The 70036-nt window shown below is 47.2% G+C and overlaps 3 protein-coding genes across 4 annotated transcripts; 2 read left to right on the top strand and 1 right to left on the bottom strand.

Annotated features, from left to right (window-relative positions):
* The first annotated feature begins 11874 nt into the window (after window positions 1-11874).
* On the top strand, window positions 11875-37966 carry MPP3 (membrane palmitoylated protein 3). Its single transcript, XM_036268655.1, has 19 exons — window positions 11875-11908; window positions 13036-13098; window positions 13352-13470; window positions 13735-13812; window positions 14932-15012; window positions 15236-15373; window positions 18573-18654; window positions 19769-19854; window positions 21474-21548; window positions 23631-23827; window positions 25598-25662; window positions 26881-26901; window positions 27458-27499; window positions 28533-28697; window positions 28800-28880; window positions 31473-31566; window positions 31780-31888; window positions 33452-33574; window positions 36899-37966. The coding sequence occupies exons 2-19, from the start codon at window positions 13074-13076 to the stop codon at window positions 37073-37075; spliced, it is 1758 nt and encodes a 585-aa protein (XP_036124548.1). The 5' UTR covers window positions 11875-11908; window positions 13036-13073; the 3' UTR covers window positions 37076-37966.
* Window positions 37967-50328: 12362 nt separating this feature from the next.
* Window positions 50329-54233, bottom strand: CFAP97D1 (CFAP97 domain containing 1). 2 transcript variants are annotated; one of them, XM_036269923.1, is made up of 6 exons: window positions 54083-54233; window positions 53232-53302; window positions 52848-52966; window positions 51495-51618; window positions 50946-51002; window positions 50329-50450 (listed from the first exon to the last, which is right to left on the bottom strand). In XM_036269923.1, exons 1-5 carry the CDS (start codon window positions 54204-54206, stop codon window positions 50955-50957), a joined length of 486 nt encoding a protein of 161 aa, XP_036125816.1. In that variant the 5' UTR covers window positions 54207-54233; the 3' UTR covers window positions 50329-50450; window positions 50946-50954. The 2 variants fall into 2 exon arrangements, with proteins under 2 accessions (XP_036125816.1, XP_036125817.1); XM_036269924.1 differs by lacking the exon at window positions 51495-51618 and having other exon boundaries at window positions 50354-50450; window positions 54083-54206.
* Window positions 54234-55754: 1521 nt separating this feature from the next.
* DUSP3 (dual specificity phosphatase 3) lies at window positions 55755-66348 on the top strand. Its single transcript, XM_036269866.1, has 3 exons — window positions 55755-55923; window positions 58957-59183; window positions 62726-66348. The coding sequence occupies exons 1-3, from the start codon at window positions 55799-55801 to the stop codon at window positions 62929-62931; spliced, it is 558 nt and encodes a 185-aa protein (XP_036125759.1). The 5' UTR covers window positions 55755-55798; the 3' UTR covers window positions 62932-66348.
* Window positions 66349-70036: the final 3688 nt, after the last annotated feature.

Raw genomic sequence — 70036 nt, 5'->3', positions numbered from 1 at the left:
TCCTCTGTCCGTCCCCAGGTGGTCCGCCCACATACAACATGAGGAACTGTATTAAAGGGTCGCGGCATTAGGAAGGTGAGAACCACTGCTCTACGGGATGAGTTAGGAGTCTAAGGAGATATATATATAATCACCTTAGACTAGAACTCCAAAGGGCTTCACTTTGGGAGAAGGGTGAACTGCAAATAAACCAGGGCACCATGGGCTTTCATTCAGCTCTGTCCCTAGGTGTCCCAGGAAACTTCAAGCTCTGAACTTGAATTTAAAAAATGGTCCTGGAACTTCCGGTCAAGATGGCGACGTAGGGAAACGCAGTATCACGTTCTCCCACAACCACATCCAAGTTACAACAAAACTACAGAACAACCATCATCCAAAACCGCCTGAAATCAAGCTGAATGGAAGTCCTACAACTACGGAATTTAAAAAAAAGGCAGCTACATCCAGACTGGTAGGAGGGGCGGCGGCGCGAGGGGTGGCGGCAGCGGCACGGCGGCGGCGCGACGGGCTGGTCCCACACCCAAGTGTGGCGGATAAAAATCAGGAGGCTCCCGAGGCTGGGAAGGTCCTTCCTGAGGACTGAGGGGTCCCTGTCCCACACCAGGTGCCCCGCTCAGGTTTCCAGTGCCAGGAAGAGAAGTCCCCATAACTTCTGGCTGGAAAAACCAGCAGAAACTGAGGCTCAGGGAAGCTGACCTGGCTGGAGCCACAGGCAGCTCCCTAAAGGGCCCGCGCACAGACTGGTCGGACTCTCTCCCTCTAAGCTCAGAGGGGAGGCAGCTCCAGGGGCACCAGAGAAATACAGGGAGGAACTGAGCTGTTTGGCACTGGAGCGAGGGCTGGAGAGGGGGCTTTCTCGGGGACAAACTTGCTGTCAGAGGCCTTTGTTCCTTTGGTGAGCCCTTCCCTGGGGCGGCAGACAGTCGCCATATCTGGGACTCCAGCAACCTGGCTCACACTGGTAGCCCCGCCCTGCTGACTCCCTGAGGCCCTGCCCCACCCAACTTTCAGGCCCACCCAAGCTGTTGCTACTTGCTTAACCATAGGATTGGCCTGTCTTGGATCCTGCTTCAGGTTTTTCCTAAATTCTTTCAAACGAGCAGCATCGGGTCTCAGCGAGCCCCATACCTCTCATTAAGTAATACACAGAAACAAACACAGGGAGGCAGCAAAATGAGGAGACAAAGAAACAGGTCCCAAATGAAAGAACAGAACAAAACCCCAAGAAAAGAACTAAGCGAAATGGAGATAAGCAACCTAACAGATGCTGAGTTCAAAATACTGCTTATAAGGATGCTCAATGAACTCAGTGAGGGCCTCAAGAGCATAAAAAAGTACCAGTCAGAAACGATCGCTGCACAGTTAGAAACGAAGGAGGCTTTAACTGAAATAAAGAATAATTTACATAGCTTCAATAATAGAGTACGTAAATCCAAGGAGCAAACCATCGATTTGGAATATAAGGAAGCAAAAAACGCCCAACCAGAACAGCAAAAAGAAAAAAGAATCCAAAAAAATGAGGATAGTGTAAGGAGCCTCTGGGACAACTTCAAGCGTGCCAACATTCGCATCTTGGGGGTGCCGGAAGGAGAAGAGAGAGAACAAGAAATCGAAAACCTGTTTGAAACAATAATGGCAGAAAACTTTCCTAACTTGGTGAAGGAAACAGACATACAAGTCCAGGAAGCACAGAGAGTCCCAAACAAGATGAACCCCAAGAGGCCCACACCAAGACACATCATCATCAAAATGCAAAAGGTTCAAGACAAAGAGAGAATCCTAAAAGCAGCAAGAGAAAGGCAGCTAGTTACCTACAAGGGAGTTCCCATTAGGCTGTCAGCTGATTTCTCAAAAGAAACTTTGCAGGCCAGAAGGGAGTGGCAAGAAATATTCAGAGTGATGAAAACCAAGAACCTACAACCAAAATTACTCTATCCTGCAAAGCTGTCATTTAGAATCGATGGACATATAAAAACTTTCCCAGACAAGAAAAAGTTAAAGGAGTTCATCACTACCAAACCGTTATTATATGAAATGATGAAGGGTCTTTTTAAAGAAAAAGATAAAATGTAGGAACAAACAAAATGGCAAGAATACATATCTATCAACAATGGAATCTACAAACAAAATGAACAGGAAGAACAGGAACATTCTCATAGATACAGAGAATATTTTGTTGGTTGCCAGTTGGGAAAGGGGTTGGGGGAATGGATGAAAAAGGTGAAGGGATTAAGAAGCACAAATTCATTGCTAGACTGACAAACCTCAAAGAGAAAGGGGTTAGGGGGGTGGGAAGAAATAAACCAAAGAACTTATATGCATAACCAATGGACACGGACAATAGTATGGGAAAAGGTGGGAGGGGGGCGGGAGTGGGGAGGAGGGGGTCAATGGGGGAAAACTGTGGAACATCTGTAATACATTTTACATCCAACAATAAAGATGTGGAAAAAATAAAAAAAAAAAAAAAAAAAAAAAAAAAATAAAAAATGGTCCTGGCCCTGGCCGGTTTGGTTCAGCGGTTAGAGTGTCGGCCTGCGGACCAGAGAGACCTGGGTTCGGTTCCCGCTAAGGGCATGAACTTTGGTTGCAGTTTATCCCCAGCTCTGGTTGGGTCGTGTGGGTTGCAGCCACTCGATGTGTCCCTTTCACGTCGATATTTCTCTCGGGACCGCAAGCTGACGCTCTAACCGCTGAGCCAAACCGGCCAGGGCGATATTTCTCTCTCTCTCTCTCCTGCTCTGTCTGAATAAAAAAATGGAAAAATGTCCTCAGGTGAGGATAAATAAATAAATAAATAAATAAAAATAAAAAATGGTCCTGGTCCGATAATACCCTCCCTGCCCCTACCCCCAGGTACCTTAAAGATACCAGTGAAAATCCTTTCTGGAAAAAGATAGCATCGGCCTTAGCCTCAAATTATTTAACCCCCCCATTCTTTTAAAATACAACCCAATATACAATGGAAGATAACCAGATAGAGTGTGAGGAGAAAAGACTCATAAGTGAGAATGTGTAAGAGAAACAGACCCGCGGAGACTCCCGAGACTGAAAACAGCAGGAGCAGCATTAACACAACGGTTCTTACTATGTTCAAGGAAGTAAAAGTCAAGCTTGAAATTTTTGGCAGGGAACTGGAGAGTATGAAAAATGACCAGCAGTTTCGAAAAAAGAACAACATCAAATTCTAGGACTGAAAAAAACAAAACAAAAAAAACAACGATAATTAGACTTAATAATTCAATAAATGAATTTCAGGTGAGACACAGTTGAAATGATAATAGTGAACCAAAGAAACCATCCAGAATGAAGCAGAGAGAAATGAAAGGAGGGAAAATACAGAAGAAAGGGTGAGAGAAATGGGGAATAAAATAAGAATGCCCAACATACATTTCACTGGAGTCGCAAAGTGAAAGAAGACAGAGGATGTGACACAAGCAATAATGAAATAAATAATCATGAGAAAGTTCCAAATGTGAAATGTGAAGAGACACACCAAGGGCCCTGGATGGGAAGCTAAGTTGATTAGAGTGTCATCCCAATACTCCAAGGTTGCGGGTTCGATCTCTGGTCAGGGCACATACAAGAAGCACCCAAAGAATGTATCAGTAAGTGGAACAACAAATCAATGTTTCTCTCTCTCTCAAATCAATAATAATAAAGAAAGAAACACACCATGTGTTCTTTAATACATGTGTGATTATTCCCTAGCCAGTTTGGCTCAGCAGTTAGAGCATCGGCCTGTGGTCCAGAGAGACCTGGGTTCGATTCCTGCTAAGGGCATGTACCTCAGTTGCAGTTTGTCCCCGACCCTGGTTTGGTCATGCGGCTGGCAACCACTTGATGTGTCCCTTTCACGTCGATGTTTCTCTCTCTCTCCGTCCCACTCTATCTGAACAAAAAATGGAAAAATGTCCTCAGATGAGGTTAAAAAAAGAAGATTATAATACATGTGTGATTATAACATGTGGGGTGCTAAAGTCTGTGGCCCAAGGCATGGGCCTCTCTTGCATGGGTACAATGTGGACACTATCTGTGACAAAGGTGACACAGTAGAGTAGTGGGGGGTATAGTCTTTTTAGTAAGTATGTTGGAACACATGGAAAAAATATGAAATGTGATTCCTGGCTCCCATCACCCAATTCTAGGTGAATTACAGAACTAAATGAAAAAGGCAAAATGATAAACCTTTTTGAAGAGAATGTAGCATATGTTCATGACGTTGGGGGTGGAGAAAGAGTTTTTAAACAAGACACAAAAAACACAGGCCACAGAAGAAAAGACTGATAAATTAGACTGTGCTAAAATTAAAAACTGTTCATCAAAAGACGCTATGAAGAGTGAAAAGACATGCCCACAGAGTGGGAGAAAATATCAGTCACACAAACCACAGACGACATGAATAAATTTTTTTTTTTTTTTTAAAAAGGTAATATTGAGTGAAAGAAGCCAGGCGTACAAAAGACATCTTGTATGATTTCATTTAGACAATGTCTGAAAGCAGACCAAATGAAATGGTATTGGACTGTGACATGTATACTTAGATGGGAAAATCAGAAAGCAGAACCCATTAGTAGAAAAGTCAGGTGATCTTTGTGGGGTGATGTGATCTGTGGGGGGCTTCTTCATTTGCGTGATGGCTACACAGGTGTTCATTAATTTGTGAAGCTGTCTTTTTTTTTTTATCCTCACCGGAGGACATTTTTGCATTTATCTTCAGATAGAGCGGGAGGGAGAGAGGAAGGAAGAGAGAGAAACATCGACATGAGAGAGACATATCAGACATATCGAGTGGTTGCCTCCAGCATGACCCCAACCGGGGCCGGGGACAAACTGCAACCGAGGTACGTGCCCTTAGGAGGAACCGAACCCGGGTCTCTCTGGTCTGCGGGTGGACACTCTAACCGCTGAGCCAAACCGGCCAGGCTAAAGCTGTCTTTTTTATGCACTTTCCTGTGTATTCAGTATTCTACTTCACAAATCTAAACTTTTTTGGGGGGATGGAGTAACAAAAACAACAGCTAGGAAAAGTTACCAGAAATCTCCCCCCAGAAAGTAGTTACGGTCTCCCTGGTTCTAAGATGTACATGGACTGAGCTGCCCTTTCTTCCGACCCTTCTGACGCACCCTCCTGAGGGCGTCTGGGAGTGAGCCCATTTCTCCTCTTGGAATCATTCCCTGTTCCTGTCGGTGTCTGGGCTGAACGCCAAACCAAACGATGCAGACCTGTAGCCCGAAGCAGATTCTTACTGTCACCTCTTAGAGGATCCTTGACATCCCATCTTTTCCGAAATGTGCCTCCTATACCCACCTCTTCCTGTAAGGATGGACCCCAAGGCGTTCATTCCTCTGGCCTTGAGTTCATCGTCCTGTTCCATCAGTGGCTGCCCTGGCCTGGCTGGGTGAGGCGACCCCTGCCTGGGCTCTTAGCCATCTTGGCCAACTTTGCCTCGAGTCACCTTCTCTGCCCTGGGGTGCAGCTTTCTCCCCAGCATTTCAGCTCGGAACCCTCATTCACCCAAACATCTCTCTTTCTCTCTGTGCTTACTTTTCATTCTACCTCCCTGCCCAAATATCTCCTGGGCTAAAGGACATATAAACATTTTAGTAAATGCTAAGTCATCTTCCAGCAAGTTTACACCAATTAACATGCCCTCCAACTGTGTAAGCATGTCTGTTGCCTTACATCCATGACAGTAATCATCATTTCTTCTTTTAAAACATGTTTTTATTGATTTTTTAGAGAGAGAGATAGAAACATTGATATGAGAAACATCAATTGGTTGCCTCCCGCACGCCAACCTACTGGGGATCGAGCTGGAAACCCCAGGGATGTGCCCTGATCAGGAATTAAACTAGGGACCTCTCAGTCTATGGGCGTCACTCAATCCACTGAGCCACACCTGCAGCTCTATTTCTATTTTTAGTCAATAGTTTTGAGTTTCTAGGTATACTGTGTATTACCTGGGCTGCCTCCTTCTAGTGTGTATTTCTTTTTTCTCATTTGCTCATATTGGCTAACACACCCAAAGAAATGTTAAATGACTCTTGAAGTTTAATTATTGTACTCATGCACGTTTAGGCTTGAAATGTCTTCTTGATCAACCGATAGTTTATCATTATAAAATATCCTCCCTTATCCCGGGTAACATTTCTTTCTTTCTTCTCTCTTTCTTTCCTTTCTCTCTTTCTTTCTTTTCTCTTTCTCTCTCTCTTTCTTTCTCTCTTTCTTTCTTTCTTTCTTTCTTTCTTTCTTTCTTTCTTTCTTTCTTTCTTTCTTTCTTTCTTTCTCAATTTCTCTAATAGATACATGACTATTCAGGTTATCTATTTCTTCTTGAATAAACTTTGAGAATTCTTGTTTTGAAGTCTATCCTGCCCTATAGTAATGTAGTTGCTTCCACTTTCTTAATTAGTATTTCCATGGTAAATACTTTTTTATTCATTTTCTTTTAACATATCTATATCTTCATGCTTAAAGTGAGTTTCTTCTGGTGAGCACATAGTTTAGTTTTGCTTTTTTATTATTTTATTTTATTTTTTTGTTAATCTTCACCCATGAATATTTTTCCATTGATTTTTAGATAGAGTGGAAGGAGGGAAGGAGAGAAAGAGAGAGAGGGAGAGAGCGAGAAAGAGAGAGAGACAGAGAGAGTCATCCATGTGAGAGAGACACATCGATTGGTTGCCTTCTGCACAGCCCTGCCCGGGGCTGGGGATCAAACCGACAACCCATGTATGTGCCCTTGACCAGGAATCAAACCCAAGACTCTTTGGTCCTCAGGCCAATGCTCTAACTGCTGAACCAAATTGGTCAGGGCAAGTTTTGCTTCTTAAAAATATTCCAGTCTGGCCCTGGCTGGTTTGGCTCAGCCTGCGGTCCAGAGAGACCCAGGTTCGATTCCTGCTAAGGGCATGTACCTTAGTTTCAGTTTGTCCCCGGCCCTGGTTGGGTCATGCGTGCAGGAGACAGCCACTGGATGTGTTCCTTTCACATTGATGTTTCTCTCCCTCTTTCTTTCTCTCCCTCCCACTCTATTTGAACAAAAAATGGAAAAATTTCTCTGGTGAGGATAAAAAAAAAATGTTCCAGTCTGACAATTTTCTTTTTTTCTTTTTTAATTGGTACATGCCCCTAGCGGGAACCAAACCTGCAAGCCAACACTCCAACCACTGAACCAAACCGGCCAGAGCAATCTTTGTCTTTTATTTGGAGGATTTAGACCATTTACTTTTTATGAAAACAACTTGAAATATAATTTACACACCATAAAATTAATCCATTTAAAGTGTGCAATTCAATGGTTTTTAGTATATTCACAGAGTTGTAAAACTGTCGCCGTAATCTAATTCTATAACATTTCATCATCTTCAAAAGAAACCTGGTACCCATTAGCAGTCACTCCTCACCTCCATTCCCCAAGCCTAGGCAACCACTAATCTTTGTGTCTCTAAAGAGTTCCTTATGCTGGATTTTCATATTAATGGAATCATACAATGTGTGGTCTTTGTGACCGATTTTTTTTTTTTCACATAGCATAGTATTTTGAGGTTTTTCCATGTTGAGACATGTATTAGTACTTCATTTCTTTTTATTACTAAATAGTATGTCATTGTACAGTTATACCCTATTTTATTTATCCATTTGTCAGTTGGTGGGAATTTTTCCCCCACTTTTTAGTTATTATAAATAATATTGCTTGAATATTCTTATACAAGTTGTGTTTTTATTTTCATTTCTCTTGTGTATATATTTAGGAGTGGAGTTGCTAGATCTTATGGTACTTTATGTTTAATCTTTTTGTTGTTGTGAATTCTCATCCAAGGATGTTTTTTCCATTGGTTTTTAGAGAGTGGAACGGAGGGAGGTGGGGGGAGAGTGAGAAAGAGAGAGAGAGAAACATTGATGTTAGAGATACACATTGATTGGTTGCCTCTTGCACTTGCCCTGACAGGGGCGAGGGATTGAACCTACAACCCGGGTACATGCCCTTGACCGGGAATCAAACCCGAGGCCCTTTGGTGCATGGGCTGACGCTCTAACCACTGAGTCACACTGACCAGGGCTATGCTTAATCTTTTGTTCACCTTCATTTAAAAAAATCATGTATGGATACCTTTTCAAGCATCTATGGAGATAATGTTAATTTTTCACTTTTTATCCGATTAATTGATTACCTTATGTGGAGTTACAGATTTCCAAATATTAATCCACTTAATTTCCAAATATTAAGCCATTTTTAGAATACACTCTACTTGATCATGGTGTATTATTCTTTTGGTGTTCTGGTGAAATTGTCAGTTAAAATAGTTTTTAGAATATTTTTCATAAGTGAGATTGATTTGTAGGGTCGGTGTTTTGTTTTTATTAAAAAAATTTTTTTCTTTATTGATTTTTTTAGAGAGAGATTAAGGGAGAGGGAGAGAGAGGATAGAAACATCAATGAGAGAGAACATCAGTTGGCTGACTGGGGCATGCTCCCTACTGGAAGTTGGGCCCACAACCCGGGCATGTGCCCTGACTGGGAATCGAATAGGTGACCTGTTGGTACATGGGCCAACGCTCAACGCTCAACCACTGAGCCACACCGGCCAGGCCGGGCTGGGTTTTTGTTTTGCTTTCTTTGATAGCTTTCAGTATCAATACTATGCTTACTTTATAAAAATAATTTTGAAAAATTTTTTCTATTTGTATGTTCTAGAATAGTGATTTTCAACCTTTTTTTTTTTTTTATCTCATGGCATACATAAACTAATTACTAAAATTCTATAGCACACCAAAAAATATTGTATTTTTTGCTGACCTGACCCCCCCCCCAAAAAAAAATAGGTATAATTTTGATTCATTCACACTGGGTGGCTATTGTCATTTTTTAACTTGACAATCTAAGGGAAAAGAGGTCAGTATCCCTGACTAAAGAGTTAGGTGTTGCATGTTTTAAAAATTGTCAACCAGCACACTGATTGAAAATCTCTGTTCTAGATATGTAAAGATATCTGTTCTTTATTATATTTTATTTATTTATTATCTTTTTTAGAGGGAGGTAGAGAGGGAGGAAGAGAGATAGAAACATCGACATGAGAGTGACACATCAAGTGGTTGCCACCCACAAGACTCCAACTGGGGCCAGTGACAAACTGAAACCCAGGTACATGCCCTTAGTGGGAACTGAACCCAGGACTCTCTGGTCTAATCGCTGAGCCAAACTGGCCAGGGCAAGATATCTGTTCTTTAAATGTTTAGTAGCATTCTCCTGCAGAACTATCTGATGTTTTTGAGGAAGCAATGCTTTGACAATTCTACTCTCTTGAAATTGGCCTGTTAATATTTCTCTCCTGGAGCTCTTTAGATAATATGTACTTATAAGAATAAAAACTGGGCCTGTGGACCAGTGACAGCATCAAGATCAGAACACCTCAGGAATCATACAGTATGTATTTTTCATGTCTGCCTTCTTTTATTCAGTGTAATACATTTGACATTCATCCATGTTGTTGCACGGTGGGGATAATCTTGAAATAGAAGTTTGGTTTTTATTCACTGATGAGTGAATATACCAGTGCACAGATACACCACTATTTATTTATCCATTCACTTGTTGATGTACATTTGGATTGTTTTCTGTTTTTGGTTATTATGAATAAAAATGCATTGAATATTCTTGAACAGGTGTTGTGGACAGATGGTTTTATTTCTCTTGGATAAATAACTAGGAGTGGAATTGCTGGGTCGTAGGGTAGATGTATGGTGATACCTTCTTGTAGCTTAAATATGCATTTCCCTGATGACAAATGACATTGGGTAAGCATTTTCCCATATGCTCATTGGCTATTTATACATCTTCTTTTGTGAAGTGTGTATTCACATCTTTTGCCTATTATTTTGGTCATTATTAGTGAGTTACAGGAGTTTTTTTTTTTTTAATGTTTTTATTGATTTTTTAGAGAGAGAAATAGAAACATCGACATGAGACACATACATCAATTGGTTGCCTCCTCCACACTCCCTACTGGGGACCAAGCCTGGGTATGTGTCCCAATGGGAAATGGAACCAGGACCACTCAGTCAGTGAACCCTGCTCAGTCCACTGAGCCACATGGGCCTGACCGGAGTTCTTCATTCCAGATACTACTGTTATGTCAGATATTACTGTTATGAATATTTCATCTCAGTCTTTGGCTTGCTTATTTATTTTCTTGATAGTGTTTTTTAATAAACAAAAGTTTTAAATTTTGATGAAGTTCATTTATTAACTATTTTAGGGTTGATGTTCTTTATGTCCTTTCTAAGAAATCTTTGCCCACTGAAAAATTGAGAAAATAATCTCCTATGTTTTTCTGGAAGCTTTATCAATCTAGTTTATGTTTAGGCCTATGGTCCTTCTTAAATTGAACTTTGTATGTGGTATGAAGTAGGGGTTCAGTCCCCCCAAATAAGCATGAATGTCTAGTTGTCCCAGCATCATTTGTTGATGCTCTTGTCAAAAGTCACATTGGCCTGGAGGGTTTGGCTCAGCGGTTGGAGCATCGGCCTGCGGACCAGAGTTCCAGGTACGGTTCCCGCTAGGGGCACAAACCAAAAAAAAAAAAAAAGTCACTGACCCTATATCGGATGGCTCTTGATATCTAACACTAAGCACCACAGGCAGCACTGTCTCCGGCAGCCTTTCTTGACTCAAAGTGAGGTCCTAAAGCAAGGAACATCGCATTCCCTGGGAGCTTGTTAGAAATGCAGAATCTGGCAGAGCTCCGGCTCTACACAACCCCTAGATGATTCACAGGCACCTTACACTTGGAGAAGCACTGGTGTAGATGTTTGTGGAAGGAGGAAAAATGTCATCATGACCTACTCTGCCGCTGACAACCTTCCCATGCACTGCAGCCTACTGGGGGAGGGGCGTGCGGGGCGGGACTGTGGACCCATTTCCTCTCCTGAGCTTTCTCTGCAGGTGGGGAACAGGGGAGGGTGCTCACCCACTCCTCACCCTCTAAGACGCATAACCACCTGCTCATTCACCCGGCATCTCCTGCCTCCCCTCCATACACACACAGCCTTCCACCCCTGAGCCTCAGTTGCCTCAGTTACAGAGCAGAGATAATAATGGTCTCTGCCTCAGGGGTTAATGTGATGTCAACGGATCTGAGGAGTACCTGGGGCATAGGGGCTGCACAATAAAAGTCAGTGATCGTCAGGACATTTCCAAACCTGTCCCCCAAGAGAAGCCGCTGCGTGCAAGCCGGCCCTTTCCCCTCTGCACCGGAGCAGAACTGAGCTTGCGGTCTCCCCAGCCCAACTTCTCCCTGCGCCCCCAGGGCAGCGTGAGCCGATAAATATTTTCCAGCACGTTGCATTGTTACAGCGAGTTGCCCTCGTATCTGACCGGTCCCCCGCCCAGCCTGGGAGTCCCTTAAACCCAAGATCTCTGCCTCTCTTGCCTTTAGAACCCCCAGCCCCTGGCACAGTGCCTGGCACTTGGAGGGAGCTCCATAAATGTTTGCAAAATCTAATTATATGTTAAGCCAGCGTCCACCCCGCAACACTGTGGGGGTGGGTATGTGTGGGTGGTAGGGGCAGAAGGGAAGACTGGCTGTGTGCCCGGGTTGTGCGGGGACACAGGCGGAGGGCTCCTTGGGGCTCGAGTGGGAGGAAGTGGGGAGGGGTACGACGCAGGAGAGCGAAGCCTGGGCCAGCGGAGAGCTGGCGGTGCCGGACTGCAAGGACTGCCTCCGCTCCTCCCCCTCCCCGGCGCCCTCCTCCCTCCTCCTCCTCGCGCCCGGCCTGCTCCGGCTCCGCCACCCCCGCCCGGCGCGGCCGCGGCAGGGAGGGGCGGGGAGGCGGAGCCAGCGGCGGCCGAGGCACCGGGCCCCCGCGGATCTCCGGCTGGAGCGAAGATTTCGGCGCGCCCAGGTAGGAACCCGCGCAGGGAACAGACAAGGGACCGAGGGCCCCGGCGGGAGGGGCCGGGCGGGGACGCGGTTGATGGGCGGAGACCCGCTCCCTAGCCCACGTCAGCCTCGCGGCCCACTGAGTCCCCAGCTGGGGGTATGGGGGAGCTCAGTCCCCGCCCCATGGCCCCCGGCCTGCCCTCCGGCACTCCATCCCCTCGCGTTCCGCTCCTTTCCAGCCTCTCCGCGTCCTCTGAGACCGCCCCCCAGCGTCCCCCAGGTTTCGCCTCCCCTTCGCCCAGCCTTGCTCCTTGTTCGTCCCACAGGTTCCTTCCGAAAGCGAGCAGGAATCTGTTTGGCCGCTTGGAGGGAGGTGGGGGGTCAGATACAAGGAGCCAGAGGGTGAGTCCAGCGTAGTGGGGGCGGTGGCTGGAGGGCCGGGTACCATTCTCATGCATCTTAGTGTCACCCGTGCTCCAGCGCAGAGGGGCTGGCCCCATGTTTTCGGAATGAATGAATGATTACTCTCTTAGTCCCCTCTTAAGAAGGACTTTTTGAGGTCCACGTGCTGCAGATGACGTTGGGGGGGCCTTCTGAAACAGGGCTCCCCAACCTGTAATCTCATTTCTCCACTTCCTAGATATGCTCTATTGGGGGGGACTCCTTTCGGATTGGGGCTTGGGGGTGGAGGGAAAAGAGGAGCTTGTAGGCCCAGCCAGGTACTTGTTGAAGGTGTGACAGGCAAGGGACTTGATCCATGCCTCTTAGAAGGTCACAGGAGAAGGGGGATGCTGTGGAGGAGAGCACCCACTGTCAAACAGGGGCCACTCGGATTCCAACCCACAAGTTACTGAATTCCTGCAAGCCTCTGTTTCTTCATCAGTAAAATAATAATATTAGTATTCATTCCTCAGAGTTTTGTGCAGATTAAGAAAAATGCCATATGATACCACCCAACACAATACTTGGCACATTGAGGGCACTCAGCAAATCTCAGTTTTCTCTCCTTTCTGAAAAAAATGAGCAGAGAGTTATTTGTTTCTGTTCCTTCTCTCCCCATATTGGCCACGTACAGGAGAGGTGTAATCACTGTTTGTTGAATGAGTATGCTTGATGAAGCTTCACCCCCCTTCCCGCTCTTTCTCCCAGAATCCACAGGCAGAACCGGGGATCTGACCAGCACAGACATGCCGGTGCTGTCCGAGGACTCTGGTGAGTGCCTCCCCAGGCTGGTCCTCCACAGCCTGGAGACAAGAACCTGCCCAGCAGTCAGGCTGGAAAGAAAGCAGCGTTAGCGCTCAGGAACGGCTGTGCCTCCAAGCCCTGGGAATGAGAGCCTGGGGAGACAGCGTTCACAGGATAGGGCTGAAGTGTTGTTTGAGGGTCCACTGGGGGTTCCCACATGGCGTCTCAAAGGAAGTACCATTGCACTTGCTATACTGTGTTTTCCTCACACTCTCCTCAGGCTTGCATGAAACCCTGGCGCTGCTGACCTCTCAACTCAGACCTGACTCCAACTACAAGGAAGAGATGGGCTTCCTGAGGGATGTTTTCAGTGAAAAAAGCCTCAGTTACTTAATGAAGGTAAAACCTCATTTCATTCCCTCTGGTGAGGATTTCTAGGGGTCTTCCTAGCTAGATGTGGCCATCTAGCCATCCTACATGTCCACATCCTAGCCATCTCCCTGCCCCAGTAAGGCCTTTACTTGCAAACTGTGCAGGGTTTTCTCTTACGTTGCCCTGTGGATGGCCCAGTTTGCAGCCCTACAGCCATGGGGTAGTGGTGTCCAGGGTAAACCTAGGCAGCCGGCTTGGGAGACCCCAGCCAGAAATTGGCTGTCTTTGCAGATTCACGAGAAGCTTCGCTATTACGAGAGGCAAAGTCCAACTCCTGTCCTGCACAGCGCTGTGGCCCTCGCCGAGGATGTAAGCCCCAAGTATTTTCTTCTGCTGTCAGCCCCATCCCCATCCCATAGTGTCCCATCATCTTGCCTCATCACCATTGCTTAGCCAGGGGACATTGGGAATCAGGAGTGCCAAGGTGAAGAGTGTCTCCTTTCCTCTTCCTCCTCCTCCCTGGGCCTCCTAGCAAGCCGGGAGGAACTCGGAGCCTTGGCTGGGCTTGGGAACATGGTGACATGATGACGCCCACTTACTATGTGTTCCTGAGAAAGTCTGTTTCCCCAGCTGTGAAATGAGAGCATTTGGACCAGAACTGCAGTTCCCAAACTGTTGAGGACTGGCAATACGAATAGGTCAAACAAGACCTTGTGTCTGGGGAGGCCCAGTGTGGAGTCCTGGGGGCAAGGGACTTGCGGTCTGTCCCCGCTTACTGGCTCAGGCTTCTTGTTTGTTAAAGGAATGCTTCCTAATTTCTTGTGGACCTGTTTGGGGAAAGCAGTCCCTGTTGATGACTAAGTCCAGCTCCTGAATAAACTCACCTCAGCTGAGGAGATGGCCTGCTGAGGGGAGGGTGCAGCCCGGGTGCAGTTTCTGTGCATTTCTCGTCCACGGGATGTGATGAGGCGCATGTTAGGTTGCGAGGCTCCCAGGCACAGCACTGTCTCCACTACTAGCTCTGGGACCTTAGACATGTCACTCAACCTCTCTGAGCCCCTATTTTCTCACCTACAGTGCAGTGGTGAGGGCACAGATAATGGAGCCAGGTAAGACCAGGTTCAAGTCCTGGCTGTGCCACATATCAGCTGTGTGACCTTAGGCTAGATATTTAATCCCTCATTTAATTCTCATCTGTAAAATGGCAAAATAGCAGTGCCCGCTACATTTAGTTCTTTGAGAGGGCTAAGTGAGAAGATCCACATAAAGCAATGACACCCAGTAAGGGCTTCATGAGTTAGCACCCCTTAGGATTACCCTGGTGTGATTTCCCTGGGAGCATCAGTCCTGGGTGGCTGAGGGTCCCATGTGCCCCTGGGTGCTATAGCAGTTGCTGGGAGGGCCCTTGGGTCTGAGGTCCAGGGAGCAGGGTTTTCCCTGGTGACTCGCAGCAGGCTTGAAGCACCCACCTGTCTCATTGCCCTACAGGTGATGGAGGAGCTGCAGGCCGCCTCAGTGCACAGCGACGAGAGGGAACTGCTCCAGCTGCTGTCCACCCCCCACCTCAGGGTAGTCACGCCGCAGTCCCTGCCCACCCACACAGCTGGTGTCTCCTGAGCATTCAGTCATGAGGCTGAGGAAAGGAGGCTTCTGAGTGAGGGATCCTGTGTCAGTGTCTGGGGTGGTTGTCTCTCTGGCATGAAATCTAAGATCCTCGGACCACTGCTCAGCCCAGGCCCTCTGACCCCATGAGCTCTGGGCCAGTCTTTCATTTCTCTTGCTTTCCTGACAGGCCATGCTCATGGTACATGATACGGTTGCCCAGAAGAATTTTGACCCTGTTCTCCCCCCTCTGCCTGATAATATTGATGAGGATTTTGATGAAGAATCAGTGAAGATTGTCCGCCTGGTAAAGAACAAGGAACCCCTGGTATGTGGCACCCTCCTTCCCCTGCATTCCCTGTTCCACCCGGAAAACTGGGAAGGGACCCTCCTGAAGTCTTTAAAATGAATGATGGCAGTTTTTCAGGGCTGTCACTAGTCCCTGCAACACTTACGTGCGCAGGGTCCCCTTTCTCGGGTAGATACAGCCTCCTTCAACTACGGCCAAGCTCCTTTGTGCAGTGACTCACCTGCATGATTGTGTGGCAGCTCTGATCCTCACTCTCTGAACTGACAAACTACTGTCCAAGGGCCAAACCCAGCCCCTGCCAGATTTTGTAAATAAAGTTTTATCAGCACACAGCCATTCTATTCATTGCCATATTGTCTAGAGCTGTCCTTACATTGCAACTGCAGAGTTGAGCAGTTGCAAAGGAGACTGTGCAGCCCCCAAAGCCTAAAATACTTACATTTGGCTCTTTGCCGAATATGTTTGCCAGTCCCTGCTCTGAATACCGAGGAAGCACAGGGCAGCAGCTATTCTTCTTCCCAGCTGACAGATGGTTATCATTTTGGTCCTGGTTCAGCATTGATTTACCGAGCAAAGGGACAGGCTTGTTTATTAGATGGAGGGAAGTGGGGGAAGTCCGGAGAATTGAGTGCTTGCCCTGAAGAATACCGCAGCGGGCACTGTTTACTGTCAACTTTCACCAGGTGACCTCACATGAGCCACTTCTGCGAACAGAGTGGGATCTCGTCTCTGCCTCTATTTCCTTTCTTTCAGAACGGGGCAGTTATCCATCGACTCAGCAAACAAATCATGCATCCTCCTGTGTGCCAGGGGCCCTGTTGGGTGCAGGCAGTTCAGAGATGATTAAGACTTAGTCCTGGCCCTCTGAGTGTCTCTGGGAGTTCACAGGAGGTAGTGACTGGGAGTTTCCTGGAAAGGGTGATGCCCATGCTGAATTTCAAAAAAAAGGAACAGGAATTTTCCAGAAGGAAAAGAGAGAGGAAGGGCATTCCCCAAAGTAGACTGCACGAGCAAAGCCATGGGGAGGTCAATGGCATGGTGTAGTCAGGCATCTGTGAGCTGCCTGCTGTGCATATAGATGGCCACGTTTGAGGTGAGGAGTGACAGGGGTGAGGCCAGATAGGTGGCACATCATAAAGAACCTGATCGTCCATGCAAAGTTACTTAGCTTGACCCTGAAGGCAGTGGGGAGCCATGGAAAGGTTTTAAGCAAGAAATAGCATGGCCAGTGTAGAAAGATCACACTGGCTACCAAGTAGAGAGTGATGTGAAGAGTGAGGCCAGAAGCAGAAAACCAATTTGGGGGTAGGGGCCAGATGCATGAGGTTCAGAAATGAGGCTTGACCTAGGCCTGTGGGAATAGGGAAGAGACATCCAAGAAATTTTTCAGAAATGAGAGAAATGTCACTTTGTAACTGCCACAGTTCGGGCAGGAATCTGGGGAGGCACCTAGGATAAAACCCAGGTGTCCTGCTGGGACGACTGGGTGGGCCTCGGCTATAATTCTGGGGAGGAAATAAGGAGGAGCTTAGGGACCTTTGAATTCAGGAGACCTGTGTGACTCACAATGGAGATGTCCAGGAGGTAGAAGGATTATGTGTTCAGACATACAAAGTGGGCAGCCCCCAGCATCCAGAAGGGGTTAAAATCACACCTGAGAGGTCGACTCCTGGGTAAAGGAGTATACAAAGTGAGATATGAAGAGGGCCAGAGCCAAGCCCTAGCCCTTCAATCAACATTTAAGAGGCAGATAGAGGAGGACTCAGCAAAGGAGATGATTTGTTATTGAGAAGAACTAGGAGAGTGATGTCACCAGGGCCCAGGCTAAAACAGAATTCCTGAGGGAGGGTGAGCAGCAGAATCAGGCAGGAGGGTGATCAGAGGAGAGGAGCCTGAGGGTGGCAGCTGGCGGGTCATCAGGTGCTTTTGCTGGTGCATTTGGGGTTGCAGGGCTGAGTGTCTCAGAGGGAAGGAAGCAGAGAGAGCAGACACACCCTGCTTCTTTAAGAAGCTCGCTCCAAAGGATCGAAGACTGGCTTCTGCTGGATGGGGGTGCAGGCTTTATGATGGGAAAGACTTGATAATATTTTAGGACCAGGAGAAGGAGCCAGTAGTGAAGGGACATTGAGGATGCAGGAGAAGGAGGAGGGGAAGAGGGACCAGCCCAGACAGGAGGAGCCCCGCCTCTGAGGCGGGGGAAAGAGAAAAGGATGGTCACAGGTGCTGGAAAGCGTGAAGGTCTGTGGGGCAAGAAGCCACAGAGTTCTCAGCTAATGGCCTTTCTTTCCAGCAATATTTATCTTATGTACTTCAAATAGATGACATGAGCGAAGTTAATAAGTGTACCAGTGTGTGTGCAGTTACAGCCAGTAATAAATGGTTAGAATTTATTGAGCACTTACTGTGTGCTAAGTGCCCTGCATATATTCCCGGATGCAATCCTCGCACCACCCCATGAATTAAATGTTGTCCCACACCCCAGAGGAAAGAGACGCAGAGAGGATAAGGGGCTTCCTTGCTAAGGCTGCATGTTTTTAGTAAATGGCAGAGTGGATTCAAACCTAGGGCTGTCCAACTCTGGAGCTTAGCTCTTGACCTGACTGCTGCTCTACCCTGCCACTGTCCGGCCTGCGTGGTGCACGGAATTGAGGGCTCGTTAGGCCTTCCTCATCCTGGGTAACCTCTCTTCTGTGCTTCATAGACTAAGTCCTGGTCCTGAAGCTCTGGCTGGGACATAATTGATTCCCTTCGGCAACAGAAGGCCCAGGTAACCCTGTGATTGGTTAGAGGCAGGATGAGAATTTGCTGGCACATACTCTCCTCATTATTAAATGTCTTTGCAAGAGGCAGGTGCTGTGATATGATAGAGAAAGCTCTGGATTCAGCATCACAAAAAGCTGTACTCCTTCTCAGCCGGGTGACCTTGAGGATGCTTCTTACCTTCTCTGAGACCCAGTCCCTCATCTCTCAAATGAGATCGGCACTGCGTTACTGTGCTTTGTAAACAGTAAAGTGCTGTGCTATATTAACGACAGACGTCCGTTTTATTGCGTCCTTAGTATTGGAAAGGTCCCCAGTGATCTGCCCTCTGGGATGACAGAGGAAAGGAAGGCAGGGTGGGGGGGCCCTGTTGGGATCAGAGTGTTGGAATCAGAGTGTTGGAATCTGAGGTTTGGGGGTGCTTCTGAGGAGCCTGCCTGCTCTGTCTCTGATGTAGGGTGCCACCATCCGACGGGATGAGCACTCAGGGGCTGTCGTAGTGGCCAGGATCATGCGAGGAGGCGCAGCAGACCGGAGTGGTGAGTGGCATCAATGCCCACCTGGCCAAGGTGATGGCCTTTGTCCCCCAACCTTCCCCCTTTGGCCATAGGTCTCATTTCCCCCTCCTATCCCATCACCTGTTTGGGATGTAGTGGGAGTTGGGGAGCGGGCTGGAATTTTCTTTGCTTTCACATGCCTGGTAGAAATTTTAATTGTTTGAAATCTCTTAGGCATCTAGTACTTTGGGGGGATCAGAAGAACTCATGCACTGGCTTAGCCCCAGGACTCTGGTAGTTAAGCATACAGTGTGGGCTTGGTGGGTAATTCCTAACTGGGGGGCAGGGACACCCTTCCTCACCACCCAGCTACCACTATTACCGAGGGGAGGGTGTGCACATCCCAGATTTGTTTTGTTGGAAAACAATTTGCAAATCATTGTGTGGGAAAACTCCTGAGTTGGAGGTAAACCTCCTGGTGTGGGGATATTATCCCAAAAGTCTGGGGATCATTGTTGTGAAGAATCCTAGACCAGAGCTTCTCAAACAGGAGTAAGCACATGACCACCCCCTTCCCAACCGGCCCCAGCTGGTTAAAAGGCGATTCTGATTCAGCAGGTCTTAGCTGGGCCCCAGATTCTGCAGCCCCAACCGCCTCGTGGGTGGTGCTAATGCTGCTGGGTCAGCGCCCACTTTCAGTACCAATATGCAGAGACGCTGGTCAGTAAAGCAGAGGCCAACAGACAGGTGTGTCTAACACTCATGATGACATCTTCCTGGTGCTTGTAAGTTTTCTTGTTAAGATTTGTGAAGGGCATTCTTGGAGTGTGTCTGTAAACCCAGGAAGGTGAAGAGTTAATGCAATTTTTAAAGAAGCAGAGGTTACAGCAGAAAGAACACAGTCTTTCTATGTCAAAATAACTGTGTTTGAACACTGGCTCCATTATTTCTTAGCAGTATGGCCTTAGGCAAGCTGCATAATTTTTCTAGATCTCAGCTGCCACTTGTAAACTGGAGATTTCACCAGGTGGTTGTGAGGCTGTGGTGCGGAGTGAGGCACCCAGCGCGCAGTAAGGACTCAGTTCATCACAGTCCCGGCGGTGCCCAGAGCTTCGAGCCCCCTCCCTGTGCTGACGGTCGCTCCTGTGTCTCCTAGGCCTGGTCCACGTTGGGGACGAGCTCCGGGAAGTGAATGGGATCACGGTCCTGCACAAGCGGCCCGACGAGATCAGCCAGATTCTGGTCCGTGCTTCACGTGTGCTGGGGGTTTGGTGGTGCTTTGGAGACCCAAGCAGGGTGCTTCTTGGAGCCAGGGTGGCTCTCGCTCAGTCTTCCTGTTTTCACGGGAGGGTTGCAGGCCAAGTGGACTTACAGTGTGCCCAGGGTGCGGGATGGGGGATGAGGAGTTGAACTTCTAGTCCATCTGCTTCTCACAGACCCTCTCTTCAGCAGTCATCTCCCCGAACCCTAGCTCCCTTTCCTGAGAACCTTTCCAGGAGACCCCCCTCAAAAGGGTTCCCTCTTTCAAAGGACCGAGGAATATGGAATAAGAGGTTGCAGCACAGGGAGGACCCAAGCAAGGGCTTTGGGGTCAGCCAGTCCCGGGTTTGAATCCTGCCTCTGCCACTTTCTGGCTGTGCAACCTTGGACAGGTCTTCAGATCATTCTGAGTTTCAATTTCCTTTCCTGGAAAATAAGGACAGGGATGGTTTCTCATCCTATGTGTGGCGATCATTAGGATGTAAACATCTGGAAAATGATACAGCACTTCACATCTGTGCCGGGATATAAACAGCCTCCAGAACCCATTCTGGGAGATCAAGTCAAAACTGAAATTGTAGAATCTCAATCATGGTTCTGTCCTCTGTATCCTCAGCATCCTCCCTCGACGTGACACTCCTGGCTAAGTTCTGGTGGTTTGGGGACAGAAAGAGGATGAGATGTGAAGAGAGGAGGCTGACTCTCTAAGGCCCCACTGTAGCGACCCTGCAGGCAGCCCCTTCAGTCTCTGTGTGCCTCTGCCGTTCCCCTAGCTCCGGGCACTGACCTTGTGTTCCAGGGCCATGCAGGCCAGGGAGACCAGTAGGCAAGATGTGCTCTCATGGCTGACAGCATTCTTCCTCATGGTCCCCCCATGGGGGTACAGGGTCTCTGTCAGGCAGATGGAGGAGGAACCCCTGGGAAGATAGGAGTGGGCTGTGATTGGAGAGCCCACTGGGGAGGATGGAGGCAAAGAGGGAAGTACTGATTGGAACCAGCCTCAAGTCGGGCAGGAAGGAGGAAAAGGAAACTGGACCAGGCTATTCAAAATAACCCAAGAAGAAGAAAGAAGAGCAGCCCTGGGGGGCACTAGAGGTCGGGAGGGGTGAATTCAGGGCACGCATTGTCCTCGGGTCCTCATTTAAAATCTTCACCCCTTTGCCCTGGCCGGTTTGGCTCAGCGGTTAGAGCGTTGGCCTGCGGTCCGGAGAGACCCGGGTTCGGTTCCCGCTAAGGGCACGTACTTCGGTTGCAGTTTGTCCCCGGCCCTGGTTGGTCGTGCGGGTGGCAGCCACTCGATGTGTCCCTTCACGTCGATGTTTCTCACTCTCTCTCCCTTCTTCTCTCTCCCTCCCACTCTATCTGTACAAAAAATGGAAAAATATCCTCGGGTGAGGATAAAAAAATAAATACATAAATAAAATAAAATCTTCACCCCTTTGTCTGAAAATACAGGTATTAGTTTTTGATTTGCCTTGTTAATTTAACAACAGAGTCTGACCTCCCTCTGATCATGAGTTTTCAGACCTGGGAAATGAGATGAGAACTCATGGAAGGTTAGCCCTGGACGATGATAAGCCTGTGGGTGTCTTTCCTTGCAGGCTCAGTCCCAGGGATCCATCACCCTGAAAATCATCCCAGCCACCCAAGAGGAGGACCGTTTAAAGGAGAGCAAGGTATGGGTGGGAGCTAGAGGTACCGGGAGGGCTCCAGCCCAGCCTTGGAAAAGGTCATTTGGGAAGAAATAGTACATCTGGTCCTCAGAACATGTGCTCGGTAGATTGCAATTGTGTCACAAAGTGATTTATTTCTTTGTACCCTGCCTCTTTGTAAACAGGTTTCAGCCTCACTTACCAATAAATTTTAATGGAAATAGAAAATCGGGGCCATAAAGAGGAGAAGGTACCAAATGTTCTGGCTTTGAGACCAATTAAATAACTGCCCTTTGTTTAATTCTTTGTGGCACCTACCTTTTTGGGGCACCTCCTCTGTGCCAGGTGCTCTGCCAGATGCTGGTGACGGGGTCACTTAGGAGCCTTGAGGATTCCTAGTTCAGAAGGGGAGGCTGGGGAGCAAGTCTTTTATTGCCATGTGATAAGTACTGTGTAAGATTCTGTGCAGAGCGACAGGTGCCACGGAAGGTGTGGTACAGCAGGCACGAGGAGGTGAGGCCTGAGGAAGTGAAGATGAGTAATTCCCTGGTGAAGAAGAGGTGGAGGAAGGTCAGGCAGAGGGGTCTGCATATATAGAAGCTCAGAGTAAGGGAGAGGAGTGTGTTTGGGGGTCCATGAGAAAGAGCACTGGGTTGGGGTCTGCGGGGGAGGTGTGTTAGGGCAGGTTGCTGAGACCTGAGCCGAGGTGGTGGTAGAGAGGACAGAAGAGGGCGTTATTTGATTTTGAATAAATTGGGACCTGAACTATCCTGGCAGCCAAGGCAGAAAGGAGAACGTAATGAACTACATACTTCTCACTGGCGGGTGGAAGGGAGCATGCCAGTTTTCCAAGAAAGCTGCTTCCCAGTCCCCGCCGCCCAGTACTAGGTGTAGGAGAGGGGCTATTCCAGCACCTGGCACAGACAATACCTATTATGATGAATGAGGATTGAGAATGGACAACGTCTTTGATGTCAGGTGTTTTTCTTTTTTTGTTTTAACAGTAAATGAAGAAATAATGTTTTTGTGGCTTGTTTCTTATTTGCCTTCTTCCACTGAATCCCAGGGCATACATAATATGGACTCTTTCCGATGGAAGGTGGTTCTTCTTTGGACAAGTTCATGTGGTCGTGGAAGGTCAACTTGATACAAGGAGAGAACTTGGTTTTCCTGTCCCTTAGCCCATCCTTCCTAAATATTCCTTCTTGAGCCAGAGCTTGGTCTGTGCTGGCCCTTGAAGAGAATGCTCTCTTCTGAGTGCCTGGCACCCTGGTGACATCTGTGGCTTGATGAGGGTCTCTGTCCTCACATCTGAAAGTTCTTACTGTCGTCTCAATCTTTTCTGGTGGGCACATAAAGGAATATGACTTGGATCTGTCATATGCCCTCTGGCCTTTTTTTTTTTTTCCTTTTCTTTTTTTCCCCTCAATTTGCTGTTAAAGTCATTGGGCCCAAATAGAAATAAATCCATGCCACTGAGTTATAGAAGAGAACAAGGAAGTGTGACAAAATGCTGTGTCGTCTCACCATCTTGTCTAGAGGGGGTAACTTCAGGGTCTAGGGGAGGGTCGGGGGTCAGCCAGGTATGTGGCAGATGAGTCAGGGTTGAACTATAAAAAACATGGGTGTGATGCAAGGACTCAGTAACAGTAGTTTTATTGATATCTGTGTTCTTACTGAAACATCTAGATAACTTATTCCACAGATGGTGCTGACTTCATTAGGGGCAGTTAGCATATCAAACATCACATCCGCGTTACAGATGTGCTCGCCTTTACTCTTTGTTCCCAGGACTAATTGCTGCATTGTGTATGCTCAGGACAGCACATCAGGTACTAAGGAAACATTTAAGTTGGAAAAAGAAATTCAGACATGGGGCCCATCTATTAATTTTCTGGCTCTTGAGGGATTTCCTGACTATGATATTCAAAATGGTTAAAGAACAATAAGAAAATGTATGTGGCGTGTTTCTGATTAGCTTTCTATTCTCAAGGCTGCTTATGCTTCCTAATTGTGAACAGTGGTTGTCATTGGCCTTCGATGTGGCATAGGCAGGTCCCTGTCTCCATGACGAAGGGTGGCCTCACCGGAGCCTGTCCTCTGCAGGTGTTCATGCGGGCCCTCTTCCACTACAACCCGCGGGAGGACCGGGCCATCCCCTGCCAGGAGGCGGGCCTGCCCTTCCAGCGCAGGCAGGTCCTGGAGGTGGTGAGCCAGGATGACCCCACGTGGTGGCAGGCCAAGCGAGTGGGGGACACCAACCTTCGAGCTGGCCTTATTCCCTCCAAACAGTTCCAGGAAAGGTGGGTCTGGAGTGTGTTGTTAGAGGGTGGTTCTGGAGTGGCAGAGGCAGAGATACATGACAAACCCCCAAATCTCTGCTACCGCAGCCAGAGGGGCACCCTGTGTATTGTTCCTGGAAGTAAGTACCAGTTGTACTTGTGTTTGTTCTTTTTGACCTATAACCAATGGCGATGACTCAGACTTAAATAAATATATGGAAATCTGTGTTATTAAATTAATGAATATTGCATAATACATATGAAAAATTGTATTATGGAAATTGACATATAAAATTACGGGAAAAGAACAAGGAAAAGAAAATTACCCAAAGTCTCATCACTATCTAAATAGCATAATTTATTTCCTTCCTGTGCCTTTTATGTGTGTTGCATATAGAATTTGAGATCTTGCTCTTTTGTTTTTTTTTGTAACATACATTTTGGCACCAGCATTTCCCACACATTACCTATTAGTTGTGTGATTTTAGTGGCTATATCACATTTCATCAGGAGCTCCCTATTCATTCATAGGCAGTGCGAATATATTTGTTATGAATGGAGCTGGCCCCTGCCAGGCATCCTGTGGGCCGTTCTGAACCCCTGGGGTCTGCTCTGAGGGAGCTTACAGTTTAGCCAGAAATGGTTAAATGAATACTTTATACAAATGTGATGGGGGCCAGGGAGTAGGACACGGTATGCAGGGAAGGCTTCTTGGAGGAAGGGTCGTACCTAAGTGACTTCACTCCTTCCCTACTTTTCAGTCTTCTCCAGTGTTTCTCTGCTACAAGGCTGTACTTATTATCTTGCACACAGACTGTTCCTCATATTTCAAATTATTTCCTTAGGATAGATTTCCAAACGTGTAAATTCGGGGTCAGAGGGACTGGTAGTTAAGACTGCCCCCCCCCCCCCGCTACCCCGAGGTTTGAAGCCCTTTTCTATCTTTTGGGATGTGGAATACGGTCAGATCAGACCTCATGCATCTGTTTCAGTGGCCCTCATGTGGCCCAGGCCAGAGGTGACAGCATCCCCTGAGAACCTGTGAGAAATGCAGATTCCTGGGCCCTGCCCCAGACCTGCTGAATCCGAAGCTCCGGGGGCGGGCTCTGAGCTCCGTTCTCACAGGTGTCCCAGGTGATTCTGAGGTGCGGCAGCTTGAAAACACTGTTCTCTTTCCTCAGGGGACCCATCTGCACCTTTGGCTTCACAGGTCTTGAGGGGAGGCCCTTCCCCTGCATTTAAATGTGGAAATCTAAACACCTCCAAGAGCCCTGGGCATTTTCTCGGTCAGAGAGGAGGCCTTGGCAGCTGCCTTTCCACTAACAACCGTATTGGATGGTGTGTCAGGCTGAGGTCTCCATTGGGAGAAGGATGTTAAATTAGGGTCACTTTCACCCTCGGCCTCTCCTGGGAGTCCTGCTATTTTCCCGCTCCCTCAGGGGTGGGAAGGCCAGGGGAGAGGCGAAGGGGCCTCCCTTCCTCGAGAATCAGTTGTAGAAAAGTAACAACCAACCGCTGACCACGGGCACTGGGCCGGGTCCCTGTGCGTGACCATGTTGGGCTGGGCGAGCTGCTTCCAGAGCAGAGGCTCAGTGTCCTTCCCCTTGGGAAGCAGTGGGCACCCGCGCGCGTCCGTCTTCACTGGGACTCGGTGTGAAGCAGGAGGCCCTCGGAGTGCCCGGCTGTGCCCGCCTGTAGGATCCAGCCTCAGTTTCTCCAGGTTTTGTGAAAGACTCTCCCTGACTGGTTCCATAACCCAGCTCACGGGCTTGTTCATCTCCTTGTCCACAGGCGCCTAAGCTACCGGAGAGCCACGGGTACCCTGCCGAGCCCCCAGAGCCTCAAGAAGCCCCCCTGTGAGTAGATTGGCAGGGATGGTACTTCAGGGAGGAGCTGGGGTTAGGACTTGGGGACATGGTGCCAGGAAGAAGCAGGCGCTGGGCGGGAGGGAGCACCAAGGGCTCTCTCTGATCTCCCAGGCCTCCAGAGGAAGGAGGGGGTGGGGAGAGGGATGAGGAGAGAAGACGAGTTAGGTTGGAGGGAGCTAATCCTTGGAGAGGAAGTTCTATAGTTGGGGCTCACAGATGACACTAGGGGGCATATTAACACCTCTCCCAAAACTATGTGCAAACTTCTCTATGCGTGTGTGTGTGTGTGTGTGTGTGTGTATGTGCGCTCATGCTTATGTGGGTGTGTTGGGGAGAAGGTCCACAGCTTCCATTAGATTCCCAAGGGGCATTCTGACCCCATCAATTTTGCAACCTCTGATTTTGGGTGGGAATGCTGAGTGAGCCTGTGCCTCTTTGTTAGAGGTCAACTTTGGCAAATAAAAATAAAGGATACTCAATTAAATTAGAATTTCATATAAACAACAAACAATTTCTTAGTATAAATACATTTGTCCCAAATATTGCATGGGCTATACTTATACTAAACACTGATTCTTGGGTTTTCTGAAATTCAAATTTAATCCAGTGTTTTGTATTTTGTCTGCCAACTCTACTCTGTAGCACTTTACCTTCTAGGTAACCACCCACCCACCCACCTTCTTGCCTTGTAATCGTTACAACAGCCCGGAGAAGCAGTGGGGTCGGGACAGCTCCCTTTCTAGGATGGGAAAATGGAGGCTCGTGAGGTCGAGGAAGTGGGACCGGGGTCGAGTTTTCCGTGGGCCTGGGACCAGAGCGCCCCAGTTAGGGTATGAGAGGAGGCTTTCCCACTGCAGGCTCCTAGAGCAAGCTGCTCCCCTGGTTTGGTGGCCATGCCCACGGCCACCCTGCTGGACATGCTCTCCATCGGAAGGGCTGCTGAAGAAATTGGCCTTGAGGCTGCTTCCGCCAGTGACGAGCTGGCTTTCTTTGGGCTGCTAATGAGACACACACAGGAAGAATAATTAGAGCAAGTCCTGGTTTAATAACGCACCACAGCTCAGATCACAGGTCTGATGGAGGAGAGAAAGAGGGGACAGATGGAGGGCTCCTCAGGCACACGAGGCCGTGGCTGTCCCTGAGCCGCAGGGCCTTCTGGTTCCCCTCCACTAACGCTGTTCCATCTGTCTTTTGTGCAAACCGCAGATGATCAGCCTTGTGACAAAGGTAGGCCTGGTGTTTGTCCCCTGTGTGCACGGACAAGGCCCTTTTTCTGTGGAATGTCTGGGACTGGAGAGGCTTGTTCTTCAGCCCTCCCCTCTCTGGGTGGCTGTGTCTCCTGCTCCGCCAGCTGGTCCGGCCTGCTCCTTGAGCAGGGGACAGAGCCCCTCCCTGCCCACTTGGCACACAGGGCTCAGCCTTCCCAGGACTCTGGCTGGGCTCACTGTGACTGGGCTGGATAGGAGGCAAGAGACAGGAGGTGGGCAAGGCTGGTGACTCTTCCCTCCTTATTGACACTGATCCCAACTCACAGGGACTGGGATGGGGCCTGCTGGCCCAGAACCCCTGCTAGGTCCTGGAAAGGCTATTTGGGGCCTAAGTATGGAGAACTGAGCTAAACAGAAGAACTTGTTTTTCTGGGGTGGCCAGGACATGGGATTTCTTCAGAGCCCCCCTGAGACACCATCCCAGAGGCCTCTTCCTGGCCATCAGGGGCCGGGTGCCTCTGGGCTGGGGTCTGTGACCAGGATGGCTCACTGGCCTCCCTCTCTTTGGTTCCCAGAGACCTGTGACTGTGAGGGGTACTTCAAAGGGCATTATGTGGGTAAGTAGCAGGGGCTCTTCCCCCAACATCCTCTTCTGCACCCGTGTACATCCCACCATGGGCTCCTGGGTCAGAGAGAGACAAAAACATGGTGATTTGAGCAACTGAGTCTGTGGGACTCCTCCATCTCTGTCAACAGAGGAGGGGCTGACCTGCCCAGGCCTAGCGCCTGACATGGACCCTTACATTAACACTGATTTTATTATTCTCGTGATCTCAACTGTAGTTTATTCAGTGGTTACGCCACCACCCTACAGTCATGGAGCCTTTTACTAGTCTCCCAAGTACCTCCACTTTCATTTGGGTCAGTCTTTTCACAGACCCAGAGACAGGCAAAGAGTTTTTCTAACTTTTGCTTGTGAAGCAATTTCAAACTTACTGAAAAGTGGTAAGAATTGTACACAGGACTCCCATCTGCTCAGTACCCAAATTCACCAGTTGTTATTTGCCATGTTTGTTGTATCATTTCCTTTTTCTACATATGTACATTTTTTTCCTGAGTCATGTGAGAGTTAGTTGGAGACATCATGTCCCTTCACCCTTAAATACCTCAGCATGTATTCCCTAAGGACAAGGACATCCTCTGACGGAATCTAGGGCAATGATCAAATTGTGGGAATTTCAATGCATGCGATTCTATTATCTAATGTACTGTTTATATTAAAATGTTGCCAGTTGTTCCAACAATATCTTTAGAGCATTTTCCCCTGATCCAGGATCCAGTCCATGCATTGCATTTGTAGACTTATATTTCCATTTCACAGATAAGGAAATTGAGGCTCAGAGAGGTGATGACCTGTTCAAGGTCAGTCACATGCCAACTAAAACAGTGACTGTGAACCCTATTTTTGGATGCCAGGTGGTCACCCTTTCATCATATTATTGTGTGTCTTGATCAGTCCCTTCGTGTGGCAGGAGGAGGTTGGGAGAGGCCGTGGGACTCAGTCCCTCCTCCAGGTCTGGCCAGGTGGATAAAGTCTTTAGTGGGAGATCCTGGACAAATGTTGTGATGCCCCCTGCCCTTCCCTCACAGCTGGTCTTCGGAGGAGCTTCCGGCTGGGCCGCAGGGAGAGACTGGGAAGCCCACAGGAGGGAAAGATATCCGCAGTAGCCGAGTCTCCAGAGCTGCTGACCTATGAGGAGGTGACCAGGTACCAGCACCAACCCAGTAAGCGGCCCCGCCTGGTGGTTCTGATCGGTAGGTGATGTCCGGCATCTTTAGGGAGTGGGCTGATTTCTCCCTGGAGGAGTGGGGAGGAGCTCAGCAGGATCTGAGGTCAGCCTTCGCTTCATTCCCCAGGGTCTCTGGGAGCCCGACTGCACGAGCTGAAGCAGAAGGTGGTGGCAGAGAACCCACAGCACTTTGGTGTTGCTGTTCCACGTAAGAGGGCCCACGTGCGTGCGTGTGTGTGTGTGTGGGGGGGTGCATGCCTACACGTAAATATTTCATGGAGCCTCAACTCCCATATCCATCCTTATCCTTACTTTGGGCCTGAGGGACTGCCAAGCACTGCCTGCTATAGGCAGATCGTGGGGCCTAGGCATGATGGGAGAAACCCACTCTCAGTGGTCCACTAGGACCCTCTGAGGCAGAAGCTGGAGGACTACTTTCCCGGATCCTGCCTGGGATGGTAGGTGAGTCTAGAGCACATTGCAGGCAAAGTAGCAACCTCAACCCAACACCAAGGGGTCCCCCAGCCTCCTCTTCCAAATGGCTTTGAGTCCAGTGGCCCCTGCTCTCTGCTTGGATAAGAGAGCAGGGCAGGGAAGCCAGAGAACCCAGTGAGCAGTATTGCTTGGGCTCTCTCTCCCTTGTAGCTGGATCTGGCCCATCAGGGTGGCTCCCGAGTCTAGAGGCAGCCAGGGTTGCTGAAATCCGCTAGGTGGGAGATCCTCGTTCTGAATGTGAGGAGGAGGAGAATGAAGAGTGCTAGGAATGTACCAGGAGCTCTCCTGTGAGTAACTTGGTGAACCTTCCTAGTGCCCAAGAAGAGGGATTATTTCCATCCTATACTGCAGAGGAAGGCACTGAGGCTCAGAGAGGTTAAGTCACTTGCCCAGTGTCACAGAGTTGGTAAGTAGTGGAGCCAAGATTCAAAACCAGGCAGTCTTCCCCCGTCACGTTCTTAACAGGGTGCATGAAGCCTGCCTCTTCTTGTCCTTGGCTGCCCCTTTCTTTCTGTGGGACTCTCTCTCCGTCCCTCTGTCCTCAGTGGGATGCACTGTGGGCACCTGGTGGCCACCAAGAGGTGATGCTGTGGTGGCAGTGATGGGACCTTTCCAGAAAGTTCTGAGGAAGGGCAGCTACAAAGCTGCTCCCCTGGGCCTCAGGGCCCATAGCCCAGTCTCTGGGTTGCAGCCCAGTCTCTGAATCCCTGCCCAACCTGAAATGGCAGGGATGCGGAGGCCATTCTGGCAACATACCTGTAATGGGCCTGGTGGGTTTCGGTGGGCCACGGCCTTTCAGCCTGAGAGGATGGACTGAAACAGCACCTGTGCAGTTTGCACACACACAGATCCTTTGAAATGCTCAGATCCATCCCTTGGGGGAAGGGTACCTGGATGGTCAGGCCTACCTGCTTCCAGGTACCACACAGATAGGTGACTTTCCCCCTTGCATTTATGAATGGGGGGAGTCGGTGAAGGCTTCCCAGAGATAGTGACCTTTACACTGTTTTTTGTGTGTGTGTTTTTTAATCCTTACCTGAGGATATTTTTTCATTATCTTCAGATAGATTGGGAGGGAGGGAAAGAGAGAGAGAAACATCGACATGAGAGGGACACATCGACTGGTTGCCTCCCGCACGACCCCTACCAGACAGAGCCAGGAACGAACTGCAACCGAGGTACGTGCCCTTGATCAGAATCGAACCCATGACTCATTGATCTGTGGGCTGATGTTCTAACTGCTGAGCCAAACAGGCCAGGGATCTGTTGGGTTTTGAAGAGTAAATAGGAGTTTTCCAGGCAGAGAAGAAAGGAAGAATTTTCTCTGCAAAGGAAACATGTGCAAAGGGATGAAGGTGTGACCTGGCTTAGCAGTGTACGGGCTGGGGAAGTTGGTGTGGATGATGTGGGGGAGATGAAACTGAGTTTGAAGCTGGGTGATCACAGGGGTGTCATATACTCATTTAAGGACTTTAGAATGTAATAAGTAGGTAAATAAAAGTTTTAGAGCAAGGGAATGATGCGGCCAGAGTTGGCCAATGATACCACATACAGAATACAGAGCATCTCCCTGGGTGGCGCCCAAGGGCCAGAAAACACTGTTCTCCAACACCCCATGTTTTCTTTTGGAATGCTCAGGGAAAAGCTGTGTGTTGCTTCGTGTGTGCTCTGGTTCTGGGAGGACCTGTTTTCCCCAGGAGTGTGCATCTCACTTCTGTTCGGAAATCCATCGGAAAACACTACGTGCTGTGAAACGGAGCGAGAGCCAGCTCTGCTGGAGCACATCTCGTCCCTAAAGGCACTGCCTTCATGTCTCCTTTTCTCAAAACGAGAAATAATTGAATACAGGATTAAAAGCATACAACAGGGTCATCTGTGTTTGTGCCTCCTCTGCTCTCAAAAAGCAATCAGGACTAGGGAATAATACAAGTGTAGGACTAGGGAGCTCCTCGGTGATTCTTTAAAAACCACAGCATCAGTTAGGCAGTTTGGCAGGGTGGTAAGGGCATACCCTTGGCATGAGACAGTTCAGACCTTGTCTCTGCTACCTGCCGGCCCTGGGTCATTGGCATGGTGCTCCACCTCTCTGCACCTCTCCTCTCCTTTTGCCTACGCCAGAGTGGTGTGAATCAGTGACGTGCCTGGAAAGGGCACTGCCTGACGCAGGGACATTGGATGAACGGAAGACGTTGGTTTATATACGTATCAGCAGTGAACTCTGAATAAGGCCGCAGGCTCACTGCTGTTCTCACTGACTGTAACGTGACATCTCTTTGCCCAGCTCTCCTTGTTCTTTCTTTAAAAGATACCACCAGGCCCCGAAAGAGCCATGAGAAGGAGGGGGTGGAATATCACTTTGTCTCTAAGCAAGCATTTGAGGCCGACATACATCACAACAAGTACGTTTGCTTGATGGGCCACTGGCCCTCTGTGTAGGCGTGTGTCTGCATCTGTCCGGGAGCCCACTTGACCCCCTGGGAGGGCTTCCAGGGGGGCGGGGAGGGGAGAGAGGAGGTGGGAGAGGAGTCATGGCGGGAAGTCCATTCATGTGTCTGTGCTAATTTAGGCAAGCTCAGGAACTAAAGCCCTTTTCTCCTTTGGGGGTGTTTTAGGTTTCTGGAGCATGGTGAATATAAGGAAAATCTCTATGGAACCAGCCTGGACGCCATCCAGGCTGTGATAGCCAAAAACAAAGTGTGTTTGGTGGACGTGGAGCCGGACGTGAGTTCCTGGGCCAGTTGTTTTGTTAATGGAATTTATAAACGAGGGGGTTGTACATTTTACAGAATATTTGACCTCAGTCTAAGGAGTGTTTTGCCCAGAGTACAGGATATTAAAATTTCCTGGGGGTCTCCCTTTGAGAAGCTAATGAAAGCTTTACAGCCCCAAATATGCACCTCTATACACAAAAACTGCATTAGAATCGCAGGGAGTTCACGAATCCTCTTGGGCAGAGACCCAAGATGAGAATCTGCGTGGAGTAAGTCATGCAGTCGAGGTTGGCACCGATCGGCCAATTGTGATGTGACAAGGAATTAGGTGTCAGTGCCCAGGTGGAGGCTGGGCTCAGCTCTTGGCATCAGGGTACCTCCTTCTTGCTTTGAGAACCATTGGGGAAGGGTCAGGAGAGCGGTTTGAAAGGGGAGCAAGGAAGGAGACGCGACCCTGTGAAATGCTTCACAAACTGTATCGACAGCCGCTTACTCATCTCTTTAACCTTGTTTTTGACAAACACTTCTAAGTGTTGACCTCAATCTGGGGATTTTTTATTCCTCTATAGAAATAGAGCTCTGATTCTATGATATAAGCAATAGGCATTATTTTACAGAAGTTTGCTTGAGACAGATTCCAGAAAGCACATTATATATAAGCAAAATCCTCACTAATTTGGACTTACTAGGAGTTGGTAGTCAAAACTGAAAGTCTAAATTTTAAGATTTTATTTCGAAAGTGATTTTATCATTTTGGCTACAGATTGTACATATAGCAGTTTATTATTTTTATTTTTTTCCTTTATTGATTTTACAGAGAGAGGAAATGAGAGGGAGAGAGAGACAGAAACATCAATTGGCCGCCTCCTGCATGCCCCCCACTGGGGATCGGGCCCACAACCTGGGCATGTGTCCTGCCCAACTGGGAATCGAACCGGCGACCCTTGGCGTATGGGTCATAGGTCGACGCTCAACCACTGAGCCACACCGGCCAGACCATATAGCAGTTTAATACCAGTGTTTCCAAGTAGAGGCCCTTCAGATGAAATGCACGAAAAGGATGATTTGCATATTGAAAACCTTCTAAAGTCTTTACAATTTGTTTTGGGTTCTTAGTCTCATTTGCTTAGCAAATCATTTCTTCTTCGAATATCCAAAGGAGGCTTGTTAGATAGCACACATTCTGCACGAGTGTAGTCCAGATCGATGACTAGATACACCTTGAATCCTGCTGGCTCATCCGTCAGGACTGGGCAGGTAGAGAAGGGCAGAAGAAGGTTCATTAGAGCTTGTGGGGTCAGAGCCAAGAGAGATGGCGGCTCTTGGAACGGAGGCTTGGGAACCTCCCTTCTCAGCGAGTTTGCCTTCAGGGCCCAGCTGAGTCCAGAGTGAGAGTGGAGAGCCAGAAAGGCAGCAGCTGACCTGCCCCGTTGAAGTTGTCATATGACCATATTATCGGAACCATTACCATTGAGGCCGTGTGATGAAGCACGCCATTATGGAGCATTTGAAAAGTATGTTTCACAATAAAAGATTTTCAAAGTGTATAATATTCCTGAACTCTTTTCCTCAGGTACTAAGACAACTGAGGACCTCAGAGTTCAAGCCCTATATTATATTTGTAAAGCCTGCAATTCAGGAGAAAAGGAAGACGCCGCCCATGTCTCCCGCTTATGAGGACACAGCAGCTCCACTTGTAAGTTTAAAATTGATCATTTCTTTTCTAAAGGCCTAACAGAGCCTGTGACCATTACATAACGGTGCTCATACCTCCTGCAAAAGACCATCTCTCCATTTTGCCTATTGGTCAGACTTACTTGGTCAAGTGATGCAGCTGGAAATGTCTCTAGTTCAGACAGGGGTGGCTTTACCTGGGTTCCCCACCTCCACTCCCTCACATAAGCACCCTCCCTGAAAATAGAGACCCACATCAGGGACCTGATCTGAGTGTGACAAACCACACAAATCTGTTGAACTCCTAAGCCAAACCCAAGTAGTTTTTATTTTTCTATTATTATTATTTAGAAATATGTTTTGATTTTTTAGAGAGAGGAAGGGAGAGAGAGATAGAAGCATCACGTGACAGAGAAACATTGATTGGCTGCCTCCTACACACCCTGACCAGGGCCGGGAACAAACCGCAACCGAGGTACATGCCCTTGACCAGAATTGAACCCACGACTCATTGGTCCACAGGCCAATACTCTAACCGCTGAGACAAACTGACCAGGGCCCATGGGATGACTCTTAATCCACTGAGCCACACTTATGTATCCAGCTCTGTTGGAAGTTGAGTTGTTTTACCCAAGGGGGTTTTTCCATGCAACTGAAGTTCCGTCTTCAAGCATCAAAATGTTGATTTTCACATTGTTGATTTTTTAATTGACACTTGAATTGAAACCAAGTTCAGATATAGTAAGCTAATCCAGCATGGGACAACAGGCAGCATGCGGGAGTCTTTCCATGTGTTTGCTGTCAGGTTTGTGACTCTGGCTGAAGCTGCAGGTGGTTGAACATTCCACCTTACAGGCCAGAAAAAGGATTGAGGGGATTTGTGGCTGCAAAACAGATGTCACACATTTTACTCCATTGGAGGTTTGAGTTCTTTCAAGATGCAAATATTAGGAAGATTGAGGTACTTAGTGGGAAACATGTTACTTCTGTAATTTCTCAAATAGCTAAATGCTTCCAGGATGAACACTGAGGGTGCAGGGGGAATAGAAACTCCAGCAGCAGCAGACAGTTCTACCCGATGTGTGTGTAAGGGTTGCGGGAGGTGTGTGAGCAGACAGTTCCACCCGATGTGTGTGTAAGGGCTGCGGGAGGTGTGTGAGCAGACAGTTCCACCCGATGTGTGTGTAAGGGCTGCGGGAGGTGTGTGAGCAGACAGTTCTACCCGATGTGTGTGTAAGGGCTGCGGGAGGTGTGTGAGCAGACAGTTCTACCCGATGTGTGTGTAAGGGCTGCGGGAGGAGTGTGAGCAGACAGTTCTACCCGATGTGTGTGTAAGGGCTGCGGGAGGTGTGTGAGCAGACAGTTCCACCCGATGTGTGTGTAAGGGCTGCGGGAGGTGTGTGAGCAGACAGTTCTACCCGATGTGTGTGTAAGGGCTGCGGGAGGTGTGTGAGCAGACAGTTCTACCCGATGTGTGTGTAAGGGCTGCGGGAGGAGTGTGAGCAGACAGTTCTACCCGATGTGTGTGTAAGGGCTGCGGGAGGTGTGTGAGCAGACAGTTCTACCCGATGTGTGTGTAAGGGCTGCGGGAGGTGTGTGAGCAGACAGTTCTACCCGATGTGTGTGTAAGGGCTGCGGGAGGTGTGTGAGCAGACAGTTCTACCCGATGTGTGTGTAAGGGCTGCGGGAGGTGTGTGAGCAGACAGTTCTACCCGATGTGTGTGTAAGGGCTGCGGGAGGTGTGTGAGCAGACGGTTCCACCCGATGTGTGTGTAAGAGCTGCGGGAGGTGTGTGAGCAGCCGGTTCCACCCGATGTGTGTGTAAGGGCTGCGGAGGTGTGTAAGCAGACGGTTCTACCCGATGTGTGTGTAAGGGCTGCGGGAGGTGTGTAAGCAGACAGTTCTACTCGATGTGTGTGTAAGGGCTGTGGGAGGTGTGAGGGCTGCGGGAGGTGTGAGGGCTGCGGGAGGTGTGAGGGCTGCGGGAGGTGTGAGGGCTGCGGGAGGTGTGAGGGCTGCGGGCTGTGGGCTGCGGGAGGTGTGAGGGCTGCGGGAGGTGTGAGGGCTGCGGGCTGCGGGCTGCGGGAGGTGTGAGGGCTGCGGGCTGCGGGCTGCGGGAGGTGTGAGGGCTGCGGGAGGTGTGAGGGCTGCGGGAGGTGTAAGGGCTGCGGGCTGCGGGCTGCGGGAGGTGTGAGGGCTGCGGGGCAGCGCTGGGATGCTGTGGGCAGTTTCAGTACCAAAGGAGCCCTGCAAGGTGCAGTGTAGAACTGGGAAGCGTCTCCCAATTTCATTTAGTTTTTCCCCTCCTGGGGGAAAGAAGTAAGGGGAAGGAATGATCTCAGCCTTCTCTTAGGTTTTTTGAAAGCAGCAGCAAACATTGTGTGCGTTTGGTAAAGAAGGGATCACTGCCTAGCTATATCTTGGTGTTAGGTGTCAGGAAAACAATCTGGTTTAAGAAGGCAGGTACCCTCAGGGAATGGGGAATTTGATGAGTGTTGTCCCAGTACTTTCTTATTTTATTTTTATCCTCACCTGAGGACATTTCTCCATTTTTGTTCAGATAGAGTGGGAGGGAGAGAGAGGAACAGAGAGAGAGAAACATTGACGCGACAGAGACACATCAAGTGGCTGCCTCCTGTACAACCCCAACCAGGGCCAGGGACGAATCGCAACCAAGGTACATGCCCTTGACCAGAATTGAACCCGTAACTCATTGGTCTGCGGGCCAATGTTCTAACTGCGAAGCCAAACCGGTCAGGGCCCAGCACTTTCTTAAGTAATTCTGTTTTGTCCCCTGTGCTAGTGTTTGGCCCTGGTATAAGGACATGAAAAGAAGAATTGAGTTCTATAGTATGAATTTAGGGCATTCGAGTTCCTTATTCACTGTCTTTTGCCCCAGTTGATTCCAGAAGTGCTTTTTTGGGCTTTTATATTGTTATTATTTATAGATTGTTCCTGTAATTATTTAACTAAATTGCCATGCAACACAATAGTACCATTCTTTGGAAATACCTCTGGACAGGAAGTGTGATAGTGACATGGATGTAGAATCAGCATCCCTCCCCAGCCCCCAAAACACTTCATATCCTGGCTTGCAGTTAACAGTCCTGAGTAAATATTTTGTGAATGAATGACTGAACAATCATTTTGTCTACTGCCCATTAACGTTCTTGGAAGTTTGATAGGATATTATCATTCCAGTTACACTCTGTTCTTTGTGTACAGAGTTGGTTGTTCATAGACCATAGTTATCACACTCGTCACTTCAAAATTAGAGGTTGGCACATTGCCCAAGACACAGGGGTAGAACCACCCTGTTGCTCCATAACTGCCCCTTTCCTTGCAGAATGAGGAGCAGCGAGAGATGTCTGCCTCCGCCGCCTTCATAGACCAGCACTATGGGCACCTGGTGGATGCTGTGCTGGTGAAGGAGGATCTCCAGAGTGCATGCAGCCAGCTCAGAATGATCTTAGAGAAGCTGAGCAAGGACACTTACTGGGTTCCTATTAGTTGGGTCAGGTAACTGTATCCTAGAACATCCAGGTTGGAGGAGACCTGGAAGACCTCCTAGTCCAGTCATGTTACCATCAAGGAATCGCAAGTGTGGAGAGGGGCAGAATTTCCCATTAACTCCATCATCAAGAAGAATACATGTGGGACGTCCTGTTGGTTTTCGTCTGTTTTCCACTGTACCTCTCTGGAGCAGAAAACATGAGTTGAAAGGGGGCATATCACAAAATAACACATTTCATTCATTAAAGTATCATTGGCAAGTTGACCCTGATTCTTTGTACCAAAGTTAAGTAGCCACTGTCTTTTGGGGGTGGGGGTGGTGAATTTATATAGTACCAACTTGCAGGGATGTAACCTGTAGAAAGAGGGTGACACTTATGTATCCAGCTCTGTTGTAAGTTGAGTTGTTTTACCCAAGGGGGGTTTTCCATGCAACTGAAGTTCCGTCTTCAAGCATCAAAATGTTGATTTTCACCTTGTTGATGGCAAGTGCTTGCCTGGCCCTGGAAAACTTGGTTCTCTGCCTTCTTAAATAGTGAGCATACATGAACTTCTATGGAGGACTGAGGCACACTTCACTGTCACCATGAATTACTGCACTGTTCTGATACAGGGATGTTTTCAGGGACCCTTGAGGAAGGTAAGGCTGCTTGGCCCTGTTCTGAATACGCTGAGACTCCTACAGTTGAGCTCTTGCTTTGATTGGTTTGTTCTGTTCCACCACTTGTCCCTCTCGTTACAGCTGTCCTGGTTCTTGCCTGTCCCTACTTTCAGACGACAGGGGCTCCAGTCGTGCTAGAGCACGGGAAACCAGATGGTCCTTCTTGTCAAAACTATGCCCGAGCCACGATATGTCAGTCCTGACTGAACATCAAGTTATATAGACTCTGAGTGTGGGCCTGATGGGTTGTCTCTGAGCAAAACTGTCATACAGGATTTGTGAGATATCTTAGGTGCTCAGAGAATTTTATTTCTTATTAATAGCCAGTGTATGTCTTTATTTTGTGCTGGGAGCTATGCTAAGGCCTTTAGATACATTACTTTGACAAATATTCCAAGCCTATAATGTAGGATTCTATCATCTCCATTATATGATAAGAAAAACAAGGCATAGAAAGTTTAAATAACATATTCAAGCTCACACAGCTTTAGATAAATGGCAGAGCTAGAGTATTTGAGCCCAAGTCTCCCTAATACCAGAGATGGTCATTAATCACTGCTTTGTTCTTTTTGTGGTCCTGTAATTGAGGCTACCTGTAAAATAATTGACTTACAAGTGAGGAATGTGTTCACAGCAAGAATTTACGGTAATATGCAGTGTGGCTATGGCTTCTAATACTGAAAAGAGGTTCTTATGTATGTAATTTTCAAGCTCTTTTTCTCATGAGAAGAAAAGGCGGCCAGGTTAAGGGTGAAGCACCAGGGAAAAGATTCGCTGCCCATGTAGACATTTTCATTTTGCCGTTACACAAGGATACATTTGCAACTTTCTAGCTCACTAACCTGGTAGGTTCACCTAACAGGATCACGTCTTTTGACCTTTCTAGCAAAGGGATGAGGACTTCTTTGCACTTGCAGAGTACTGGCCTCTTAGCAGGTGAAATTAGTCTTGAGCTGTCTCACATCGAACCAGGGCGGGAGGGGCCGCTGCCCCTTGCAGGGAGAACGGCATATGCAAGTTGTGTGTATTTCACAGGAGAGCCGTGATCAAAAGTCCGCTCTCAGGCAGAAGACACTCTTGAACTTACTCTTGAAAAACTGCCTAGGGAGGCACCTTGGTGGAGATCCTGACCATCTCTTAGCAAGTCCTATCTGGGTGTTTTTTTTTCTTCGTATATTTTTATTGATTTTTAAGAGAGAGAGAGAAACATTGATGTGAGAGAGAAACATCGATTGGCTGCCCCCTACATGCCCCCTACTGGGGGTTGAGCCTGCCATCCGGGCATGTGCCCTGACCAGGAATCAAACTGGGACCTCTCAGTCCATGGGACGATGCTCAATCCACCGAGCCACACCGGCCAGGCCCATCTGGGTGGTTTTTCCTCCAGCGTAGGAACACAGTGGTTGAGCACTAGATGACCTTTTTTTTCTTTGTATTTCATGCTAATCAACAGACATTTTCTGCTTCTTAATACTTTGACATAATTGTCAGATGAAATGGTCATAATTCTCTTTATGTACATTGTGAAACAAAGCACTGAAATGTGGTGCCTGCTCTATTTCCTGTCAAAGTAGCTTTTCCTCCATCCTTAGGACAAGCTGTGTCTACAGCTGTTTGCTACTAAACCTGTGGGAGCGGAATGAAAAGGGCCCAGGAAGCAGAGGTCCATTTTTAAAGTGTTTCTGTTGTTTGTAAAAAGCAGAAAAGTGTTGTTGAAAAAAAATGTATCTGCTTACAAATATATTATATTGGTCGAATGTGTGTAAATGCAATTCCAACTACCATTCCAGCTGTTTATATATTCTGAGCTCCTGGGCAAAAGTTTTACAAAAGTCCATCAGTCTGGGCCTCCACACCAAGAAATCTCTTTCTTACATACTCCTCGAGATGTACCTTTTCCCCCCTGCCTTGGACTTTCAAACTCAGATAAGTTCTCTGCCTGGGTCTACCACCAGAGATCATGTGAACTCTTGAGGACTATTCTAGGTCAGGCATGTTCAATGGGTGGGCATTTACACTGCAGTCTTCCAGTCTTCACTCAGGGCAGGCATTACTAATTGATCACAGAACTCTCCTGCTGATCTAGGCACTGCTTTCTGATCTTTCAGGACACAGTATCCAGTGTGAACTGAGCAGCACTAGCCAGTGAGTCAGTCCTGTTTGCCATCCTTGATCCAGGGATTTGTGTAGCCTTCCCTGCCACCCACTCCACTCCTTGTAGAAGATGGGTTCAAGAACGTTATAACCATACGTCCATCACAGGCAGTGCTCAACTATGTTAAACATTAGCCGATCATGCTTGTACCACTGTATTTTCAAATACATACAAGTTTTAAGACATGTGGCCCATCAACATGTTGTACCCATTTATCAGTGTCATATCATTTATGCCACCAAACAGGATCGTGCATCCAAAAAAATGATAGCACTTGTCAATTTATTTAATAACTACAGACCAGCATATGCACAAAGCCCATTCTTAAATTGTACAGTTCAGAACCAACAAGCATTTTCTTGTTGTTTGTTTATTTTTTGGTACGTGCCCCTAGCGGGAACCGAACCCGGGACTCTGGTCCGCAGGCCAACGCTCCAACCACTGAGCCAAACCGTCCAGGGCCCAACAAGCATTTTCTATCTGGTGGAGTTAATACAGATTAATTTCTTACTCTACTTTGTCCTGCCCTTTGAATACAGTTTCAAACCATTGATTGCTTCCTTTAAAAGTCAGGCTTCTGGTTTCCGAACAAGGTGTAGGATCACTTTTCCCGTCTCCTCCCCTCTAAATGTAACTAAATACTTTGGAAATTTATTTCAAAGACTATGCTCAAAGGACGCTGCAAGCTGGAAAGAAGATGGTGGGCTGACTAGGGACCTCAGGCCTTGAGGAACAATAGTGTGGTGAGTTTCCTGGGTTTCCTTTTCATCTCCCATGTACCCCAGACTGGACTCTGGACAGGCCTGCAGCCCAGAACCACCAACAGGCCTGAGACAGGAGAGAAAGAAAAGCCTGCTTTCTCTTCTAAAGTACAGGGAAGGTGAAACCCAATAGAGACCCAGCGGGGTACCCCCAACCCCACCTCCACCCCAGGGCACCAGGTGGCCCAATTCATTAGCAGCAGCAGTGAAGCCCTGTGTCTCCCTGCCCTCCTCATAGTGGCATAAGGAAACCCAGGTGCTTGCCCGCCTGCAGAAGATGGCCCAGCGACACCATGCAGCCCAGGGAAGCACCGTTAGCCCACAGCAGACATTAGCGTGGATTGGACAGGAACCCAGGAACACCCCCAAAACAGCAGATCAGAATAGTATTGCGAAGGCTCAGAAAACTCAACTGTTATTGGTACTAAAACCCCCCAAAACAGCAGGAATCTTTGCAATACACCTACACTGGATTCTTACCTGCTAAGATAATAGCTATAGATAGGATTAAGAGAGGCCCAGTATAATAAACCCAAATGCCCAGGATACAATAGAAGATCACTCTCATTATTCCCCAAACCTGGAAAACTCCAATCTATATAAGAAAAAGGCAATCAACTAATACCAATATATAACTCAGATGTTAGAATTTATTTGACAAGGATTTAAAAGAAGTTATAATAAAAGTGCTTGCCCTGGCTGTTTTGGCTCAGCAGTTAGAGCGTCGGCCTGTGGTCCAGAGAGACCCGGGTTCAGTTCCCGCTAAGGGCACATATTTCGGTTGCAGTTTGTCCTTGGCCCTGGTTGGGTTGTGTGGGTGGCAACCACTCAATGTGTCCCTTTCACATCGATGTTTTTCTTTCTCTCCCTCCCACTCTGTCTGAACAAAAAATGGAAAAATGTCCTTGGGTGAGGATAAAAAAAAAAGTGCTTTAGTGCTTTAACAATCAATTACAAATACTTTAAAAATGAAAATGAAAAAAAAAATCTTAGCAAGAAAATAGAATTTATGAAAAATACCCAAATGAAAAGTATAGAAGTGGAAAATTATTGTAAAATAAAAAACTTGGATGAACTCAATAGTAGAGTGGAAATGCCAGACGATCGGGGACTTGAGGACAGATCAATAAGATGTACTCAGCCTGAACTACAGACTGGAAAAGAGTCTCAGGGACCAGTGGGACAATGTCAAAAGAGCTAATACTTGTATATCAGAGTCCCAGAAGCAGAGGAGAAAATATGGGATGGAAATGTATTAAAAATAATAATGGCTTGAAAAAACCCCAAATTTGGTGAAAGATATAAACCTACAGATTTAAGAAGCTGATAAACTCCAAATAGGATAAGCTCCCCCACCCTAAATCCATACCAAGATACACCATACTAATCTTCTGAAGATTAAAGACTAAGAAAAATCTTAAAGATTTAAAAACTGGGAGAAACAACCAAGAAGGAGTACCAATTCAAGTTCTACTTTAGTATTGTCTAGAAAGGAAACTATGAAGGCCAGGAAAGGTGCCACCTTTGCTGAGAGCAAAGAAATGGCAACCTTGAATCATGTATGTGTTGAGACCATCCTTCAAGAATGAAGGGGAAATAAAGACATTCTCAGACGAAAGGGAACTAACAGAATTTATTGAGACCTATACTTAAAAATGGCTAATGGAAGCTCTCCGAACTAAAAGAAAACAGAGAAGGCCAGGACCTTCCGAAAGAAAAACTAACAAAGTAGGTAAAAACAGAAGTAAACAAATAGATTCTTCTTCACTTCTTGAGTTTCTTTACCCATGTTTTCTGGTTGAATCAAAAGTCACAATACCACCTGATGTGGTGTTCAATGTATGTAGAGGAAATACGTAAGATAACTATATTTTAAAAGTGAGAAGGATAGCCCTGGCCGGTTTGGCTCAGCGGTTGGAGTGTCGACCTGCGGTCCGGAGAGACCCGGGTTCGGTTCCCGCTAAGGGCACGTACCTTGGTTGCAGTTTGTCCCCGGCCCTGGTTGGTCGTGCGGGTGGCGGCCACTCGATGTGTCCCTTCACATCGATGTTTCTCTCTCTCTCTCCCTCCCACTCTATCTGTACAAAAAAAAAAGGAAAAAGTGTCCTCGGGTGAGGATAAAAAAAAAAAAAAAAAAAAAAAAAAAAGTGAGAAGGATAAAGGAACCTGAAAGACAGATTGGCAACATGGATAAGAAAACAACCCCAGCCATATGCTATCTATGAGTGTTCATAGACAGGTGGAAAGTAAAGATAGAAACATATATTATGCAAACAATTTTTAAAAAGCAGTAATGGCTACATTATTACTATCAGATAAAGAGATGTCAGAGAAAGAAAATTACTGGAGACAAAGAGGGACATTATATAATGGGGGAAAAAAACCACTCCACCAAGAAGCTATACCAATCCTAAGATTGTATGCACCGAAGTGGAGCTTTTAAAAAAGCCCTGGCCACCCTGGTCAGTTTGGCTCAGTGGTTAAAGCATCAGCCCGCGGACCAATGAGTCGTGGGTTTGATTCCGGTCAAGGGCACATATCTGGGTTGCGGTTTGTCCCTGGCCCTGGTTGGGTCGTGGGGGAGGCAACCAGTTGATGTAGCTCTATCATGTCGATGTTTCCCTCTGTCTCTCTCTCTTTCCCTCCCTTCCACTCTATCTGATGATAAATGGAAAAATATCCTTGAGTGAGGAATAAACAAAAATAAAAATAAAAAGCCCTGGCCAGTTTTCTCAGTGGTTAGAGCATCAGCCAGCAGATCGAAGAGTCGCAGGTTCAATTACAGTCAAAGGCATGTACGTTGGTTGTGGTTCAGTCCCTGGCCCTGGTCGGGGTTGTGAGGGAGGCAGCCAATTGATGTGTCTCTCTCACATCGATATCTCTCTTTCTCTCCCTCCACCCTTCCACTCTATCCGAAGATAAATGGAAAAATATCCTTGGGTGAGGATTAAAAACAAAAACAAAAACAAACAAAAACTGATAGAGCTAAAAGGAGAAAAATAGAGAATTCCATGATAAGAATCGGAGCTTTCAACATTCTACTCTCAGCAATTGATAAAAGTAGAACAGTAAGTCAACCAGGATATAGAATAAATGAACATCAACCACCAAGATCTAACTGATATTTATAGAACACCCCCACCCTAACAATAGCACAGTAAACATTCCTTTCAAATGCCCATGAAATATTCACCAACATAGCTTCTATTAACACATTTAAAATAATTGAAATGATAGCATATACTCTCTGACCATAATGGAATCAAACTAGAAATCAATAACAGAAAGACAACAGGAAAATCTCCAAACATTTGAAAGTATATCACATATAACCCGACAGTTCATAAAAACTTCCTAGAGAATGAACTGTCTTGTATAAATAACGTATAGGTGTCCCCTACTGGGGATGGAGCCCTCAACCCAGGCATGTGCCCTAACCCGGAATTGAATCGGGACCTCTCAGCCCATGGGACAATGCTCAATCCACTGAGCCACACCAGCCGGGCTAAACTTTTTTATTTGAAAATAGTTTCACAGGAAATTACAGATAAATGTACAGCAGGGGGGTTTCCTTCTGCACCCTTCACTCAACCTCCCCCAATGTTAGCATCTGTTTTATTATTATTATTATTATTATTATTCTCACCCGAGGACATTTTCCCATTTTTTGTTCAGATAGAGTGGGAGGGAGGGGGAGAGAGAGAGAAACATCGACGTGAAAGGGACACATCGAGTGGCTGCCACCTGCACAACCCAACCAGGGCCGGGGACAAACTGCAACCGAGGTACGTGCCCTTAGTGGGAACCAAACACGGGCCTCTCTGGACCGCAGGCCGATGCTCTAACCGCTGAGCCAAACCAGCCAGGGCACAATTCATATTCTTTTAACAAGTTATTTCACTACTTGAATCAGACATAGTCAGTTTCTGTTGCTTGAAACTAAGAATTTATATTGATGGGGCTGCAAAGACAGGAGGGACAGAATCATGGGGGGGCATATTTACCTACTTTGTATGCCATATTTTAAAATACGGCTCATTCTGGAAGGAATAGCAAGTGACAGAAGGTGTTAGAAAGTGATAGGAACATATTTTTGCATTAATAATATCAGTTGTAAATCACAAGTTCCTGAAATATGGGCAATAACACACACAGAGACTGAGAAGCAGGACAGGTAGCTCGAACATATGCAGGGAAGGGAAGGATGAAGGAGCGAGGGAAGTAAAGGATGACAGCCAGCTTTCTCACCTGGATGTCTAGCAGGATGGGGTTTCCTCAGAGATTACTGAACAGTTCAATAATGAATTAAAAATGATTTTTTTAAAACGTTTTATATATAGATCATTGTAGATTTACATGTGTCTAAGAAGTAATATAGAGATCCCGTGTGTAAGAAGTAATATCGGAGACTTCCGGTCAAGATGGCGGGTAGGTAAACGCGGTATCGCGTCCTCCCACAACCACATCAAAGTTACAACTAAACTACAGAACAACCATCATTCAAAACAGCCTGAAATCAAGCTGAATGGAAGTCCTACAGCTACGGAATTAAATCAGCAGCCACATCCAGACTGGTAGGAGGGGTGGCGGCGCCAGGGGTGGCGGGCGCGACGGGCTGGTCCCACACCCAAGTGTGGCGGATAAAAATCAGGGGCTCCCGCGGCTGGGAAGGTCCTTCCTGAGGACTGAGGGGTCCCTGTCCCACACCAGGTGCCCCGCTCAGGGTTCCAGTGCCAGGAAGAGAAGTCCCCATAACTTCTGGCTGGAAAAACCAGCGGGAACTGAGGCTCTGGGAGGCTGAGGCGGCTGGAGCCCCAGGCAACTCCTTAAAGGGCCCGCGCACGGACTTATCGGACTAACTCCCTCTAAACTCGGAGGGGAGGCAGCTCCAGGGGCGCCAGAGACAAACAGGAAAGAACTGAGCTGTTTGGCACTGGAGCGAGGGCTGGAGAGGGGGCTTTCTCGAGGACAAACGTGCCGTCAGAGGCCTTTGTTCCTTTGGTGAGCCCTTCCCGGGGTGGCAGACAGTCTCCACATCTGGGACTCCAGCAACCTGGCTCACACTGGTAGCCCCGCCCTGCTGACTCCCTGAGGCCCCGCCCCGCCCCACCCAACTTTCAAGCCCACCCAAGCTGTTGCCACTTGCTTAACCATAGGATTGGCCGGTCTTGGATCCTGCTTCAGGTTTTTCCTAAATTCTTTCAAACGAGCAGCATCTGGTCTCAGCTAGCCCCATACCTCTCATTAAGTAATACACTGAAACAAACACAGGGAGGCAGCCAAAATGAGGAGACAGAGAAACAGGTCCCAAATGAAAGAACAGAACAAAATCCCAATAAAAGAACTAAGCGAAATGGAGATAAGCAACCTAACAGATACTGAGTTCAAAATACTGCTTATAAGGATGCTCAATGAACTTAGTGAGAACCTCAGTGAACTTAGGGAGGGCCTCAAGAGCATAAAAAAGGACCAGTTAGAAATCATGGAAACACAGTTAGAATTGAAGGAGGCATTAACTGAAATAAAGAATAATTTACACAGCTTCGATAATAGAGTATGTAAATCCAAGGAGCAAACCATCGATTTGGAATATAAGGAAGCAAAAAAATGCCCAATCAGAACAGCAAAAAAAAAAAAGAATCCAAAAAAAGGAGGATAGCATAAGGAGCCTCTGGGACAACTTCAAGTGTGCCAACATTCGCATCTTGGGGGTGCCAGAAGAAGAGAGAGAACAAGAAATCGAAAACTTGTTTGAAACAACAATGGCAGAAAACTTTCCTAACTTGGTGAAGGAAACAGACATACAAGTCCAGGAAGCACAGAGAGTCCCAAACAAGATGAACCCCAAAAGGCCCACACCAAGACACATCATCATCAAAATGCAAAAGGTTCAAGACAAAGAGAAAATCTTAAAAGCAGCAAGAGAAAGGCAGCTAGTTACCTACAAGGGAGTTCCCATTAGGCTGTCAGCTGATTTCTCAAAAGAAACTTTGCAGGCCAGAAGGGAGTGGCAAGAAATATTCAGAGTGATGAAAAGCAAGAACCTACAACCAAGATTACTTTATCTTGCAAAGCTGTCATTTAGAATCGATGGACATATAAAAACTTTCCCAGACAAGAAAATGTTAAAGGAGTTCATCACTACCAAATCATTATTATATGAAATGATGAAGGGTCTTTTTGAAGAAAAAGATAAAATGTATGAACAAACAAAATGGCAATGAATACATATCTATCAACAATGGAATCTATAAACAAAATGAACAGGTGGAACAGAAACATTCTCATAGATACAGAGAACATTTTGTTGGTTGCCAGTTGGGAGGGGGGTTGGGGGAATGGGTGAAAAAGGTGAAGGGATTAAGAAGCACAAATTCATTGCTAGACTGACAAACCTCAAAGGGAAAGGGGTTGGAGGGGTGGGAAGAAATAAACCAAAGAACTTATATGCATAACCAATGGACACAGACAATAGTGTGGGAAAAGGTGGGAGGGGGGCAGGAGTGGGGAGGAGGGGTCAATGGGGGGAAAATGTGGAACATCTGTAATACATTTTACATCCAACAATAAAGATCGAAAGAAAAAACAAACAAAAAAACACAAAAAAACAAAAACAAAAAAAAAGAAGTAATATCGTTTTCCCACATTCGAAAATGATAGCACAAAGCACAACCAGGATATCAACATTGATACAGTAAAGATACAGAATACTTTCATCATTGATAAACTGGATGTCATCAAAATTAAAATTCTTTGCTCTGTGAAAGACTCCATTAGGACGAGAAAAAGACAAATTACAGACTGGGAGAAAATATTTTGCAAATCATATATCCAAAAAAGGGTCTGTATGTAGAATATATAAAGAACTTTCAAAACTCAACATTTCAAAAAAGAACAATCCAATTAGAAAATCGGCAAAAGTCACGCACAGACATTTCAACAAGGAGGAAAGACAGATGATAAATGAGTATATGAAAGATGATCAACTTCATTAATTAGAGAAATGCAAGTTAAAGCCACATGAGATGTCACTACACACATTAGAATGACTAAAATTAAAATGGTAATATCAAATGCTGGTGAGGATGTGGAAAAACTGGATCACTCATTCATTGCTTGGGGGAATGTAAAATGGTATAGCTACTCTGGAAATAGTTTTGCAGTTCTTTTACCTTTTTTTTTGGTATGTGCCCCTAGCAGGAACTGAACCCGGGACTCTCTGGTCCACAGGCCAACGTTCCAACCGCTGAGCCAAACCAGCCAGGGCGTTTTGCAGTTCTTTTAAAAAAATTTTTTTTCTTTATTGATTTTAGAGAAAGAGGAAAGGAGAGGGAGAAATAGAAACATCGATGAGAGAGAACATCTATCGGCCGCCTCCTGCATGCTCTCCACAGGGGATTGGGCTCACAACCTGGGCATGTGCTCTGACCAGGAATTGAACCAGTGACCTCCTAGTGCATAGGTCTACACTCAACCACTAAGCCACACCAGCTGGGCTGCAGTCCCTTTTTTAATGGAATTAACATACAACCCAGCAGAAACATTTTGTTCACAGCAGCTTTATTCATAATAATAAAAAAAACTAAAAACTGCCCAATGTCCTTCAATGGGTGAATGGTTAAGTAAACTATGGTACATCCATACCATGGAATATTAGTCAGCAATAAAAAGGAATGAACTATTGATACACACAACTTGGATGAACCTCAAGAGAAATTACACGAAGTGGAAAAAGCCAATCTCAAAAGAATGTATACATACTGCATGATACCATTGATGTAACAACACTAATGAAATAACAGAATGACAGAGATGGAAAACAGATTAGTAATTGGCAGGGGTTAGGGATGGGAGCAAGAGGATGGCTGTGGCTAAAAAGGGTGCTACAATAGAGTCTTTTGATAATGGTACAATGAACTATCTTGAATGTGGTGGTAGTTACACAAAGCTACACACATAATACAATTGCCTAGAGCTATATACACACAAAGTGAGTGCATGTATAACTGGTGAAATGTGTATACATTCTATGGATTATACCAATGCCAATATCCTGGTTTGGTCTTGTACTATAGTTACACAAGATGCTGCCCTGGCTGGTTTGGCTCAGTGGTTAGAGTGTCGGCCTGCGGTCCAGAGAGACCCAGGTTCAGTTCCCTCTAAGGGCACGTACCTCAGTTGCAGTTTGTCCCCAGCCCTGATTGGGTCCAGGGCCATGCGGGTGGCATCCACTTGATGTGTCCCTTTCACGTTGATGTTTCTCTCTCTCTTCCTCTCTCTCCCTCCCACTCTATCTGAACAAAAAATGGAAAGATGTCCTCGGGTGAGAATAATAATAAAAATAAAAAAGATGCTAACCTTGGGGGAGGTTGAGTGAAGGATGCAGAAGGAAATCCCCTGCTGTACATTTATCTGCAACTTCCTGTGAAACTATTTTCAAATAAAAAAGTTTAGCCCGGCCGGTGTGGCTCAGTGAATTGAGCATCATCCCATGGGCTGAGAGGTCCCGATTCAATTCCAGGTTAGGGCACATGCCTGGGTTGAGGGCTCCATCCCCAGTAGGGGACATGCAAGAGGCAACTGATTGATGTTTCTATCACTCATTGATAGAATGTCTCCTGTCCTCCCTCTCTAAAAAATTAATAAGAACTTATTTTTATTTTTTAAAAAGTTTAGCCCTGGCTGTTGTAGCTCAGTGGTTAGTGTCAGCTTGTGCACTGAGGAGTCTTGGGTTTGATTCCCAGTCAAGGACATGTCCCTGGGTTGCCAATCCTGGCCCTGGTTGGGGCAGGTTTGGGAAGCAACCAATTGATGTATCTTTCTCACATCGATGTTTCTCTCTTTTCCCCCTCCTTTTCTCCCCTCCACTCTATAAAAATCAATGAAAAAGCCCTGGCCAGTTTGGTTTAGCGGTTGGAGCATCGGCCTGTGGTCCAGAGAGAGCCGGGTTTGGTTCCCGCTAAGGGCACGTACCTCGGTTGCAGTTTGTCCCCGGCCCTGGTTTGGTTGTGCAGGTGGCAGCCACTTGATGTGTCCCTTTCACGTCGATGTTTCTCTCTCTCTCTCTCTCTCCCTCCCACTCTATCTGAACAAAAAAATGAAAAAAAACAAAAAACAAGTCCTCGGGTGAGGATAAAAAAAAAAAAAATCAATGAAAAAATATCCTCTGGTGAGGATTAACAATAAAATAAAAAAGGTTATTTATGATGGTAATATTTAAGATTTACTGTCTTTCGAGATATGTCAGGCTTGAAACCAGCGTGACCAGTCAGAAGCCACACAACGTCATCTTGCTATATGGTTTGATGTTTTTGGACATTTTCACTGTTGCTGCTCCCTGTAAATGAGCACGGTACGTGGAAACACCCACGAAGCATTCTCTTCCACTTCCGCGTATTCAGAGGAACTAATGGCATTTGTTCTCTGTGTTGTCTGAAACTTACTTTCATTGTGTGCTCTTGTCTTCCATTTTCATAGAGCTCAACCGTGACTGGATCACAGTTCCCCAACTTTTCTTCCCCCCAGAATGGTGGTGGTGTTTTAAAAAGTTCTCCCTCTATCACATTAAAACTTCATAGGCCCGCAAAAATGCTTATTGCCTCTTTCCTTCTACCTGCTCCATTCTGTCTCCATTTTGGATAGGACTTAAAGCCATTGGGTACCTTAAGTATAACGTACTCATTTTATGTTTCAAGCTTTATTGTAGCATCCTTAAGATTGAGCATTCAGCCACTTAGGATTGTCTTGAGATTCTAAGCAGCTAAGAAATCCTAGGGCCTTCTCTTGTGTCTTTTCCATGGTGAGTGATCTTGTATTCAGGGAGAAGAGAGGGAGAGAAATGGAGAACCATCAATTATACAGAACTGCCCTTTGGAAAGCCTGAGTGTCCATTTATCCCTCTTCCCAGGGGGAAAAACCAAACTTAGTCATATTACTAATAATGTTCAATAATACAAAATGCCAACACAACAGTACTTTTGAATAGTGACAGAAACCTGTAATGTAACTTTGGCACAACATTAAAGCCAGGAGACCTCCTGTTTATATCTTCTTGGAACAAATCATTTCCCCTTAGACATGTAAAACCTCAAAGCTGATGACAAAAGACAGTTATTTCCTATTTAAATCGGGGAGAAAACAAAGACAGAGCTCTGAGTTCTCTGAGTGGATGAACAATTGATATTATAGAAGAGCAAATTCACCTCTTAACTGGGCCCCTCACTCTCCATATAGTTCTCAGGGTTTTGGTATCAAATGTGGTCACCAATGTTCTATAGTAAATAGTAGCAAGGGTAAGACATACCTGTTGATCTCAGGAGAGACAATACCTTGTTGTATTTCTGATATAGCGTCTTGAATTCTTGAAGGAAAAGATCAGAAAGGTTTAAGTCAAAGCCAGGGTACTGGTGAGAAAGTTGAGGCTCTAAATTCTAAGGATGGCTAAAAAATGCTTACAGAGTAAAGCCAGGGAGTGGAGGTTTTAAAAATACTACAAGTGGCTTTTCTTTTTCTTTTTTTTCTTCTTGAAGGGTCATTCCTAAATAAAGTATATTAACCATGTCCTGGATTGTACACCCACCATCCTCTCCGCTTGGATATTCAGCCATTCTGAATGAATTGGATGAGGGAATATGCTGCCAGATATTTTTCTGAAACTGATGCATGATGTCTTTGCTACCAGGGAGATGTCCTTAGCTCCTAGGTGGTTTGCTTTGGGTGGTTTTTCTTTTACTGATTATTGTATTTCTCGTGATCTCACCCTCAGCCATTTATGGGTCCCTCCTGAGACTGACTCGACTCTGAACACAGAAAAACTATGCACACACAGGAATATCCCAGAGTCCCCACATGCCTGCCAGTCCATCTCGGTCAACCTGCGGTCATAATGGGGTTTGCGATCACCAAGCCTCTTCAGAATGCCCTGGTTTTCCATGGTGATTCTCATTAGGTCCCGGTTCCTTGCTTCTCTGTTTAAGCTGAAAAACACAAAACCCTGATATGGGTGAAAAATAAAATCCTCCTCCTGGATGGGAATGGGGCAATGAAGCCATGATGTCATAAACCCAGGCTGCCAAAGCACCTGGAGCAAGCTGCCCCGCTGGGCCAGGCTGCATGCCTCCTGAACCAGGCTGCACTCTGGGAATGTGCAGAGCAGTGGCAGGTTGAGATCAGTGGGTCTCACCCCGCCCCCTCCCTTCACTAGCCGATCTAGTTGATTGGTCTGAGGTGCAGCTTGTAAAAAGTGGCATTTTGTAAGAGTCCTTTAGAAATTATGTGAAACAAGAATTAAGAATGTATGATTTCTATGACAAGGGAAGGTCTTGCCTATGGATAAATCTCAAATGTCTGGTGACAAGTTTTGTTTCACCTCACTTCCCTCAGCTTTCAAGTCAGTTTCAGATACTTAAGGATACAGGAAAGGCATCTTCTCACACACACACACACACACACACACACACACACACACCTTTTCCTTGTATATACTTCTGTAGCCCTGACCACATTGCATTATTATTATTTTTATCCTCGCCCAAGGACATTTTTCCATTTTTTGTCCAGATAGAGTGGAGGGGAGAGAGAGGAATAAAGAGAGAGAGAGAGAGAGAGAGAGAGAGAGAAACATCGACGTGAAAGGGACACGTCAAGTGGTTGCCACCCGCATGACCAACCAGGGACAAACCACAACCGAGCTACGCGCCCTTAGTGGGAACCGAACCTGGGTCTCTCTGACGCTCTAACTGCTGAGCCAAACCGGCCAGGGCCCACATTGCACTATTATTTACATGTCTCCCCTATTAGACCTGAGTTCCTTGAGGTTAGGAAATATATATATCTTATTTGATCTCCGTATCCCAGTGCTGAGCACATAGGAGCTCAGGAAATATTTGTGGGACTGATTCTTAGGAATGTTGTCATAGTCCTAGCTGTTGTCACCATTTTACAAGAGTATGTAGTGCCTTTCTGTGACACACACTGAATAGGACTCTGAAATCAGTCTCTAAGATGATACGAAAGCTGTATAATGCAAGGAAGTTCCCCATTTTTTGGTAGTTTTCATTCTCCTTAACCTCACCTCTTTGGTTATTCCTCAAGATAACTTCCCTGCAGTACTCCTCCCGCTCAGGGGAACCCTGCACTAAAACTTAACAAGGGGAAAGTCATTTTTTACTTTCTAGAAATGACATGAAGAGAAAAAAAACACTACCTCTTGGAAAAGTATTCATTCCAGCAATCCACTTTGGCAGGGCCGCAATGGGCATTCGCGATTTTCTGACACAGTTGCTTGTTTTCATATTTGATTTTGTCGATTTTCTTTTGTTCACCCTGGGGAGAAAGCCCACCCCTCCATGGTGACATCATCCTACATTGTTTAGCATCACTCTCCTCTGGGATTGTGGGAAAGGACAAACTGAGGACCATAGTGAAGGCTGGGAGCAGAGCTAAAAAAACTGGGGTTGATGTGTATGGGGAGGAGGAGAATTAACAAATCTTTTGGTTACATGGGTATCTAGAAGACTGGGAAACTGGACCTGTTTAGGACACAGATAAAAATCAGTAAGGTACATCTACAAATGGCAAGAACAAATACCTGTAGTTTGCTCAGTTTTAAAATGTGATGTGCATGTGCCATTGGAGGTTTGGAATCAACAGCAGGTTTCACTAGAGAAGGATAAAAGAGAGCAATTTTATATCATAGGTGTCCTCTGAGCAGCCTCAGAAAACCTCACATTCTAGACAACGACCCTGATGAATAAACATTGTGATTTTGAAGTCTGACCTTTTCTAGTTCAGGAATTTTAGTTTCCCAAACTGATGTCTTTGGAGAGTTTTGAGCAGAAATAAAAGGATGGTAAGGACTAGAAAAAGTGTAATCTACAGAGATAAATGTCCTTTGAATTCCATGAAAGAGTCTTTCTCCCACCCCTTCCCAGTAGGACTAACTTGTCTATTGCATGCTAGAGTCCTATCCTCTTTCTAGCTTACTTTGGCTTTAAAGAACTTATTTAAAAAATTTTTTTTAAATATTTTTTTCTTTATTGATTTTAGAGAGAGAGAGAAACATTGATGAGAAAGAACATCTATTGGCTGCCTCCTGCACGCTCCCCCCACTGGGGATGGGGTCCACAGCCTGGGCATGTGTCCTGAGGAATCTGTGACCTCTTGGTGTATGGGTCGACCTCTTGGTGTATGGGTCGACGCTCAGCCAGTGAGCTACACTGGCCGGGTGGCTTTTAAGAATTTAAATGAACATTTCTATCAAATGAACTCCCTGGTGGAAGATAAATTTTGTCACTAATGCTAATGTCCTCTTGACCCATCTCAACAGATAAGGCCACATCATCAAAAAGCCATGTACTGGTTTGGTTTACTGTCAGTATCTCTAAGGTGGACCCTTCCTGAACTCCTAATGGCAGCGTCCAACCCAAACTGTCCACATACCTATTTGTATTCTATTCTTGTGAGATACATAGTTGCCCAAGTCCAGTTTCTTCCTGAAGTTTGTGCTCTGCCTGTGATTAGAGACGATTACAGGGTAGGCTAGATAATCCAGGGAGTTGTTCATCTTCTCTTCCTAGTCTCACTTCAGAAACGAGGCAACTAGGCTCCTCTGTGAGGTACTCAGTTGTCCCCAGGATGGGTTGTCATAGTTAACCAGTTGTGACATCAGGGACAGGTCTCAGGGAAAGGAGGAGCAGCAACCGAGCATGCCTGGTTGTCCCTGGGCTTTTCTTTTGAAAGCTAACCTAGACCCAGGTCAAGATGAGGCGTGAGGAGCTCACCTGCCTGGAGTGCAGATGCCACCAGCACCAGCCGGAAGAGGTGTGGTGTGCTGGGGGGTGGGCGGAGGAAGCCAGCCCTGGTTACATACCTTAGCCTATAAGCTAAGTAGTCTCCACGGCAACGGTTCACCTGAAAGTGTGAGACAACAAGCTTTGGGGGAGGTGAACAAAGATCGGAATGATAATCCGATCTAATTTCTTCACTTTGCAGGTGAGGAAACTGAAGTCCAGAGTAGCAGCCAAGCTGCTCAAGATTCAAGTTAGTGGCAGAGCTGGGCTCAGAACATGGGTTTCCTGAATTCCCAGGACCACATTTGCTTTTTGGAGGGGTGGGTGGATGGGTGGTTGAATGTATCATTTTCATGGCAGTGAGGGAGGACAGAGACTGTCTTTTGCTCCTAGTGACATCTCAGTAAATAACGAGTTGCTGACATTCTGTGGCTCAGAAAAGCCTGGCGGCGGCTCCAGGACCAAAAATGAGATGGATTCATCTCCACACTAGCACTGGGTGCGGCACCCAGGGGTGCTCCACACTTTTGCTGGTGGAGAGGGAGAACTAACACCTATTCAGTGCTCACTATTAGTGCTGGGCTCTTTCTTTAAATGTTGCAAACAGCCCTAGGAGTTAGGAACTAGTATTATCCCCATTTTTATTTTATTTTCCCCAGTAAACAGGCTCAGAGAGATTAAGTAATTTCCCAGGATCAGAATGCCAAGCCTGGCTGCACAGAGCCCAAGCCTTTATTTAAGCACCAGGCTGACTCTCAATGAACGTTGAAAGAACCGGGCCCTAGAGTTGGGCTTCTCAAACTTGAACCTTCGGAGGACCTGTAAAATGCACCTTGTCATCAGAAGGCCTGAGCTGGGGCAGAGATTTTTTCTGACCCGCTCTCGTGTGATGCCAATGCTGCTGGTCTGCAGCAGGAAGAGTCAGAGCTCACAGCGGAACCCCAGTGCCCCTGTAATCTGAAAAAAAATAAGCGACACTCGGTTGTACCCCGGTCAATAGGAACGTTTATTGTGCCTTGCATTTGATCCGTGAGTTGACTGCACTTCCCAGTTTGTAATGATACGGGAAATGCCTTGTCTGGGGGTGGGATAGGATCGCGCACACCGCCGAAACTCAGGAGCGGCCGCACTCCGGCCCCTGGGGACGGGCGCGAGGGTTTCCGATCGCTCGCTCGGCGCCGGGCGGCGCGCGTGCCTCCCGCTGCGGAGCGCGCGTGGCCGCCGGGGCTCCGCGGCTTCCAGAGCCCAGCGGACCCGCCTCCGGGGCGGGGCGGGGCGGGTCTGGGCTCGGGAGCTCCCGCCCAGCTGACCGGGCCGTTCTCCCCTCGCTGGCTGTCGCCTCGGCGTGCAGGGCCCGGCCGCCGCCATGTCGGGCCCGTTCGAGCTCTCGGTGCAGGATCTCAACGACCTGCTCTCGGACGGCAGCGGCTGCTACAGCCTCCCGAGCCAGCCCTGCAACGAGGTCACCCCCAGGATCTACGTTGGCAACGCGTGAGTCGCCGCTCCCGAGTCCCAGCCCCGCTGGGCCCTCCCCGGGGAGCCTCGCCCACCAGGGAGCTGGGGAGGGGGCGTCCTTGGTTGCGGGTTGGAGGAGCCGGGGCGTGGTCGCCCCTTCGGAGCGGAAGCGGGGGGCTGAGAGGGGGCTGAGAGGGGGCTGGGCAGGGGCTGGGCAGGGGCTGGGCGCGGGCTGGAGTCACCGCCCACCCTGGCTCAGGCGGCGGAGGGGCTGGTCCCCGCCCCGGCCCCGCGTGGTCCTTCCCTTCCCCGGGTGCGCGGAGCCTGGGGACCGCTCCGCCAGCCTCAAGCCCTGCCCGCGGCCGCCACCCTCTAGGGACTCGGCCTTGGGCGAGGTCGGGGCTACCATGTTCACTAAACAGGTGGCCCTCTGTGGCCCGGCCGGTCTCCGGCCCGCGCGTCATGTGACAGCTGCCTGATTCTGCAGTGAGGTCACCGCGGAATGTCTGCCTTCGCTGCCATGGCAACGGGCTAACGTCACAATTCGGGCGTGCAACTTTTCCCGGCTGGGCAAGTCCAGATCTGGGAATCGAAATACCCCAAATGAGGGGGGCGTCCAGGGAGCTAGGCCAGGATTTCCTTGCTCCTTCTCCCTCCTTCCAGGCAGGGTTTGATTTACATGGATTCGAGAATGATCCCATGATAAACCCCATAAAGACCCGAGCCATCACTTAGAAAAGGCTTTCCACCTTCTCACGACCAGGAAATGCATTATTTATCACTTATGAGTTCTTAAGAAATCAGTTTCCCCATTTTCTGTTAGTCGAATTACTAGTAAGGAATTCTCAGCAGCAGGAGAGACCCAGTGTTAACCGTTCTGAGAGGTGCTGAAACACCAGCTCAATGTAAAGAATAGCTTACTGAGCCTGTACAGTCGGGAGCGCTCAGGCTGGACTTTCATCAGACCCCGAGGACCCAGTTACCAATGCCCTGAGATCCATGGCCAGGGACTGCATTTTAGAAACCGAGAATTACCCCCCACCTCTTGTTTTACACAGGAAGAGATAGTGACAACCAAGCAAGTGGTTGAGGGATTCTGAGGACCGGGGCAATGTCATGCTCATGTCTGTATCCCCTGTTCCTGGACTGGGACCTGATGCTTACTCTGTCAAGGACTGCCATAGAAATGGGGGTCATCTTGGAGCCTGAAGGGGTTCATAGGGCAGGTCCCAGCCTCATAGGGGACTGCCTCATTCATTCCATCATTCATTCACTATATTGAGTATCTATGTGTCAGGCAGTGTACAATGTTCATTCATAGCAGTGATAGTAACGATAACAGTACAATTTATTGAATGTTGAATTAGTATTAGGGAAGGGAGATGAATGGTAGTGACTCTTCAAAGTTATTTTATTGTTGTTTGTTTTTAAGGAGCTATTGCTTTACCAGTGCATGAAGTGTTGTGAGTAGAGATAGATAAAACGGAGTCCCAGGGTCACAGCCAAAAGCCTTAGTAATTGCAGAGTTCGGAGGATAACCTCCTCTCCAGCCACCGAAGCAGCAAGCGGCCTTGGCACCTTTGGAAACCCTGATCTCTCGGGCAGTTTGGCACACACAGCTGTCACCACTTTCCCAAGTGGAAACTAAAATTGTGAGCGTTTGGTAGCCAGAGTGGCAAGTGTAAAGGCCACTGTAGAAAACACATTCCTTGCCCTCTAAGTAAATTTGACCTTGACTTAGCCAGGGGTGTGTGGAGGCGTCTGGCAGGGCAGATTGACAGAGTACCTAGTGCTCCCCCACCCATTGGGAGCCCCTTAACAAAATCAGGGCTCCTGATCAGGGCTCAGAGGGCAGAGAGGAGCCCGGATGAGCCATGTTTTCTTGGTGTCAGGATTTGCAATGGTGCAGGCATGAGAGAGAGAGTGAGGGGGAAGACAGAGTGGTGCGGCTGGTGTCAGGAGAAAGGAGGTCTCTTCCCAGCTCTGCTGCTCAGCAGCCCATGTGAGCACATGCACACCTTTCTGCTCTCCTGCCAGGCCAGAGTTCACGCTCTGTCCTTCCTTCCTCATAGGGCTGACTCTGTGACAGGCAAACGAGGTCATGTAGGACAAGGCGTTTTGTAACATATAAACGGCTGTTTGAATTGGGATGTTGTGAGATAAAATAAAGGAGCCCTTTGACTATTCAGATCACATGTGTTGTAACCCCTGTAGTCCTGTTGGGGGCCACTGCTCCCAAAGTATTTACTAACCCAAGAGAGTGTGAGCAATGTGGCAGTAAGGATCCCTCTGGGGGCAGGGAGAGGGCTGCTGTACTGTGTAATCCCAGAGAGGAGGCTTCCTGTGATGTGCTGATTTCATTCTTCACTGATTACCACATATTCATTCAGCACCTACTCTACCAGGTACCATAGCAGGTGCAGGGCGTGCAGACCTGAAGCAGATATGGTTCCCCTGTCACAGAGCCCACAGTCTGGACATTAAACAAATGAGTACCATCAAGGGTTAGAATAGTAACACTGACTTGGTGTCTGGCTCTGTCTATAGCTCATTTAACACTCACAAATCCCAGGGGTTAATTACTGTTATCGTCCCCATTTTACTACAGGGACACTGAGTCACAGAAAGGTTAAGTGACTTGCTCAGTGTTGCCTGGCTGGTAAGTGGCAGGGCTGGATTCAGACTCAGGCAGTCTGGCTCCAGAGCCCATTCTTCGCCACTTGGCTATACCCACCACCATAGTATAGGGAGCATGATGCCAAGTGGAATGGAGGAAATCAGGAAATACTGCAGAGGGTGGTGAAAAATGAGAGGGTGCAGCCCCATGGAGAAGGGCATTCTAGGCAGAGGGAACAGTTCAGGCATGAAACCACCCAGTCTATTTGGGGCAGCTACTGGTAATTAGATATAGCTGGGGTGAGGGGCGAGGGTCATCAGATGAGGAGCTCTGGCAGATGAGAGCATGGAGGGCTTCTCGCTTTGCCAAGAGGCTTAGAATCATCTCCATCTTCCTCCCCTTGGGGCTGCCAGTTGCCAGTTAAGCATCCCTTGCTGCTGTCCCCTGTCCAGGTCTGTGGCTCAAGACATCCCTAAGCTGCAGAAACTGGGCATCACCCACGTTCTGAACGCTGCTGAGGGCAGGTCCTTCATGCATGTCAACACCAATGCCAACTTCTACAAGGACTCTGGCATCACCTACCTGGGCATCAAGGCCAACGACACGCAGGAGTTCAACCTTAGCGCCTACTTTGAAAGGGCTGCAGACTTCATTGACCAGGCCTTGGTTCAAAAGAACGGTAAGGAAGCCCCCACCCGGGGAAACAACGGGAGGCAGCTTTGACTGGACTTTTTCTTGGAAAACCTGTTGTTTCCTGTCTCCTGTGGTGAATGACTGAGGGCTTTAAGACTCTCTGGCTGCCCGTCAAGTGGCCCCACATTACACGAGATGTACAAACCTTTCACATGTGGCAGCTTCAGGGTCTGTATCTTTTTTTTTTATCCTCACCCGAGGACATTTTTTATTCAGATAGAGTAGAAGGGAGAGAGAGAAAGAGAGAGAGAGAGAGAGAGAGAGAGAAGCATCGACGTGAAAGGGACACATGGAGTGGCTGCCACCCACATGACCAACCAGGGCTGGGGACAAACTGCAACCGAGGTACGTGCCCTTAGTGGGAACCGAACCCGGGTCTCTCTGGACCGCAGGCCGACGCTCTAACCGCTGAGCCTAACCGGCCAGGGCCGGTCTGTATCTTTGATTTGACAGACTGAGGGTTCATTTCCAGCCCCGCCTCCCAATTCAAAGCTTCAGTACTGAAGATTTCTTTTCCATGATAAGAAGTCCGGAGGTGAAGGAGCTCCCGGCTGGTTGATTCAGCAGCTCAATGGTGGCATCAGACTAGGTGCTTTTCCTCTCTCCTCTGCCACCCTCAGTGTTGGGCACTCCCCTGATGGTCCCCAGATGGCCACAGCATTCTGGTTACCACCTCCCAAGAGGACAAAATACAGCAAAAGATGCAGCGGCCATCTCATCCTTATGTTTTTCTAATTTGTAAAGAGCAAGTGAAACGTTCCCCAGAAATCCTCCAGTGGAATTCTCACATCTCACTGGCTAGAGTCGGGTAATATGAGTACCTGGCCAGGGAGTGGGGCAGCCATGATTGACTGCGGATCAGCAAGCAACAGCCCACAGGCCAAATCTTCCGGTCAGATTTTAAATGCTTCCTGCAGCTCCCACACACAGAGTGAGACTGAAACAGACCTACTGAGGCGCTGGCGGCGGGCAAGGTGTGCCCGAGAGAAATCCTAGAAGGCCAGGGGCAGATATCTGCCGAGCAGGCTGGGCTACTTGCCCTTTGTGCTTTCAGCTTGTTTCTCGCAGCAGCTGCTTTACCTTCATGCTGCCTCCAGCCTCTTCCTCCCTCCCCACCCCACCCTACCTAGGGGAAGAGACTCCCACTGAGGTGTGCTCGCCCCGTCCCCCTGATACTAGCCTATCTCTGCTCCACCAGCAGCCTCCCCACTGAACAGAGTTTATTGGATGCTGGTTATCTTATGTCCAGGGCCCAGGAGGGAAGTTCTTTCACCCAGGGGATCTGCAGACTTTACTCTCAGGCCTTTCGTGGTCCTCATGGCCTCATACGTGTCACCCCCTTCACTCCAGCTGTTCTGAGCTCTTGTACAGATGAGAACAAGGGTCCCGGTTAAGGGGAGGGTGTGCTCTTGTATATTGGTTGGTCAACTATTCAGAGAGCTTAGAGCTCTCTGACTTTCTTTTTTCCATTCAACTAGGAACATTTCCTGCCTTTTTTGTCCTCCTGCCTTAGCCCACATGGCGCAGGTCATCAGTCTGGAAGCACGCTCTGCCTCTCCCACACTGTCCTCTGGCAAACCCCATTGCGAGCTTTAGCACTGGGCCCAGTGTCCGCTCTTCCATGACGCTTGCCCTCAGGCTGGGTCCACTGTGTCTCTTGTCTGTCTGCCCAGCACCTGATGTAGCATTGGGCACATAGCAGGGACACTTTAAGTGATTACTGAATGAGTGACAAAAATGAATTCCGTGGGCTCTAATGCTAAGTGTAAATGCTTCTAAGATTGATTGGCCAAGTGAATGAATAGAAATTCACTGGCCTCCCACAGTGTGCAGGGCTCAGGGGAGCGAGGGGCCCATCACTTTGGAGAGCTGGGGGGATGGCCAGGGGCACTGAGGAGGGAATAGTCACTTCTGGCTCTGATGATCAAGGGAGGCTTCACAGAGGAGGTGGCATTTGTGTGGGGCCTAGAAGGACGGACTTGGAACCCTCCCCTTCCCCATTGGCTCTGTGAGCCCTGGATATGCTGAGTGTGTTCCAGGCAGTGAGGCAGCTGTTCTGCAGAGGGTCCCGTGGCCAGGAAGGGGGCGAGGAAAGCCCCACTCTGAGTACCTTGGATATGCTGACCAGAGAATGAATGGGCAGGAAAGTGGGAGACTCCCCCTTCCTGCTTTGGGAGGCAATGGGAAAATAGAGCTGTGTTTTGGGGATAGGGTGATGGGAATACAAGAGGGGGAGGAGGAGAAGACCATGTCAGGTGGGGGCCAAACACTGCAGGGCCTCAAGGACCATTTGGGGAGCCATGAGATGGTGTTTTTGTGTGTGTGTTTGATTTTTCTTTTCTGTTTTTTTTTGTCTCGGTTTGTTTTTGCATTTGACAGCTAGGTTCCTTTTATTAACTGCTTTGTTGAGGTATAATTGACATTTAATAAACTACACATAGTACAATTTGGCAAGTTTTGACATAATGTATACACTTGTGAAACCATCACAACAACCAAGACAGTGAGCATATCCATCACCCCCCTAAATTTTCCTCTGTCCCTTTGTGGCCTCTCCCTTCCGCCCTCTGTCCCCTCCATTCCTAAGCAACCACCGATCTGCTTTCTATCACTGGACACCAGTACGTTCAGTAGATTTTTATGAATTACACAGCACGCGTGCCTTTTTGGTCTGGCCGCCTTCACTCAGCATAATTACTTCACGTTTCATCCATGTTGTTGCGTGTATCAATAGTTCATCCTTTTTAATGCTGAGTAGTATTTGGTCATATGGATGTACCACAGTTTGTTTATTCACCTGTTGATGGACATTTGGGTTGTTTCTATGTTTTGCTTTGGATTGAGATACAAGATTCATCTAGAGAAGTGGCCCTATCACAAGTGTGTAAATCAGTGCATTGCACCTATGTACCAGCCCCCAGATCAAGAAACAAAACACAACCAGCACCTCAGAAAGCCCACCACGTGCCCAGTCTCAAATCCCTGTGCTCCCAACTCTTGACCACTATCCTGACTTCTAACAGCATAGATTAGTTTGCCTGCTCTACTACTCTGTGGACTCATATATATCCTATCGGTATGTTTCATCCATGTTGTTTCTGATAACTTGTAGATTGTACATTCTTGTTATTTATCTATTCTGCTGTTGATGAGCCTTTAGGAGTCTTCAGATCGGGAGTAATATGAAGAGAGCTGCCTACGAATGTTCTGATGCATGCCTTTTGGTGAACGTGGGTGTGTGGCGTGTCCCTGCTGGGCATGGATCTGGGGCGGAGTTGCTGGGCCATAGGGGATGCATGGGTTCAGCTTGAGTAGATACCGCTTCCCAGTTTCCCAAGTGGTGTGCCCCTCCCCAGCCACATGTCAAAGTCCTGGCTGCTCCACATCCTCACTGAGGCTCTGTGTTTCTGTCTTTCTCATTTTAGCCATTCTGGTGGGTGCACTAGTCTTTGCATTTGCTGGAAGAGTTTTGACTAAAGTCATGGTGTGATTGGATGGCCCCAGCTCAACGTGTCCCGTTTCTTACAGGCCGTGTGCTGGTCCATTGCCGTGAAGGTTACAGCCGCTCCCCAACTCTAGTTATCGCGTACCTCATGATGCGTCAGAAGATGGATGTCAAGTCTGCCCTGAGCATCGTGAGGCAGAACCGTGAGATCGGCCCCAACGATGGTTTCCTGGCCCAGCTTTGCCAGCTCAATGACAGACTAGTCAGGGAGGGGAAATTGAAACTCTAGGGCACCCCCATCGCCTCTCCTCTAGAAGTTGGACAGGAGAGGCCGTGGTTGAGGTGTCCCAAGCTGCCATGTTTAGGAAAAACAGTGTACCCTGCTCCCAGCATCACCAGGCACTTGCCCACCAATCTGTCCCAACACAACCCTGGGCCTCTTTCCCCCTGGGGAGCATATAAAGCGACTTGCTAAGGAGGACATTCTTGCTTCCTGGTGTGTCCTGTGCCTGCAGTTTATGGTGTCCTCTCCCTGAGGTGGGATCGCAGAGGGGAAGACCTGTGACATGCACACTCTGGATGACCCGGGGCAGGTCTCTGGAAGTGTGAGGCCTGAGATGCTCACGGGCCACTCCTGACCTCCCCCACTCCTTATCCCTGGGTCCTCTCCTGAGTGGGGACAGCAGCACCTCGAGCCTTGTAAAGGAACTATGCAAACCGGCCCCCGCCTCCGTATCTGTCTCCCACTGGCTCCTCGAAGCCGCCCACACCCTGCTCACAGGTAGAGGCCCTCCGTGAAGTGTGAAGTGGGGTAGCAGTCAGCTGTTAGTGGGTGGAAGTTCCCACAAAGAGACCACATTTTAATTATTTCCTTAGGATTAAAGATACTTAGACACTGGCCTGCAGGTGGGCAAATTCCCCTGGAGGTCTCTCCTGAATCAGTAGTTTCTAAAATGTGAACCCTTGGAAGGCTTGAGTTCCGAGTCCACTGGAATATTGCCCCGGGTCTGCTCTCAGTCACTTGGTTTCTAGAAGAGCGATGTCTTGGGCATGGTTTATTTTTCTTTTTTAGAAAACAGGGTGTTGAAGTCCAGCCTATTTAAAAACCCCACCATTTAGAGAATTACAAGGGTTTTGTCCTGAATTATAGTGTTGGTGAGCCCAAGCCACTCGTGCTAGCTGCTTTTTGTCTCGGTTGCTATTCCAAGAGCAGGAGGAGGAAGTTGGCCAATTACAGCGTGTGTGTGGGTGTGTGTGTGGGGGTGTGTGTCTTAGAAACACAGCCAAAGGACAGACGGGCAGGGAGATGAACGGTCCCAGGCTCACACCCTGCCCACATACAGGTAGTTCTTATGGCTCCCTGGTGCCAGAAAAGATCCTGGGCCTTTGGGAGCAAAAAATGACTCAGCCAGGCAGAAATGAAACATGACGGAGCGTCCCAATGGAGGCTTTATTGGTGACAGAGCAAACAAACAAACAAAAAGAAACAACTCTTTTTAGGATGGTGTCGGGACATAGTAGCTCACACGTATGTGCACATTTGTCAGAATATAGGATCTTATTTTCAACACAGTCTTGTTAGGACTTTGCATGATCATCATCATGGAAAGTGATACAATGCTGTCATCTTCAGGTTCCCTAATGGCAGAGATGTGGTCCTCAGCCATGTCCCAACACCTAGCCCATAGGTGTCTGGTAGACGTTGTGGAATTAAACGTGTTTTTTTTTTTTTGAGCGCCAAATATATGTAGGGTGTTGTTCTGGTGGGTGTAGCAAGCTCCCAGAATCCTGAATTTGTGGTAGGATTACTTGCAAGGATTTGCAAAGAAGTCTTACCTGAAATGAAGTATCAGGGACTTTTGTCAAATATTTAACATTGTTTTAAATTTAAATTCAGGCAGTGTTAACATGTTGAGGTGTGGAATGTGCCTTTTTCAGTCGACCAGGGACTTCAGGCCAGGATGGGGAGAAGCAGGCATGCCTTTGGAACTCACTCACAGGTGTCGTGGTCTCTGTCTCAGCGGGGGCAGCACTGTGCAGCCCGGACGGGCCCCTTGTCTCTGTGACCACAGCAGCCCTGAACAAACTAGGATCTGTCGTCTTTTTCAGATACTGGCTGCCCAGATAGAGCCACCTAAGTGAAATGGCCATCCTCTAAACTCTGTACCTCAGTTTTCAAAGAACTCTCCCATTTAATCTAACTTGATCCTCACAATAACCGTAGTTGGTAGAGATATTCATGTATTGTTACCTTTAAAAAAAAGGAGCTGGGGTTCAGAGTGATTAAGGGCATGACCTCCAGGGTTGCCCAGCTCAAGGCAGAGTTGAGGCAATATTTCAGGTTTGCTGCTTTCTGAAGCTGAAGTCTTTCTCTCATACTACACTCCTCCTCAAGAAATGAGCCCTCTGGGAGTATCAAGGTGTGCTGCCACCTGCCCTTGACCCAGCCGTGTGTACAAGGGCCAGTTAGCTTTGTGGACAGAGTACAGCCATTCAAGCTGTGGTGCCAAGGGAGGTTGGGATGAGGGTGAGAGAAAGTTGGTACAAAGCCATCCCTGCTCCAGGAAAAAGAAGTAAAAGATTGGGTTAGAATGTGTGACTCTTCTTCCTGGAAGCATGTAGCATCCCTGAGTCGGAACTTTCTGCTCCACTTTTGGAAGAGGCTCAGGATATGGGGCTCAGGCTCCCCTCCCACACCCACGCAGTGGTCACCCCACAAGACAGCCACCACTACTTAGTCTTTTGAAGGCCTGTTTGTAGGGGTATGAAGGAGAAAAGGCCAGTGGGAGAATTACTGCCTTTACTTTGGGACTACTTTTAAGCTGATAACTTGGGATTTCTTGATAGTCTGTAGTCTCAGAAACCCCGTATTTACTTCACAAGATTTAGCTCCTAGTTCTTTGAGTAAATAAAATCAAATTCTATTGTGTAAGAGTCAACACATGCCTAGCACAAAGTAGAAGCTGTTTCTGGACAGCTTTACCCATGGGAAGTAATATAATAGGAACTCAGGGTGCCCTCACTCCCTCCTCTGACCTGATCCATTTCTTCTCTATTCTAAAGCAGTACACATACCATAGGCTGGTTTGTTTCCCTGCCACTCTGAGTAAAGAGCAGAAATCACCATCTGCCAAACGAGGGGACTCATCTAGAAGACCTCTAAGGTCCCTTTGGCTCTGACACTGTAGGATTCTCTAAGAATCCCCACTTGGAATTGACCACCACCTGGAAATTAGAGGGTATGTTATAATATGATGTCCAGTAGGTGGCGCTGTGTTCCACCCGTGGTGATGGATGATTCGAAAATGAATGTTGGTGCCTTTTGTGTCATAAGTTAATGTTAAGAGGCTAATGTTTTAATCAAAATAAGCACTGATCTTATAATAAAGATATAAGCTTTTCTTGCAGGAAATTTTCTGTCATAAAACCGGTGTCAAGTATTACTGAAGAGCCAACAATGATGGTCCTTCCAAGTCAAGATATTATCCTGATTGGAATTAGAGGCCATCTCCGGTTGCGAGAGTAGATTGGAAGCTTAACTTACCTCCTGTCAGCTTTTAGGGTAATTTGATTGTGAAAGTGTGAATTTTCTGGACAGAAAAGGGGAAGGTAGTAAATTGTTTTTTAAAAATAAATAAGTTTAATGTCTGTTATATCACAAATCAGTGTTAAAATACTAATACTGTAACCAAAATAAATGTCTTATATTACCAAGAAATGGTCTTTTTTTGGTCCTTCTTACTACAGTTGATTGCTTTTATGCTTTGCTTTTTATGTTTGCTTTTTCTAACCTTTAAAAAGAATCATCTAAAAATTAGCCCTCCTGAGCTAGGTTCCATGATGATTAGATTTATACAGTAGATATTTGTTGAACATCTCTCCAGTCCCAGAAATGTCCTGTGTTAGGAAGTCTTTTTATTTAATTTTTTAAAAATTCCACCTTTAGCCCTGGCCGGTTTGGCTCAGCGGTTAGAGTGTTGGCCTGCGGTCCAGAGAGACCCGGGTTCGGTTCCCGCTAAGGGCATGTACCTTGGTTGCGGTTTTTCCCCCGGCCCTGATTGTGTTGTGCGGGTGGCCACCACTTGATATGTCCCATTCACGTCAATGTTTCTCTCTCTCTCTCCCTCCCACTCTATCTGAACAAAAAATGGAAAAATGTCCTCGGGTGAGAATAAAATATAAATAAATAAATAAATAAAATTCCACCTTTATTGAGGTATAATTGACTTTGGTGCAATGGCCCACCCCAAGTGAGGGAGGTAAGGTTTATGGTCCTAAGAAAGTAGGGGATTGGGGTGACAGTCTCAAGATGGCCTCACATGAAGATGACTGGGTAGCATTTTAGGATTTGTTATCTTGCAAATGGGCAGTCCCAAAACATATCCCTGACCCCAGATGCTTTAAGTTCCACCATTGGCATTAGCTCCCTACAAAAAGCACTGTCCTTTTTCCTCTGAATAAAATCTTAGGATTGGGCACCTTTTTAGACTAATTCATTTGTCAGACCTCTGTGGCAACATAATCTTTATATTTTTACACAAAATCTTAAGATCTAAAACTGGTAAAAGTGTTTTTCAAGTATAATTTAAAAACATTTTAATTAAAAAGGGAATAGTAGCCCTGGCCGGTTTGGCTCAGCGGTTAGAGCGTCGGCCTGCGGTCCCGAGAGACCCGGGTTCGGTTCCCGCTAAGGGCATGTACCTCGGTTGCAGTTTGTCCCCGGCTCTGGTCAGTCGTGCGGGTGGCAGCCACTCGATGTGTCCCTTCATGTCGATGTTTCTCTCTCTCTCTGTTCCTCTCTCCCCCTCCTACTCTACCTGAACAAAAAATGGAAAAATGTCCTCGGGTGAGGATAAAAAAAAAAAAAGGGAATAGTATATGTAATAGTGTATAGTAATAAATTCAAACAATGCAAAAGGCTTATAATGAAAAGTGAATCTCCCAGCCCAAACCTTTAATATCTAGATATCATTTTCTCATGAGTGGAAAATGTTCTGCACTTGGCCTCTTTTGCCTAATATATTTTACCCCTTGTTTCTTATAGTCCCATTCATTTTAAAGCTACATAGCATTCCACTGAGTATGGATGTACTGTATAATGTATGGATGTGATTTCTGCATACTCTTATTTTAAAGGTCCAGGCTGCTTTAATGAGCACAGAATGTTGAAATGAGACTTATAGATAATTTCAGTTTTTAAATCTGCTCTGCATCCTGTTACTTTCTATGGTGGTTGTGATGGCACAGTGTCAAGTACATCCCCAAACTCAGAGCTAAGGAGGAGCATCCCGTACTCACTTACATAATTTCATGGGTGTGGACATGCCAAAGCCTAATTTTTAAAAAGATACTCTCTGAGCCATAGCTTCTGAATTGATCTCCAGTTCATTAGAAGTGGATGCTTTTATTCTATTTTTAAATTACACACACACACACACACACACACACACACTAGTTTAACATTCCCAGCATATAGAGCACTTGGGCAGCCACCCTGAGAGGAAGGAAGGAAGGAAAAAAGAAGAGGGAGGAGATGTTGGAAAGAAGAAGGAAGTGTGGAGGGCTATGCAACTAGGTTCTGAAGGGAGAAGAAAGTCTCCAAATACACAGGGTGACGAAGAGCCTCTCTTTGGCCAAACTAATCACTCTCCCCTGAACTCTTTTTCAGCAAGGCCTGGACTTTTGGACTTGCATGTTGACTATGTATTGTCCAACTTTAGCAAGAATCCTCCCGAGTCAGCTGAGCCAGAATCCCCCCATTGCCCTTATCTGATCACCCTCAATATCTCATGGGCTTCCTCATCCTTCACCATCCCCCAGGTGATGTCTGGTCACCCTGGCCTGCCTTTAGCAAGAATTCCATTAAGTTGGTTTAGCTAGAATCCTCCTTACCCCCAGTGTTTCCTCTAGTAATGTTCCATCCACTGACCCCCACCCTGCAATCAATATGGTTAGGTCAGCTCCTAACCACTGGTACCTCTGAATGGAACCTTATTTGGAAGTAGGGTCCTTAGTCAAGATGAGGTCATTAGAGTGGGCCCTGATCCAATATCACTGGTGTCCTTATAAGAGGGGGATTAGGACATAGACATGCACACAGGGAGAACCCGTGTGAAGATGAAGGCACAGATCAGGGTAAAGCTTCTTGACAGGCCAAGGGACACTGCAGATTCTAGCAAAACCCCAGAAGCTAGGAGAGTGGCATGGCGCAGACTTCCTCACCACCCTCAGAAGGAGCCAACCCTGCCAACACTCCAGTCTCAGAGTTCCAGCCTCCAGAGCTGTCAGACAATAAATTTCCGTTGTTGAAGCCACTCCGTGTGTGGTCCTTTGTTTCAGCAGCCCTAGGAAACCAACGCACAAGCCCACTTCGATGTTGCTGGCAGGGCTGGGGTTCTGGCTGGGCTTTCTGGAGAATAACCCTGTGATACGTAGCCAACTCTTCACCCCTTAGACCAGCATTCACTTCTGGAAATAACCCTAAGGTTAAAAAAAAAAGTTACTTGTGGAATACTACTTGGCAATAAAAAGAATAAATTATTGAAACATGCAATAGCTGGTGTGAATCTCCAGGGAATTATGCTGAATGCAAAAAGCTAATTCCAAATTGTTACATACTGGTTGATTCCTTTATATAACATTTCTGAAATGACAAAATTATAGAAATGAACAGATTAGTGGTACCATGGGTTAGGGGTGAAGAGGGAGGGCATGGAAGGAGGGTTATACAAGGGTGATGAGTGGAATCTTTGTGGAATCTTTATCTTGGCTGTGTGGTGGATATTTGACCCTGCACATGTGATAAACTTTCATAGAATTAAAGACACACACACATACAAGTAGAACTGGGGAAATCTGAATAAGATGGGTGGATTGTGTCAATGTCAATATCTGGGTTTTAATATTGAACTATAGTTTTGCAAGATGTTACCACTGAGAGAAGCTGTGGACATGGAATTGTCTCTATTATTCCTTACAAGTGCCTGTAAATTTACAATGATATCAAAATAAAAAGTTTAATTTGAAACATTACTTTGTACAGGACATTTGTAGCATCCCTTTCGAGGGTAGGGGAACATTGGACATAACCTAAAAGTCAGCTAAAACCCTGGGAGTTTAACTCTGGGAGCATTGTCTAGCTTTGAACAATGACAAGCTTGTGGACTATAAAGTTGAATTAATGTTAAGTTAATTCAGCGCCCTGGCTGGTGTGGCTCAGTTGGCTAGAGAGTCGTCCCATACACCGAAAGATTGCAGGTTCGATTTCTACAGGGCACATAGCTAGGTTGTGGGTTGAATCCCTGGTCGAAGCACATACAGAAGGCAACCAATCGATGTTCTCTCTCACATTGATGTTTTTTTCTCTCTCTCAACTCAATAAGCATATCCTTGGG

The sequence above is a fragment of the Molossus molossus genome, unplaced genomic scaffold (genome assembly GCF_014108415.1).
Source record: "Molossus molossus isolate mMolMol1 unplaced genomic scaffold, mMolMol1.p scaffold_m16_p_19, whole genome shotgun sequence".
In the NCBI taxonomy this organism is placed as follows: domain Eukaryota; kingdom Metazoa; phylum Chordata; class Mammalia; order Chiroptera; family Molossidae; genus Molossus; species Molossus molossus.
This window is presented reverse-complemented; position numbering and strand designations above follow the sequence as displayed.

Coding starts and splice junctions, on each gene's coding strand:
- MPP3 (XM_036268655.1), top strand. CDS start 13,074: ATGCCGGTGCTGTCCGAGGACTCTG. Junction 25,663..26,880: donor GAGCCTCAAGAAGCCCCCCT/GTGAGTAGATTG, acceptor TGCAAACCGCAG/ATGATCAGCCTTGTGACAAA. Junction 31,567..31,779: donor GCCGACATACATCACAACAA/GTACGTTTGCTT, acceptor GGGGTGTTTTAG/GTTTCTGGAGCATGGTGAAT.
- CFAP97D1 (XM_036269923.1), bottom strand. CDS start 54,206: ATGAACAACTCCCTGGATTATCTAGCCTACCCTGTAATCGTCTCTAAT. Junction 53,303..54,082: donor CAAGAATAGAATACAAATAG/GTATGTGGACAG, acceptor ATCCTTCTCTAG/TGAAACCTGCTGTTGATTCC. Junction 51,003..51,494: donor TGACCGAGATGGACTGGCAG/GCATGTGGGGAC, acceptor TTTTCCTTCAAG/AATTCAAGACGCTATATCAG.
- DUSP3 (XM_036269866.1), top strand. CDS start 55,799: ATGTCGGGCCCGTTCGAGCTCTCGGTGCAGGATCTCAACGACCTGCTC. Junction 55,924..58,956: donor AGGATCTACGTTGGCAACGC/GTGAGTCGCCGC, acceptor TCCCCTGTCCAG/GTCTGTGGCTCAAGACATCC. Junction 59,184..62,725: donor GGCCTTGGTTCAAAAGAACG/GTAAGGAAGCCC, acceptor CGTTTCTTACAG/GCCGTGTGCTGGTCCATTGC.